Here is a 67,060-nt window from a genome sequence, read left to right as displayed (position 1 = left end):
GTGTGAGCATCGATTGCTAGGACCCACCACTCACCTCTTAAATAAATAAAATAATGTATCTTTGCTACTCTGGACTTCTTCCGACTACCGACTTCTTTGGACCATATGCTGCCAATGTTATTTTAATTGGCTCGGTTCGGTTTGTCTGCAACGTTCGTTTTTAGTCCTGACAGGTATATGGTTCGGAAGCTCCAGTGGTCACGGTTCAACTTGGAAGTTCCATGGTTCGCTTTCAACTCAACACTGGAGGTGCTCTAAGAGCAACCACAATGTAGTGAAAAAGTAGTCCATAGTGAATTAAATATTCTATACTAGGTGACTGAAACATTGTGAGAGTAGTCAATAGGGAAGAAATAGCAAAAGCTACTCATAACACTATGGGCTGCCCATAAGACAATAAAAAATGCTATTTTCATTGTACATCTGCTATGGACGAACTTCATCCACTCTGCGCGAATGACAGGGGAAGTTGTGGCCAAGATTTTTTATTTTATTGTGGGATCCACTTATATTGGCTGGTTCGGCTACATACATTGTGGCTTATAACTTAGTTACTGCCACCTGCTGTGGGCTCCATCCTTATGGACCGTTCGACTAAACACATTGCGGTTGCTCTAAGTCCTTGTACTTCTTTGCTTTGTGTGATTGATGAAGTACAGAGTGAGATGCTTTATTCTCTCGTCTGGTGGATTTGAATGATCTGGTCCACTGAAGAATCAGACTCGTTGCAGATTGTCTGATAAGAAATTGGTGTGGTAAAGATTTAGCTTTTCAGCAACTTTTGCAGCCAAAGCCGCCATGCTGAAGATGAGTATGACATTTTGGCTTTAATGTAGATTTGCTCCGGTAACTGAACCTGCATGTTTAAAATGGAAATTTCAATCCTAGCGGTCCTTGGTGAAGATGAGACTGTGTGTTAAGGTAATAGATAGATGCATCGGTATAGCATCTAGACGGCAACATATAGTTTGGTATAGCATCTATACGGCAACATAGTTTGTGTGGTCTTTTATTTATATTTTCATATTTTATTTTTTTTATTTATGTTACCTCTTTTTCATACTCTAAATAATTATTTTATCTGTTTTGTTTTTTATGTTGAAATTATATTTTCCATGTTTATTTTTTTGTCTAGTTTCTTTTCTTTAGTTTATGGTTTCTATAATTTTTCTTATTTTAATTTGTTTACACTTTTGTTTAATTATTTTCCTTTTTATCATTCATGTTTAACACTTTAAATTTTCTGTATTCGTGAGATTTTTATAATGTACTTTTTTTATTCACACTACATCATTTTTCACTTTTTCTCTTTTAATTTTTATTTTTCTTTGCTTTTCTTATTTTCATTTTCTTTATTTTTCTATTTTACCGTACTTAATTGTTTTCCTTTATTTTTTTCTTTTCATGTTTTACTTCTAAATTTTCTATATTTCATGAGATTTTCAATGGTATATACTCACTCTATACCTGAAATTGTTGACGTTTAGAATATGATTGTGCTTACCAAGGAGTAATTAATTAAGAGGTATTTTTCATGTCTACCTATATTAAATAGAGTTACGGCTGATCCTTAGACAAAGAACTTGTCCAACTTAAGTGATTATTTTTGCGTATTGAGGCCAGCAAGGAGAGGCACGTGCCTTTAATGCAGCTGTAGGCGAGCGTCAATGCGGCAGCGGAAGAGGTGCACACTGCCAGAGGCAAACGCGTCAACTTTGCATCTCTTATGGCCACAACGTCACTCTTTCTGAAAATAGACCCTTGATTTAGGATATCGAGTATTTTGGATATGGAGGGAGTATATTTCATGTTTTGCTTTTCATGGCCTCCTTGTCGGCAGTCGCGTACGAATGCACACTGCCCACCTGCCCGGCACTGGCGCCGCCGTGCGACGCGCGGAAGCGCGTATGCATGCCATGGGATCGAAGCTCTCCCGTAGGAAGACGATCGACCTTCGCCGTCGTACTGTCCATGGTCGCCGAACGAGCGCATGGCGGAGTAGTCGGCAGTAACATGATCGGTGATCGTGGATGCATGCATGGCCATTGGCCATATGCATTGGCCAGGATGGAGTAGGCCGACCCTAACAATATACCCTCCCATGCGCTTCGAGGATCCCGATTCTTGTCCAACTTCCATGTTGTAGAGGATAAATATGATCTCTCTACCGGGAAGGAGATATTCGCCCGCGCCTGCATGAGAAAGACGTGACGGCGTTCGAAGACGACCACGAATAGCGACGGAGGTTTGGGCAGTCGCATAGACGCTCTCCAAAAACCTAATTGTTGATCCCTCGTGCAAGGTCTCGAACGGCAAGGGCTTCGGAGGCACCTGCCCTCTCGCTCCTCTGTGCGCGCGGAGTTACGAGATGAGAATACCTTCTTTTGTTGTAAAACTGTGTTCTGAGTTGTTCTCTCTCGTCATACCAAAGAGATCAGAGTCTCTTATTTATCCTTGTGGCTAGAGAGGAAAGGAGGAAGAGAAGAGTCTCTTCAGTTGACGGCTGAGGAGATGGGCATATGAAGGGTTTAACTCAGAGTTGAAACTCTTGCAGATAATGAGTTGAAACTCTCGCATAAGTGAGTTAAAACTCTCGAAGTTAGTGGGTGCCAAAAAATTAACACAACCATACCACGCCTCGCCCGCTCGCTACCTGCCTACCATACCACGCCACACCTTTGTCTTTTTCTTAACTTCTCAAATATTAAGTGGAATAACTCCCACCATATAAGTCAAGTCAAGAACTCTTGAAATTATAATCTAGTACAACTCATATTATCCATAATTGCACATCATAGAGTTTATTAATTTATTAAATATAAATAAGCCTAGCCCATAATAAATTCAACATTTATGAATCTAGAATGCGAAAACGTAAGTATATGACTAAATCAAAATGATTTATAATTTGGAACGGTGCAAGTATATTTGAGGAGAACAAAAATAACAACAGGGGATTCATGATTTAAATACAAGGTCAAGAGGCGATGACACCACATTCCATTAAGGCCAGACGAAACATTAGGAACGCCCATGTTGTACTACCAAGAAAGAATGAAAATATTAGAAAACTCCAAAAAGAAATTAAACATTTCAAAACTTAAAAAGTGAACTTTTTTGCGACTTGTAAAAGTGAACATAAGATAGGTACTTAAGTACCCACAAGGTTGCATTAATTAAAAAAGTAATTTTTAAAAGGAATAAACTTACATAAAATTCTAAGAAATCCTCTCAAACGCGGAGGCAAATATGCCACGCGTCAAAGCTAGCTCTCCTGTACAACATGGTCGGCATCCTGACCACTAACCAGGATGGAGTAGGCTGACGACCTTAAAGGGTAGTCCTAATGAAAGAAATCATAAGAGTTTTTATAGCCTAGAAAATCATATCAAGAAAACTATTATTTCCATATCAAGAAAACTATTCTTCCCAATGTAAAATTTTCTACTAGAGTTTAGATAAAACTTTGCCCAATCATTGATCATGCTCCTCTCTTCCCTGTGTGGATCCTCCACACATTTGGCTTCTTTTCTTTTCTCTTCACTAAGTGCTTGCCACAGATCTGTCCCAGCCCACTATAATTTCTAAGCCCAATACCAGTGCCGAGTATATAAACACAATGAAACCCTAACCTCACTCACAGCCCACTCTCTCTATCTTCCTCACCCGTCGACGCACTTCTCCCTCACCCGACGCCCAACCTCCCTCCTCTCCCCACCCGACCATCTCTCTCACTCGTCCCCCCTCTCTCTCTCCTCTTCTTATCGGACACCCTTTCTCACTCCTTCCCTCCTCCCTCACGGTGGCGCAACCCTACGTGTAGTGCCCCCGTGGCGGCGGTGCGATGCCCCGGTGATGCAGTCACGCAGGTTCGGTGCCCTGGTGGCGCGAGCATAGAGGCCAAGCGGCAAGGGCACGGAGGCTCACGCGGTGAGGGCGCGGCACCACGGCGCGCGCGGCCACACCGCACCCCATGACATCCAGCCCCTCTAGCTTCTCCACTGTCTCCAGCTTCAGATCTCCACCATCGCTCTCCATCGTCTCTACCACCTCTAGCTTCAGATCTGGCCACGGGACTCATGAATCCGGCCTTAGGGCTCGCAAATCTAGCCCCTAGGCTTGCAGATCTGGCGAGGTCGACGGAGGCCGATGGTGGAGGACACGCCCCGACATTGGGTGCCTGTGGATGGACTCGACGGGCCCATGGGTGGGCTTGGCAGGCCTGTCCACAGGTTTTGTTTTTAGTTTTTAAATTTATTAACCGAGACGGGCATTCAACCACCTCAGAAAATATCGTATTAACAGTGACTTTTCATCCGAGGCATTTGAGATGCCCACCTCGAAAAATCATTTTCACCTGCCTCCATGAAGTTTATTGTAGTAGTGAGATTTGAATAGCTAGCTATACGTACAAATCGAAATATGCCTAACTGCTGCATGCCGCACCGAACTAAGCGACGAGGCCCTTGCGGCATGGCACCTGTCGCCTCACATTCCGGTGAGGCTGGCTGCACCACTAGCACTGGAAGCAGCCCCCTATATCAGCAAGTACATATATCATCAAGTAGAAATATAATTGAACTTTATTTCGAAAGAATATTAGGAGAATGATGCTTTTCAATAGAACATGAGGTTAGTTTGTTGCTTAAGTACTTTTGTATTGTTTTAGCATTAAGATTTGATATGTTCTAAGTACTGTAAGACCAGTCTTAATGAAGTTTCATGGACATTAAATATGTAGATGTGACACCGTATTAATAAAGAGAGAGGTGATAAGAGTTTTATAGGAATAAAACTCTTCTACACTATTTTCAAAATATAGATTTATTAGAAACTAAACCATGAAACCCGCACATGGTCTAAGAACAACATATATTTGAAACTTTATCATGAAGTAAAATTATGCTTTTATTATATAATTTTTTTATAGATTTTAAGACCACATTAAGAGTTTCGTTCAGGGTCTTTTAAATCGTAGGTACAACCCTGCTGAAAGTGAAGACTAAGGAGGCAGTGGCCCCTCCGCCTACCGCAGCACCAGCCGTAGGTGGAACTTGCGAGGGCCTTCGACGAGAGCTGCGAGCAAGAAGTAGCGGCAGGACGTGAACGAGGGCCTTCAAGGAGCACGCGCAGCTGGAGCATGAGATCCAAGCGGATAAGGAAGGAAACGATCAATTTCTTCCCAATAGGGTTTGCGTTGTTTCATCACACACACGTATCAGTACATGAGAAGACTTTGTTTCCTCGATAGGAGACAGTTTCTCTATTTTCTCTTCTCTCCATGTAATAAATCTACTGTCACATTAGCAAATTGTTTAGGAAGTGTTTAATTGAGGGTGTAGTATTTTTATTTTATTTGGCAATTAGTGTTCAATCATAGACTAATTAGACTTAAAAGATTCGTCTCGCAAATTATTCTCAGAGTGTGTTTTTAGTTTTATAAATAATCTATATTTAATATTGCATGCATATGTCCAAGCATTCGATGTGATAGATGGTAAAGTTTAATAGACCCAACCAAAGGAGGTCTTAGTTGGCATAATAATTAATAGAGGTAGAAACTATAATAAATATCAGATCTGCCCTTAAAGCCAATCTCAATAGAGTTTCATTAGAGTTTTATGAACATTAAATATGTTGATATGACACCATATTAATGAAGGGAGAGATGATAAGAGTTTTATAGAAGTAGAAAGAGTTTTTTTAAAAGAAAAATAGAGAGAGTTTCATAAGCATAAAACTCTTTTGTCCAAAATATTGTTGTGTTGAGGATGACCTAATATATACCACGTCAATTCACACGTACAAAAAAAAAAACAATATACCACGTCGACGCATGGATCCCGACTTTCCCGGCATCTTATTAACTGCTTGTTTAGATTGGGAACGAAAAATTTTTGGGTGTCACATCGGATGTGTCGGAAGGATGTCGGGAGGGGTTTTTAGAAACTAATAAAAAAACAAATTACATAGCTCGTCAGAAAACTGCAAGACAAATTTATTAAGCATAACTAATCTGTCATTAGCATATGTGGGTTACTGTAGCACTTAAGGCTAATCATGGAGTAACTAGGCTTAAAAGATTCGTCTTGCGATTCTCAACTAAACTGTGTAATTAGTTTATTTTTTTATCTACATTTAATGTTCTATGCATGTGTCCAAAGATTCGATGGGATGGATGAAAAATTTTTGAGTGGGGAACTAAACAGGGCCTAACAGTAAATAAAATCGTACGGAGTAACATGCAGTCATGCACGGAGATCTATCGGATGTCGGTTACAACACCTCATCCGCCGAAACATTATTTCAGTACGGATACAATTTCCACGTCCTGGTATATACGTATATATATATGCACGGAGTCCCCGATCAGCAGCACCATAGATCAATTGGAGATCGAGAGACCTAGCAGCAGCAGCAGCAGCCAGCAGGAGAAACCAAAACCATGACCGCAAAGCCGCCGCACCTACTAGTCGACGTCCCACCCTCAGGGCACGACGGCGGCGGCGGCGGGAGGCAGCGTCGAGAATGGAGGAACCAACCCGCCTGCAGAAAAGCATGCGCCGTGTCCGTTCTGGTCCTCCTCGGCGCCGCCCTGATCACCGGCCTCACTTACCTCTTCATCTTCCTCAACCGCCAGTTCCCGGAAAAGGACCCCGTGTTCACGGTGGCCATCACTGGCGTCACCGGCCTGGACCCGGCGGTCGACCTGCCGCCCTCGCTGCCGGCGGCGGACGACGACGACGACGGCTACAGCAGCATCAGCAGCCCGACGCCGACGCCGGCGCTCTCCCCGGTGTTCAACCTCACGTTCCGCATCGACAACACGCGCAACGCGTACCACGAGGCGTGCGTCCCGGGCCTCTCGAGGGCGGAAGTCTCGTACGGGGACGCCTTCCTCGCCGGCGGCTCCGTGCCGCCCTTCTGCGCCGGGGAGAAGCGCGCGAGCGACCAGGCGGCCAGGGCGTGGGGCGAGAACGTCGCGGTGCCGCGGTTCCTCAGGGAACAGCTCGCCGCCGAGCTCGCCGCGGGCGACGCGTCGGTGGACGTCAAGGTGACCATGCCGTCGTATTGTTGGAATGTCTGGTGCGGCGGCGCTGTGCTCACCTGCAAGCCCAAGATCGGAGGCGGGCCGTCTCCGGCCTGTCGGCTCGATAGGATTAGTTGATTTCCTTTAAGCCCTCGTTCTTTTTTAAGTGTTTCATGTAAGTTAGGATATGGCACTACAACAGTTATTTTCGTTCTAGCTAGTGCTTGGATTTAAATAAAACAATTATTATATAGTGTTTACTATTTACCCGCCGTAATATTCATGCCGGCTTTTCTTTTTTTTTAAAAAAAATAATGTTGTCATGCCAAATTATGATGTGATTGTGAGGTTCCCAACCCCTACGAGAAGAGAAAAACTGTTTTTATTTGGAATTTAAGTGATTCCATTCAAGAGTCCCCCTCTCACCCCAAAAAAAATCTCAAACCCTTAAAATCCATCATCCAACCCCTCAAAATATGAGGAACCCCTCGGTCCAAACTACTTGAGTTTTTTGGCGGGAGGTTCAACTACCACCATCGAAGAAGCCAACTGTTGAGTTACTCGTCCGGCGTTTACCATTGTGGCAGTAATAGATTGTAAAAGAAGACATTCATCGAGCCCACACGATGTGGATTTAGAGGATGGGAGAGGAAGCAACACAATGTCTTGCTAACACTACTATCTCCAATAACTCACAATCTTTTCACACTTGGAAAAATCGACCCAATGGTGCGGAAATATATGCGGGTTATCTATCGGACAATTTAGAGGTTGAAGGGCGTGAGAAAGAATAAGAAGTAGGACCGAGTGAAATTGTACACGAGATGAAGAATTGCTAGAGTGATTTGAAAATAGTCCAAGGTTTTCTAATGCAAGATCCTGTTCTATAGTATGTTAGGCCTTGTTTAGTTTCTTGCCAAAATTTTTTTTGGACACTATAGCACTTTCGTTTATATTTGAAAATTATATTGTCTAATTATGGACTAACTAGGCTCAAAATATTTGTCTCGCGAATTACAGATAAACTGTGTAATTAGTTTTTAATTTTATCTATATTTAAAATTTCATGTATATGTCAAAAGATTTGATGTGATAAAAAATCTTAAAAAGCTTTTAAATTTTGGATGGAAATAAACAAGACCGAAGCGAGGTTTTGGAAAAATCCAACAAAAGTACGGTAATCAGTACGCAGGCCTCCTTGGCAGTACACAGGTCTGGGCCTGGCAGGAGTCTCGGCCGGTTCGTTGGATCCACCATGCAGTACGGACGGGGCGGGGACTCTGTTGGTTGATTTGAAAAATCATAGTTAAAATTGTGAAAGAAAAATACTATTAACTGACAGAAAAATATGGCTAAGAAAAAGCGAACAGGCTTCCGGAGTTCGAGTGGTGGCCAGGCGATGGATGGGCACGCAAACACCCCAAAATCCAAGGACCTCAAACTCATCATGGCGAGCGGCGTCGCCGGCGTGCGTGCGTGCGTCAAACGCCTCCGATCGTCCATTTCACTTCGCCATACCGCAAGAGCATCGCAATTCTTTCTTTCTTTCTTCTTCTTCTACTACTACTACTCCTCCTGCTGTTAGTGCAACACAATAGTCCCACATATATACTCATTTAATCTCAAATTATAAGTTATTCTAACAATTTTGAGAGTCAAAATATTTTAGATTTGACCGAAGTTACATGATAGGATAATAACATTTATAATATCAATGAAGTATCATTAGATTCTTCGTCAATTATATTTTCAAAGTAATACCTATTCGATGTAAAAACTCTTTATAATTCTTTCAACAATTTTAGTCAAACTAAAGATGAATGACTTACCATTTGAAATAGAGGGAGTACTGCATACATTTGTGGTAAAAAAAAAACTTATCAAAAAGTAGGAATTCGTAACATTACTGTACCACCCTGGTTTGTGGTCGATCCCTGTGCGAGTTACTGAGTTTCCGTCTGACCGATCCATTGCGTTGCGACGGCGATCGAGAGGAGATCTTGCTGCTTGCCTGCATGCATGCTTGTTGCTTGTGGTGCCTGGGCCTTGTTTAGTTCCGAAAACTGAAAAGTTTTCGGAACTGTAGCACTTTCGTTTGTTTGTGGTAAATATTGTCCAATCATAGACTAACTAGAGTCAAAAGATTCGTCTCGTGATTTACAGTCAAACTGTGTGATTAGTTTTTATTTTCGTCTATATCTAATGCTTCATGCATGTGTTGCAAGATTCGATGTGACAGGAAATCTTGAAAACTTTTTGGATTTCGGGATGAACTAAACAAGGCCCTGGTGTTGTCCTCCGAATCACCACCACGTACGCCGCAGCGCTGCTGCCCCCGCACAGGAGGCGCAGCTTTCCCGTACGGGTACGGGCGTTTCACGCCCCGGCTGTTGGCTGGGCTGCTGCAGTGCTGCCCCGCACAGGGCGCCGGCCGCCGGCAGCCAAAACGACAAACGGGCAGTGCGCACTTTGCTCTGCTCATCGCTGAGCCCATCAGCGACTTCTCTGTCCACTTGCACCTCTCCGGGGCCCCAGTCTCGCGCGGATTGCAAAATACTGTAATCACAATATGATGTGATAATAATCCTACTACTCCTATAGTCCTATAATAAGATAAGAAAAAAGGACATGTTTTCCCACATTCAGTGGCTGAGCTCGGTCGAAAATTTAGGTGAGGCGAATAATGGACGTAATCTTTTGATGACATCATTCAAACTATAACAGTTCTTTTTTGACAGCAATATATATGACAAATTTAAAGATTGACTGAAGAATGATCTCTCGTATTAGTGGTTTACATTTATCAACCAAAAGTAATCCAGCAACCCAACAAACGTCACGGCGCCGTTGGAGACTAAACGCCGCTGCTCTAACCATGCCGCTTGACTGCCGTCCTTAAGGAAGAAGAGAGTAGTAGTAAGGGCTCCCGTGCGGCAGTAGGTGGGGCAGCTGCCCCACCCTGCCGTATGGGGAGCTCCGCCTCTGCAGGCCACATTGTTAGTAGTAGTGACGATTGCCAAAAAAAAAAGTTGAATTAAGTAATGCTTCTAAATATCTTCTCTTACCGGTGCAAGTTGAACTAGTCATGACCTATGTATGCTAAGGCCTTGTTTAGATGCGAAGAGTTTTTGGATTTTAACATTGTAGCACTTTAGTTTTTATTTGACAAACATTGTTCAATCATGGAGTAACTAGGCTTAAAAGATTCGTCTCGCGATTTACAGGCAAATTGTGCAATTAGGTTATGGTTTTATCTATATTTAATGCTCCATGTATTTGCCGCAAGATTCGATGTGACGGAGAATTTTGAAAAGTTTTTTTTGTTTTGGAGGTGAATTAAGCAAGACCTAAATTTCCAAACCATCAATCAGACGTACTCTACATTTACCTAGATTTGCTTTTGCTTGTCCATCGACATGACATGCCAACACCCTTGCCTACTACCCCTATGAATATTTGGTAGTCCGGATTCTCCAACTCCAAGAATATCGAAATGAGGAAGAAGACTAGACATTTCGGTATCTCCTCAACACTCTTGCGTCTCCTCTCTTTTTACCTACATAACTCTGTAGCTAATTGGATAGGGCTACACCTATGAAGCTTTACGATCTCCATACTTGGTTGGAGTTAATGCAAATGGGGTATTTTGGGGCATATGTTTGATTCCCAACCACAAAATACCACCATTTTCCACAAAAACTGACATACTTTCTTAATTTTAAGTGCTAAAAACACTTGCCACACATTAGTAATCTATTAATCCTAAGAGAGAATCTTTCCACGTCCCCTGTTCGTGTACATACTGACACAGATGGTTTGGTTTTTTTTAGTTCATCGACCGGGACACCATTGCCCTTTTGTGGATTGGTGGATGACATATGGGGAAAAGGATTCACGCATTATAGTCCCTCCCATGTGTGCTTTTGATTCATTGCCCTATTGGTTTCCTAGATGTGTTGTGGAGCAATAGAATGGCCGAATGTTCTAGTGCTACAACACCTTGCCTAAGCCTCTAGTATCTCGACGGAACGTTTTTATAAATTTCACTCTTGCATAGGTTGGGTTTTCATATTGGAACTTTCTTTTTCTCGTTGTCAAGCCTTGGTTTCCCATGCATTCCTTGTATTGTGCCTTTGTCTTAACGAAATGCACGTATCGTATGGCACCATGGCCAAAAAAAAAAGTGGACACAAAATTTATGAACGTCTACAACAATAAAACAGTTTTATTAAATTCTTCATGAACTATGCTTTATTTACATACAGTGTATTTATTTTTACTTAGATCTTAATAGTCTTTTTTTTTGTAAAACTTTGATGAAAGTTAGATAAATTTGATAATAAGTAGACTAAAATTTGAATCGGGTGGAGCTAGTACTAACATTTGATTGAGTGGCGTATTTCACCGCTCCTGCAAAATACTCGTAGTTCACGCACGGCTACGGCACACGTTCGATCATTGGCGCTACTTTTTTTTTTTTTTTTTTTTGGTGTGTGTGTGCGCTCTGGGAGAGCCGGAGAGGGGGTGATCGGAAGTGGAAAGTGGAAACGAATCAAACGGGTATACGGGAGGAGGACGTGCATGGGCCGGAGAGATGCTGCATCTGCATGCCCCATGCCGGCCACTGTGCTCCTAACACGGGGCGTGTGTAGTACTAGTGGCAGAGCAGTGCAACGCCCGGGCGCAGCTTTTTGTCTCCCCGGCGGCACGCAAGCCAACGCCCCCAGCCGTTACCGCGCATGGACGACGACGGGGAATCACGGAACGGATCCCCGGCTGTGCATGTTGATCGATCTGATCTCCGCGCCTCCCTGCACTGCGCCAGCGCCCATGCACGCACACACCTTGGGTCGTTTCATAATGTAATATAATAAAGCCAGTCTCAATGTGGTTTCATTAGAGTTTCATGCACATTAAATATGCTGATGTGACGTTATATTAATGAATAGAGAGATGATAAGAGTTTCATGGGAGTAGAGAGAGTTTCATCTCCATGAAACTCCTACGTACTGTTTCCAAAATATTGATGTGTTGGAAACTGTGTCATGAAACTTCCATTGAGGATGGCCTAAGGTCTTGTTTAGCCATAGCATTTTCGTTGGTTTGTGGCAAATATTGTCCAATCATAAACTAACTAGGATCAAAAAATTCATCTCGCAATTTACAGGCAAACTGTATAATTAGTTTTTATTTTTATCTATATTTAGTGCTTAATGCATGTGCCGTAAAATTCAATGTGACAGGAAATCTTGAAAACTTTTTAGTTTTTTAGGTGAACTAAACAAGGCCTAAATTCACATTTGTATTTGTGGCGACTTACGGAAACTTTAAGCACCGTTCTCTTCTAGTGCAACTTAACAAAAAAAAATGGTTATCCTAGTTGTCCACGCTCCGGTTTTCTCCGTGTCTTAATCCATCCTAAGATAGTAACCCTTTACCTTTTGTTTTCAAATTTTCGTCAGCTTAATTATAGTATTCACACTCATGATCAACGTCTTCACAAACCTTTCAAAAAAAAGAAAAACACACACACACACACAGACAGAGAGAGTAATGAGTAATGACAAGGTGTTGCAAAACGGGCGCGACCTAGGATATTTATTTCACGGGGACACGAGGAACAAACAGATCAAGAACTGGAGGGCTGCCTATACACACCTGGAAGCTGCTCCTTCCTCTTCCTAATAAATAATGCATCACACCCGTCGACCACATAATTTCAGGCCCGATCGTCTCTGCAGGCACAATGCGCTTGGCCATGCATGCTCATGCTCATCCTTACCCCTGTGACGTCACCACCAACCCAACAAACCTCCCCTCCCCTCCCCTCTCGATCGCCTGCCAAGGATATGATACTCCTACGCTTTTGCAGGCTGCAGCAGCTCCTCCGCTTGCATGCACGCTCGCTCGTATACGCTCCGGCCAGACCCTAGACGGCTACCCTAACCATCCACTGACACGCGGGCCTAGCGGTCCCCACCTGGCACCCAGCCCCACCGGCCAGCCTCCGCACGGGGAACCTTCTCGAGTCTGTAGAGCGCCCTCCACCGCCGGGGCAACACTGCCCCGCCGGGTCCTTCCCCTGACACAGGAGCAGAGCAGCAACGGAGGGGCTGGCACCGGAACGCGACGAAAACGGCGACGAGCATCCCTACCCTCCCTCCAGAATCCGTCCGTCCGTCCGCCCGTCGTACGCCCGCCCGCCTCTCACCGGCACCTTCCCGGCAGCTTCTCCCGGTCCCCGCCGGCTGCCGGAGCCCCGGGGGGGCTCGCTCGCCGCCCGCCCGCCACGTGCCCCCACCGCCTCGAGTACAGTGCAGCACGCACGACGGAACGCGACGGGACAGACGCGCGCCAGTGCGCCACGCGGTGAGGGGTAGTACTGGTTGGTGCTGGGGTTTTCCGTGGCGCGGCCGCTCGCAGTCGCAGCGGCCCGGACCCGGTTGCCTGAAACGGCAAAGAGGAAACGGGGTGACCCCGGCTGGCCGTGCGCAACGCGACGAGGAGGGTTTAAAGCGGGGAGTGGAAGGAGAGAGAGAGGGGGCAAAAGCTGTGCCGGGTACGGGGAGTGGGTAGAGCCAACCTGCCAGTGTGCCTGCCAGAGATAAGAGAGAGAGAGAGAGAGAGAGAGAGAGAGAGAGAGGGGGCAGGGAGACAGCGGCAGCACCGCAGCAGAGAGGAGGAGACGCTGCTGCGCCCCCCGTGGTGAGCGAGTACAGTACTAGACAGCCAGAGAGACGATCGTGATTCGTGAAGCGGGTTTTCGGAGGAGGGGAGGCTCCTACCATAAAGCGGCGAGGGGGCGTGGGGTGCACAAGGAAGAGGAGGACGGATCCTTCTGGGAGGGAGGCGAGCGCCCGTGCGTGCGGTGCGAGGACGGAAGAGCCGAAGCCGCGCCGGGAGCACCCATGGGAGAAGTGAGCTCCCTCCTTGTTGTTTTACTAGCGTTGCGTGTGTGCTCGTGCTCGCGATTCTCGAGAGCTAGCTAGGAGGAGTAGCTATACCAATGGCGCGTCCGTCTCACCTTTGTTCGCCGCCGCTCGTACGCATGCGCCGGCGCCGCTGGGGTTTTGCTGCCATTCTGCGGTTCCCTGCTGCTCTCGTCTCGTGTGGTTTCGTACGTCGTGGGTTGGTGTGCGTGCGTGCGTGGGCGTCTGGTTTCGAGTTTCGACACACCACCCTGGCGTGCGGTTTTCCCGGTGGATTTTTCCTCGCGAATGTGGTGCGCGCCGGCGCGCTTCTGTTGTCTGAACGCCGCCGATGATGGTTCGCCGAGGCGCGCGAGCGGCGGCCGTGTGTATCAGCTGGGATTTCACACCTCATTTTTCTTCGCTTTTTTTTTTGTTTGTTTGTTTGGAGTTGCGATCGCGGACGACGATCGAGTGTGCGTGCGGCGCGTTTGTGTTGTTCCGCTCTTCCTCGCTGCGATTCCGTGGGGGCTTCAGCGGGATTTGGGGTTTTCTCCGGGAGGGGCTCTCTCCTGCGATTCTGCCCGGTTTCTTCGCTCGCGAGTTCCGCCGGTGCCGTGTGTTTCCCAGGTCCCAGCATGCAGCGCGAGCGCCGCCGCCGGTTTCGGCTCTACGAATTCCGGCCATTTCGCTGAGTTCTTCTCTGCTGCTCCTCTCGAATTTGTGCTTCTTCACCCCTCCGCCGCGCCTCATCCCGGCCGGCCGGATTCTGACGTACGGTTGTGGTTTTGTTGTTCGTCGCTCTTAGGGTTTCGTTTGGCCTCCGCGTTTTACCGTCCTTTTTGCCATTGGAAGGTGGTTGGAGCTCGTCGGCGCCATTGCGGTTTTTTCCTGTGACGCGGTTTACTCCGATCGATTTCGGTGGTGCTGGGTAGCTTTTGCAGCCGTGTTGACGGAGGGGATGAAATTTCTGCGCAATAATGTGGGAGCCCTCGGTTCCTGCTCTCTGATCACCCTCTCCATGTGCCGCCCATTCCATCATCACATTCTATTTCTAGCTTTGCCTTTGCCTTGGGTTTTGCGGTTTTCCATGGCTTGCTGAGTTTTACTTGGCAGATTCACGCGCTGGCGTTAATGACGTTTCTGTGCGGTTCGATTGCGATCCCACCATCATCCATGCTATTTTTGGGATTTCTTCGGGGGTTGGGACGTTTCGTATGCTTCCCCGTTCTGAGGTCTGCTGCCTACTACTACTGCTACTACTTCCTAGGTGGTGAAGAAATCTTTGGCACAAATCTCTTGCGTGGCCGTGTATCTTCGTATCTGGTACCAGTCCGTGTCGTGTCATTCGCATCTACTGTACGTAGAACTGACCAGTGGCATTGCTGATGTGACCGAGAGCTATGTTTTGTCAACTGGTGATTTGACCATGGTCTGAGCAGGCACTGTGGCTTGGTGTGAAGTCTTGTCTCTTCTGCTTGTTCTTACATGGGGTCGTCAAATGGATTCTTTATAGCATTCCGTTTTTGTGTCGATGGAGGAGCTTGACTGGCTGCACTTTTGTTTTCTTTTGGTGATCTCGGATCCTTTTTCAGTTCCGTGCTGTGCTTGAAGTTGAGTAATTTTGGAAGTTCGTTTTAAACCTTTTTCGTGAGTTGCTTGGGTACTGCATTAAATTCACTAGCAGTAGCAATTTTCCGCAAGGTGGCTGATGCCTTTCTCGGGTTCCATTCTGACTTGTCTTTGTAGTGGCAACCCAAGGATAGCATGCTGCAAACTTGAATTTTGTTGACAGATTCCACTATGGCCTATCCTTTTTATTAGCTTGCTGTTTCCAGACCTTGTGCTTTTGATTGCCACTGTTCGTAGAATGCAGGGATCGTTGAAGTTTGGATCATGAATTGCTTGGGGATACTGCAATAAGAGTTCACCTATTATACTTGTACAAGTTCCAATTAAAGCAATTCGAGCAATTTGGTCATTGTTTTGTTCTAATACAGCTTGTTCTCTTTTGAATTCGCAGAACTCAAGTGAAGAAACCAGCGGGGCAGGAACCAGAGGCAGCATGGAGCGCGTGAAGCACGACAACTTTTGCCGCGCCGTCGCGGAGGACAACACAGCCCTCCTCCTCTCGGCGGTGGGGAACTTCAGGAAGGAGGCCATGTGCCGCATCCGCAAGGGCTCCGACGCCTCAAGGGTGCTGGACAAGGAGATGTCCACGAGGCTGCTCCACCTCGCCTGCAAGCACGACGCGGTGGAGTGCGCGAGGCTGCTCCTAGAGGGTGGCAGCGGGATCATGGCGGCCCCCATTGATGCAAGGGACCAGCTCACGCGGACGCCGCTCCACGTCGCAGCTGAGACACACTCGGCCAGGTGCATACAGCTGCTACTCTCCAAGAACGCCCGCACTGATCTCAGGGTGGTTGACGGGAGACCACTTCTCCCGCTTGAGATCGCGCTAATGAGTAGGAGGTATGTGAATGTATTCCATTGCTAGTAATGCATGACTTTGACTGACTTCAGTCCCCAAATTTGCTGCAATATAACTGTACTGTAAGATAAGATGTGTTTCCTCGTTTTGTTCAGAGTTCAAACTAACTGGTCGGTGGAGAACCCAATTGAGGATCTTCTGTCTTTTCTTAAACAAAGGGTTCGTATCCTCAATTATTACACTTGAGCATTGTCTGAATTGTTCATTCATAGCTATTCTGTATCATTAAATGCATCTTTTTAACCAAGCTCGACACCTCTCTCTATGTGTAGGATCTCGATGCAGTAAGGCTCCTGGCAGAGAAAACCAGAGTGGTCGGGGAGCTTGCTTACAGATACGCCATGGAAGGAAGTATCCCTGCATTGGCAATGCTGCTTCTGGTGGTTGAAGAGAAGATATCGTCACATGTGAGTGTGGTGATAGAGGGAGTCAGAACAAAGCGCTCAATCTACAACTCCATTGTGGATGAGGCTTTATCAATGGGAGATGCTTCAGCTCGTGATGGAAATGAAAGGAAAAAGGCCCTGCTCTGTGAGATTCAGCTGCTTAACCAATTTGGATCGGCATCATGGAGGGACCACAATGACAGGAGAACACTACCCCCTCTATTGAGAGCTGCTAAGGTACCACTCACCATTGTTCATTTAGTAACGCATAAATGCCTTTGTCAGTAGGATAGCTATTTCCAAATTGTATATGTGAGGGTGTTCTTCATGTCGCTTTTTCATGATATCTGACTGAACTACGTATTTCTATAAAATGTAAATGCGGCTCTTAGTTACTACTATAACTAGAATGTGAATTGTGTATCCAATGTGTGTTTGCGGGTCTAAGCTGATTTTCATGAAAAATGAAGCTAATTGTGCTATGCATCACATGCTGAAGTTTTTAAGGCTACAGCTTGTATCTCTACAGAGACTTCTGCTGATCAGCCTTTCTTGTATAGGTTGGAGATATGGATGTCATAAAGATGCTCCTGATGGGGAATGTTGATGTCAATGAAGCTGACTCTGAAGGGAACACAGCACTTCACTGGTGCCTTAGTGGTGCTTCATGTACCAAGGAGCCAAGGTGCACATCTTAGAAATTACATATTCCTATCCATTGTATCATAAGATAGTTGCTTTCTTACATCTTAGTTTTTCTGTCATTGTGCAGGATTGTGTGGCTTCTGCTGAAGAATGGTGCAAGAGTTTTCCAGGGGAACAAATTAGGACTCACACCAGTACACAGCGCTGCAGCTAAGGGCAATTACAAAGCTCTTCAGGTATCCTCTTGCTACTTACTTTTCTAATTACTCTGTTGTGAGTTATGAGAGTGACTAATTGGTTTTATTTTTCTTTTCTTCGAAAGTCACTTCTGCTTCATGCTCAAGATTGTGTTGATATACCTACCAAGACCAAAGAAACCCCATTATTCTTTGCAGTGAAGAATGGTTCTGTGGATTGTGTAAAACTTCTTTTGCGTTTTGGGGCTGATACCAAAGCCCGAAACCTGAGGTGCGTAAATCTTCGGAGGACAGTCAACTAATTGAATTACAAGTTGCAAAATGAAAATAGAAAGAATGATTTAGTTTAGAGTCTGATGCACTTATCATTCTGCAATTATTTGTCATGAACAGAAAGCAAAGACCAATTGACGTGGCAACATCCCAAGACATGCGTTTCATTCTTAGCTCTGCAAATGTGTTACCATGTAAGCTCTATATCGACATCTGCTTCATTTCTTTCTTGTAGTTTATTTGATCTCTGCAGATGTAATGTAATGGACAAGCCAGGAGTTCAATTTGATGGAAGCATTTAATTAATTAAATTGCATATAGATTGGTAACATTTCTGTTGGTATTACTAAATAACTGTGGACATGTAGAAATTTCCATTTTATTCGAGAACATAGAAATTTCCATTTTAACAGAAATGTGTTCTAGCTTCAGGGAACCATAGCTCACCTCAAAAGAACCGTGTGATGAGAAAGGAAATTTACAAAGAACTTCTTGGTGATGAATTTGACGATCTTGATAAGGATTACTGTGATGAAAGGTATGTCTGATATACACTACATGATATTACTTTATAACAGCTACTCTACATGATTACTTGAATTATAACATCTTTACGTCTCACCTGTAATTGCTTTGAATTTTGCTGCAGCTACACTGGGCTGAAGACATCAGTAGGCCAACGTGATTTCCGTTCCAGTAATCGTTCTGCACAAGGGCCTAAGAGTAAGAGCCAATATGTTCCAAAACAAGCACAAGGTTCAAAGTTTGTGCCTCGGGTAAGTTAAGCATACATCCCTATATCTGTCAATACTTACCTTTTTTTGTTCAGTTTGCTTCTTACATCACATTCTTTTTTAGAACAATCATTGGCCGAAGCATGACTACACTCGCAAAATTTTTGTTGGGGGCCTCCCACCTTCAGTTGACTCTGGTAAAACTTCATAAATGCTGCACTGTTTGGTAGTTAACTAAACCAATACACACTTCTAACTTTCTATGTTGTTCCTTTTTGACAGATTACCTTATTGAATTCTTCAATGCTGAATTTGGTCCTGTGGAGGAAGCAGTAGTCATCGGGATACCAATTGGCAACCGAGTTCAGTCTCGAGGTTTTGGCTTTGTAAAATTTGAGAGAGAGGAGGATATGATAAGTGCAAAGGAAGCTCATCATGTTTACATGCTTGGGAAGAGAGTGGAGGTAAAGGATGCTGTTGCTAGAGCATACTTGCCTTTAGAAGACCAAAGATATACTTCTTTGAGGGAATGCATCAAGGAGCGCCCAAAGGTACACAGGGTGCTGGATGGTGAACTGACTGAGGAACACAACCTCCAGAAGCGGCAACCATTGCCAGAAAAGTGTCTTCCATCTTGGTTCTTTATATTCAGGAAGTGGTTGCCAGGATTTCTTGAGGATGAAACAGCACGACTTGGAGGAGAGAGGTATCCGTTGAGCTCTCTGAAGGGTGATTTCAGAGCAACTTGCAGGATGGAGCTTGATCACACCGCACTTGGTTATCCTAAGCTAAGTGACTTTATGCGCTCCCTCCCTGGAATCTGCAGAATGTGTGTAGTTCCTGTTGGAAGTGGACCTGCAACGCACATGGTCCTCCTTCCACCACTCTCACGACCGAAGTATGTACCCTTGCTAGAGCCTTGCTCCTTTGATCGTGATGAGCTTGCAGAATCAGTGTCAGATCATCACTCCCCAAGATCACCGCTTAATGCCAACATCGCGGATGACTCCCCACATAACACTGACAGCCAGCAGGGTGATGATGCATGCAGTGAGACCAATGTTCAGATCCTGCAAGTTGATGATGCATGCAGTGAGACTTGTGTTCAGAGTCAGCATGGCCATGAGAGCAGCAGGAGCAGTGCTGAAAGCCAGCAGGATGGAAGTTCCTCTGACAATGGTAGCTTACTGGACGATGTTCCTGTCAGTACTACAAAGCTTGATCTGATTGAGTCTGTAACTTCAGTCAAGCCTGCTCTGATTGAATCTGTACCTCGAAGAAACCCTGATCTAACTGAATCTGTACCTCCAAGAAAGCCTGATTTGGTTGAGTCTGTACCTGCAAGGACCAATTTGATGGAGTATGGGTTTCTTCCTCAAAAGAATGAATCCGGACCTATACTGAAGCCCAATTTGCTTCAGTTTGGACCTTCAAGAAAGCTTGAGTTGATTGAGTCCAAGCCTTCAGAATGCTTCATTGATCGTCCTTTTGAAAGGCCAGCAGTTACACCCAGCAGCTGCGAGAGTGATATGAGATTCTCTTTCTTCCAGTCTCAGTGGGACAAGTACCTGGTAAGGCTGCCTGCTTGCAAACTGACAATGTTTATTATGTTGGTTAAGCACAGAATAATGTTGTACTAATACTGTTGTTTGTACTTCAGACTCCATATCCCAGGAGTGACTGCTGCATCATATGTCGATCTTGTGAAGCTGGGATGCAGCTTGTCCCCTGCCTTCATAAGATCTGTGTTGCCTGCATGATGAGGTGCAATATCAGAGCATGTATGGTTTGTGGCACTTCTGTAAGTGGAGTCAAGTCATCCCCTGCAGTGGATGCAACATACAGATACATGGTAATGAATATTCTTCAAACAATTAGAATTGCTTTTGACGACCTCTTGTGAACAAATAGTTTATATCATTTGTAGACTGTTTGAACTTTTGTTTCTCTATGAGTTGGATTGGTCTGACCAGTTGATGAATTTGCAGGGACTCACGGAGCGCGCTTTAGATCAAAGGTGCCAGTTGATGGTTGTCTGCCGTGGAGCTGAGGCAATCGTCAGATGCTCACCATGTATGCACACCATCGCTTGCCGGGGATGCTTCCTTGCCTCAGTGACACTACTGAAGTCCTGCACCACCTGTGGCTTCATGGTTGAGCACTTCAAGATCGTTTGACAACACTTACCTCCCGAATACACACTAGTATTACTAAGCAAACTAAGGTATAGAATAAAGCAAGCAGTCCTACAACCTGAAGGAGAGATCTGATGTGCTCTCGTTCGGTTTTGCCACACTTGTGGGATGCGCGAACAGGCTATTTTGGCAGTAGTATAGGCGCCCTCGCTCTTGTGAGCCTGAGGTGCTGATCTCTTTTGCTCCCTTCTGTTCTTCCTTAGAAACACCTTGAGAGACATGCTCGATTTGTCTTCTATTGCTAGTTCTGCTTCTGTGAGCTTGTTATGGTCTGGCATTGGCAAGCTGTCAGTAATAACGCCATGTAAAGCCCCTCGTCTCTGTTATGGCACTTCTGTCAGTAAACCTGTGTAAGTAGTTTCTAAGTACTACTAGCATCTAAGATGGATCTTTTAAGCTTCACCTCTGGGGTTGCGGTGCTTACAATACACTCTTTATAATATGTTCCTGATGTCTAAATCTAGTATTTTTGCCTCTTTCTGCTTCAATTCTGGGGTTGCTGTGCTTACAATTCCATCCTTTTACTATGTCCCTGATGTCTAAATTTGGTATGTTTGGCTCTTCTTTTTCTTATGGTTAAGTTGAATCGAAGTTTGTTGCTGGATGACATTTATAGTATGTTGCATTTTCAAAATGCACCCAGCTAGTTCCAGTTATCCAGTGATTTAAAATCTGCATTTTGTTCAGTATGTTTGGTCTGCGTTGCTCTGTATCGCTTCTATGATTCAGAGTCATAGTTGTTTATATGGTTCACTTTTTTGTGCAACCATTTTTCATTTTCATCAATTGGTTGTGGTGCTTTAGTTACCGTTGAAGCTACGAAGCTATATTTAAACTACTTTGATTTTCACTTTTGTGAACACTGCCATAATGTGATGTGGGCTCTTTTTTTTTTTTTTTGACCCAAAACGGCCCGTGAGATATTACAAGGTTTAAGATTACAGATCACCTAGCTGGTGATAATGGGGTGCGGGGTGCTTTCTATACAAATTATCCTTGACCTGATCTACATGTTACTATTATTTGTACTTCCTGTTGGGAGTTGCAAACAGGGACCTATATGAAAAGTTGATATCTTTAATTTTGTTTAATTTATGGTGAAATCAGAGAAGCTTTGTCTATGGATAAAAGGAAGTGATGGTTCTGTTTCTATCTATGAGCTAAAACGAAAATGGTGACGGTCAACAGTAACTTGATGATGGTAAACAGTATACAGCGGGCCAAAGTAACTTCATCTCTTTGCCTAGGCATTGAGAACAAAAGCAAGAACATTGTGCATGAGGTATTGAGCAAGCAGCACAAGATCACCGCGTGTCGAAGTAGCCATCCCAATGGCGGCTGCCGTCGTCGTCCTCCTCCTCCCCTGGAGGCAGCCCCTGCTTGATTCTGCTGACCCTCCTGATTAAGCCGTCGACCGCCACATCAAAGGCGTCCCTGAACTCCCCGGAGGGAGCCCTCGGGTCCCTGTACACGATGCCGGGTATCATCCGGATCACCTGCTCCCTCATCGCCGCCACTTGTGACCGGCCGAACCGCCGGAGCACGTCCACCACGCGCACGGTGCCGTTGCGCACGCTGTCCCCCGGCACAAACACCGAGTACCTGGTGTGGTCGGCCGGCAGGTGCCACCTGTACTGCGTGTAAGCCGAGCCCGGGTGGAAGAACACCGGCACGCAGCCGGCGAGCATGGCGTCGAACGCCGACCGCCGCGTGTACGAGTCCCCCGGCGGCTGCAGGCAGAAGGCCGCGCTCTTGAGATGGCGCATGACGTTGCCGGGGGCGTAGCAGTCCCTACGCCGCCCCCGGCCGCACTGCAGCAGCCCGCACCGCCGGGACCGCGCGCACTGGTCCATCACGCTGTCGCGCAGTGTGTCGCCGGGACGCCGCGCGCCGACGAACGCGAACAGCCAGGGCCGCCGCGCGCGCCGGAGTGTCCGCTGCCAGGAGGCCACCTCGGCGGCGCGCGACGGGTGGAAGTAGGTCGGGTACGGCACGCCCACGTCGCCGACGTGCCACGGGCCGGACTCGAGCACCAGCGCCGTCATGTTCCTCGCCTCCGGGAGGAACAGCAGGCGGCTGCCCCACTCGCCGCCGTCCTCGCGACGGAGGTCCCACGCGATGCGGCCGCCGACGAGGAAGTGGTCACGCCCGCCGTGCGCCGCCCACGCGGGCGACGACCGGAGCCAGCCCACGAGGTCCTCGGCGAGGGCGTCGCGCACGTCGTTGCTGAACCCCCACAGGTGCCGGCCGACGTCGAGCCCCGCGTAGTAGGGCACGTAGACCGCGGACGCGCGGGAGGCGTCGGCGGTGAGGCAGCCGTACTGCCGCATCCTGTTGTGGAAGATGACCTCGAGGGTGAACTGGTTCGTGTCGTACCAGCCCGTGGGCGGGAGCACGCCGCCGGTGCGCGTCAGCCGCGGGCCCATGCCGGCGTTGGCGACGTGCCTGCACATGTCCGTCCACTCCGAGAGTGAACGGCAGTCGCGGAGCAGGTCGGCGTTGAACCGGCTTGGCAGGTCCTGGACGTAGATGTACCGGCCGGCGCACCGATCGGACACGGCCGCCGGCTTCGTCTGGGCCCTCGACAAATGCTGATGAGACGGCTGCGGCGGCGGTGGCGAAGCTGGAATCCCTGTTCTTGATTGCCGCACTGGAGCCAGCTCCGGCTGTGACGACGCGTCAAGGATCCGTTCACGCTCCGGCGGCAGCGGTTGTTTGGGCTGTGCTCTTGGTCGGCGTTCCGGAGACGGCGGAGACGTGTCAATGGTCTCTTCGCTCTCCGGCGACGGTGGCGGCGACGACGATGGGGTTTTTGTTCTTGCTAGAAGCTCCGCCGGCGGCGGTGACTCTTGTACACGCTCGAGCACGGGCGGCGTGCCCCGACGCTCAATCGCGGCCACGGTCTCCCCGACGATCACGTGGAAACTCTGGCGGTGGCCCGCGTCGAGCTCGGGCGTCGGAGGCGAGAAGACGAGGAGCATCCACACGACGCAGCACGCTGGGATGGTGAGCGGCAGGAGCCACCTGCCGGCCCGCAGCACCGCCGATGCTTGCACGCCCGCCATCGCGCGTCGTGACCTCACCGTCGAGAGCCGCCGGAGAAGGTGCAGAACGAACGCTTACTACACGTTGCCGAATGTGGTTGGATCCGCGGCGGCCGCGGCAACTTCAATCCATGGCGCCGCTGGCTGCCGGCCGCCACCAGCGCATCGCGCGATCGCCGCTGATACTGGATCGGCGACGCGGATCCGCCTCGACTCGTTTGCATTCTTGATTGTGATTCTGCCAAGGATGTTTCCATCCACAAACGCTCTGGCGGCTTAAATTGCCACGGCGGTTTAATTAGGGGCGTGTCCGGCCGGCACTGCTAATTATGGAATCTAATTCTCGTGCATGCAATACAACTGGTGCTGTTTCCCCCGAAGATTATGGTTTCAATTGTTTCTTAATCTGTTCATCATTCACAATTCTAGAATCTGTCACTTCTTAGTGTCAACTACCCAGCAAGTTCAGCTACGATTCTTGTTTTTTTAGTACTCGTTAATTCTCTTGCTATATGTTGACAAAGTCACCTTCTTGCTTCTTGTTGGGGAAAATATATGGTGCAAACTGCTAAGTAGATGGAAACAAGAAAACAAATTCAAAAAACGCATTTTGGTAGTTCAGAAAATTTCAGCACATGTATGGTTGTTGAAAGATTGGACAACTTGTGATTGGAAACTTTAAGCATAGGGTGCTGTTTTTATGTTTGTGGAAAACTAGTTTTCTAGTTTTAATTATTGATCCCCTGCTACTCCATAATCACAACTTGAGGGCAGTAGGACTGCACAAGCTTCAATTACCCTAGTCATATATATATATATAAGTTACTCCCATCATTCTAAATCATAAGTCGTTTTGGCTTTTTAATACATAGATTTATTTTTTTAGATAAAAAGATATATAGATTTTATTGTGTACCTGGACGTGGCATATGTTTGGATGCACGTAGCAAAGTACAAACGAAATATTTCTTTTCAAAAAGAAAAGTACAAACGAAATATAATTTGGAATGGATGAAGTACAAGAGACAATCGAGTCTTGCTACTAGTTGTTGGAGGAAGGCATCCGCATACTCCTCCTATATAAACCGCATGTTAAGGTATGTGTGTGTTTCCTTGTGCCGAGCAACCTGACGATGTGGCAACCGGCATGGACGCATGGTGACGACGATGTCCTTGCCGGCCTCAGGCATGGCAATGTTTCCTGATAATGCTAGACCAATCACCAAACAAAAGTTCATTTTCAACTTCTTTGCACTAGTTCCCCCAACAGACCAAAGGCAACTTCAGAGCGAAAACTAGAGCACTTTCCCAGTGCAAACAGACATCAGACAGAACAAAAGATAAAGAGAGGTTAAGAGAACTGAAACACAAACATAGTCCTAATACGAAGCATGGAAGTTTATGAGGGTAACATACAGGTCATAGTCAATTAGTCTTAAACCATAATTCCTTACAGTCCTATGACTACACTCTGATTGTTCATCAGTCCAGAGATGTGTGCTCACTACATCATAGGCACTGCTTCTATGAAGCAGAACCATGGCCTACTTAAGTCATGGGCATATATGTGCATAATCCAAAGGAGCTTGTGGATTCCTGTGTCGCGACAGATTTTTTAGAGTTGGGAGGCAGTTTCATGCTCTGCCTCTGGACCTGCACAACAACAAGGGGGCAAGCATGAGTTCCATGTATAAAAACAGTCTGGCATTTGTAATGGATTTGATTGTCGAAGAGACATGCAGCAACTTGAAAGAAATATCAAGCCATCAACTAAGGTAATCCCAGAATATCAATTATTCACAATGCAACTTTGAAACATGAATGTATTGTTCTGCATTTTTTATAAAAAAAATTTCGAAAACCTGGCAGGAGATCTGCTTCTCAATTAAGGAAGAAAAGAAGTTATATGTACAGGAAAGACGGAAGTGCGGCTAGCCCCACCGGGCCTTTTTTATAATAATAAAAAAAAGATGGGTCTGCAGCAGTTATCTACTTGTCCTTAATATCACATAACATGTGGTGTTCAAATCATATCATTCCATTTTGACCACTTTATTCGTAAAAAATGACATTTCTACCATGATATGGTGCATGAATGAAATCCAAAATGTTTTCATTTCATTAACAAACCGAAGTCACAGAAAATTGTTGTTCCGTGTAGAGAATGGAAAGTCAAACATTTGTACAATGAACTGAAAATCAAACATTTCAGAATTTATCAGCTTCTGAGCAAATGCTACACAAATGTTTTGGTGCAAGACAAGGCCCAAACCTGGGCCATTGCAGGAGCCGAACATTTAGGAGTTTTTGTTAATCTAACTTAGATCCTCCTTTTTTTTACAATCCGCTGGTCCTAAGTGATTATACCTCTGTTCTCTCCTTATCAATCATTGTTTGTTCGAAAAGAAAGGTGCTAGAATAGTTTCTATGTGACTTTAGTCTGTTAACAAAACATTTCAGTTAACTGTATATGCATTAACAAATTAAATGATATCTAGAAATGTTAGCTAAAAGCAATGGAACATGTGTTCTGCGCACTAGCCTCAAAATCTGTTTAAACCTTGAAGGCATGAAGTGCTTATACCAAAAGGACGCCTAACAAGTTCATTGTTTTCGACTATCAACATGGCCTGTGATTTTGTAGTTCAGGTCAATGCAGGGCAGCTCGTGTGTAAGTGTATTTCTCTAATATAGATCATAAATATATCCTCCTGATCTTTCAAAAAAAATATCCTCCAGATAGTGTGGGGGTATAAACCCCTATACCCTTACAGCTAGACTTCGGCCAGGAGGCTGGGCCCATTACGAGACGAGTTCAAGGCTTGATCCGACAACCTGGAGTTTCGCGCAAGGAAACAATATGTGAAGATCAAGCAGGATTCTAGTCGGTTAGAATAGGAATTGATATCGAATTATCCATGGCAATTGTAACCGACTAGGATTAGTTTCCAGATCTGTAACCCTGCCCTCCAGACTATATAAGGAGGGGCAAGGGACCCCCCTAGGACAGGATATTCTCTCAACACAAATCAATACAACCAGACGCAGGACGTAGGTATTACGTCAACTCGGCGGCCGAACCTGGATAAAAAGCTTGTCCGTGTCTTGCGTCACCATCGAGTTCGTAGTTTGCGCACCGTCTACCGATAAACTACTACCGTGGGTATACCCCAAGGTAGACTGCCGACCAGCTTTCGTCGACAGATAGCATTTCACAACAGTGCATCAGTTCGAATACAATGTAAAGTACCTGAGAATATTCCTGCGGTTGGACACCGAAAGTATCTTCACCTGATTGAACAGGTATTGAACACACTCCTTTGTAGTGGCCTTCCTCCCCTCCTTGTAGTTCCATAGCTCATAGGCAATGCTTCTGTCGCTCAGGCGGTTATATTCTTTCATTTCCAACAGTGCAGTAACGACAGCATTGTGGGCATCCTGTCCCCATACCCCTTGCAGCTCTTGCAGTTTATCATCATCCAAATTCACAATCTCCTGATAATGTAAACAAAACAGTCCATTATCCTTGAGAATGGATCAAAAGGAACATATGAGATACTACTAAGCCTTCTAGAATTAACATGCCTGACAATTCCCATCAATTGTGACACTCTTGAAGGGATACCAACTTAGGTCACCAAGCTGCTGCTGCCATGATGAGTACAACTGATCAAATGTCGCACCAACTTCTTTAGGAGGTACCTTGGCACGACAGGCAGTCTTGAATGCCTTCTCACTCAGCTCCCCCATTTCCTTTATCCCAATTTTCCGTCTACCATAATCAATTTCAAGGAATCCCTGAAACACCAAATCGCAGGTAAGATAAGGCTCAAGTACATTTGATAAGAATACATGCTGGAGCTAAGTACATTGAGCAAAAAATTGAGGTATATGACCGAACCTTGATCAGCTCGTCTATGATTGCCTCTAGGTCATCTTCATTGCACAACTGAACACCTGAGGTTTGCCCAACAGTTGGGTTGTTGGCCACCTCTCGCCTGGGGCCCTCTTTTATTACTTCAAGATTGTCAGCATCATTACCCAGAGTTCTTTCAAATAGCCTTCTCTTCATCTTCATTGATCTTTTCTGCACCTGCATTCACATTTATACTTATATAGGCAAGAGAGCTCAATGGACAAAGAATGAACAGAAATGGAATCTACAGGATACATTATTATCCTAGAAGTTAGGTGGTCAAATGGAAATATTAAAGATGGAGAAAAACTAGCATGTGCTCAAGGTCCCATACATGAGGATTCTCTAGTGATCCCAAAGGAGACAGTGGTTGGTCAAACAATTGGCTTGTAGGCTCATTTGTGTCAGAACCATAGTCCAAAGGTCCTTCAGATTGCCTTTTCCTCTTCTGCATTGACTTTGTTTGCACCTATTTTCACAGTTACATTTCCTAACCTTAATACAATCCAATGTGTAAAAACATTGAACATAAATGAAGATATGAGCATAGATAATAATTTCATCAAAAAGGTGGCTGGAGTTCTGCTATTTATTGAAGGAAAGGATATGAACACATATAGTTACCTAGAAATGTGTAATCTCATTCAGAAATACAGAAAGGGAAAACTCATGTAAGTTTCTTTGCAGAGGACGTGTCAAGGACTCATTGTATTCCAAGCAAGGAGAAATTGGTTGTAAAGTTAATATTAAAAAATATGTGAGGTAAAACTATCTAGAGATAGTGGATGCGCTAAATTTAACCATGATGACAGAACTCTTATAGTCGCAAGCAAGTCTGGTTTTTTTTTGACAAAAAAAGTTTGGTTTGGATAGCTATGGAACCCAGGAAGGCATATGGTGTGAAAAAAAGAGGTACAACATGTTAGGCTGCACTGCAGAGTGAGTGGCCGATGGCATTAAGAAATAATTTAACATTAGATACAAAGTCTATGGGTTATCATTATTACCCCTCCTGGTTCAGTAGGCTTAGTACCACCCTGTTGCTCAACTTGATTATTCTTGGCTTCAATCTCTTGAAGCTTTTTCTTTAGGAACTCCACGTATGTGTCCTTTTGGGAAATCAACTCTGTTGATGACACAAGTGCATCCCTTGCTTCCACCAATGTTTTCTTGGATGATAAAATGTCCTCCTTCATTCTTGCTAAAGTCTCTCCATTTTCTGACAAGAAAAAATTGAGAAACAGTATTTTGATTAACTAGCAATGTTTGAAGAATGCAATAAGCTCATCATTTTGGATAATATTATACTAGAGAATGAGGGCATGCAAATAAATGTGATATACACATCATGGTCCAAACAAACTATTTATTGAAATAGATTTCAACATGCATACAGAACTGACCAAGATGCTCATGCTGGAGCCTCTCCTTCAATTGCTGGAGCCTCTCCTCCTCTTGTTGGAGCCTGTCCTTCCCTTGTTGGAGACTCTCCTTTTCTTTCATGACCCCACTGATTATTTGTTTTATCTCTCTGTGTTCAGTCATGACATCGTTGAGTAAATTCATCTTGAAGTCAATTTTTGAAGCCAAAGACTCTAGGGGGTCGCTCTCTCCACTGTCGTCCACCATTCGGTCTGAACGATTAGTAGTAATCAGAATGTCAGAACGAAGTTATTTGTATTATGTTCACTTTATGATAGTTCATCCGGAAGTTCATACATTTGAGAAACAGATTCTATGAGCCAAATGATAGGTGATTTTGTAGTTTAGATGCCACTAAATGAACCAAGAGTATGCTATAGTACATTCAGCGAACAATACTCATGTGGTACACCTTCACTTTAGACCATTCAGAATTTCATCAGGACTAGATATAGGTGAATAATCTAGTTAGGTTGGCGTGTTTATTAGATTATTTCACGATTTTTAAAGATTGAAGTAGGCACATCTTGTTGTAACAAACAGATAGGGACAAGAAATTGTATGTTTTTCTATCTTATTTTGATCTGCTTGTGGAAATGTAGGGAGAAAAACCAAGGTCACATGATGTCAGAGAAGGTAACTATGAAATGAGCACTGCTGGCCTGAACAATTGTAGGATGAGAAGGGTTTCTAGAGTGCTTTTCTAACATGTGTTTACCTAGTGATTACAAAGGCAATCAGCACCAAGATTCTAGCACAAACAAAATGCAATCCAGCAAAAGTGGCAACCAATCTGGGTATGACATTGTAGCAAAACCTCACCTTAGCAGAGGGCCAAATATAACTAGCACCCACACCAATTCGTTGCCTACACCCCCAGCCAAGTATCAGCAGCCCTCAAGTCGACCTGCAGAGGAAATAATCAGGTAGGTAAGTAAGGGCATTTAGCATCACATAAACTTATCTGTAGGTCTAATCTGCAGGAGATGTGTAGACCATGAAGAGATTGAAAAGAGCGAATCCCTCACTGAACCCAAAGCAAACAAATGAAGGACGTTCAGAATGGCTTAGGCTCCAATGAACAAAATGCACAAAAGAAATCAAAGGTCTTTTTTTTGGCAATACAAAGCAACAAGATCAGATTAAATCATGTGCAAAAGATCAGAGAAAGAGAGAGAACTACACTGAATGGGGGAGAGTGGAACAGTAGAAAGTAAATCAACTGGAGAAAAAAAGGTTGAATCACACACACCGTGATGAGTGAATGGTTGCTCAACCAAACAACATAACCTCATGTCTTATCTTCTCTGACTTTTTTTCCTATGTTTATATGTTAGCTTTACTACATCAAGCAGTCCACATGTAAGATTTTAGCATAGCAAACAGATAGGGACAAGACATGCATGCTTTTCTATCTTAATCCTCTTGTGGAAATGTAGCGAGAAACCATGATCACATGATGTTCAGAGAAGGTAACACTGACATTTTTTAAATAAAAGGGAACTATGGCATGAGCACTGGCCTGAACAACAGTAGGATGAGAAGGGTTCCTGAGAGTGCTTTCTAACATGTGTATGTTTTACCTAGTGATTGGAAAGGCAATCAGCACCGAGATTCGAGCACAAACAAAACGTGATTCAGCAAAAATGTCAATCAGCATGGCATAGAGCAAAACCTCACCCTAGCAAAGGGAGAACAAGAACAGCACCCACCAATTCGTTGCCTGCAACCCCAGCCAACTATCAACAGCACTCAAGTCGATCTGCAGAGGAAATAATCGGGTAGGTAAGTAAGGGCATTTTAGCATCACGTAAACCAGTCTGTAGCTCTAATCTGCAAGAGACGTGTAGACCATGAACAGATTGAAAAGAGCAAATCCCTCACTGAACCCAAAGCTAACAAATGAAGGGGCATTCAGAATGGCTGATGCTCCAATGAACAAAATGCGCAAAAGAAATTGAAGGTGTTCTTTTTCTGGCGATACAAAGCAACAAGATGAGATCAAATCATGTGCGGAAAATCAGAGAAAGAGAAGAACTACACTGAAGGGGGGGAGACAGGATTTTCTTCACCAAAGACGAGCTGTAGAAAGTAAATCAAATGGGGGAAAAGGTTTGAGTCACACACAGGGCAAAATGCAATAAACCTTTTTTGACCGAAGGTAACACTATTTGTCCGTGTAAAATGGTGGTTACCTTTGACGGATTGAAACGAAAACATCCATGAACCACATCATTGGGGAAGATGTGCGCTCTCAAGAAAAAATGGCTACCATCCAACGGTGAGTGAGGACTGCGTGACTGAGCAGGGGCTGCTCTGCTTCCTCAGTGATGAGGACCTTGCAGTTGCAGTTCCTTTTAACAGGCATAGGGCTCACGTGTCATAGAGCCTAGGGGTCACAAGAAGCTGGTGGAGTAATAAAGGTTTTTTTTTTTTGAGGGAAGTGGGGTAATAAAGGTTGTGAGTAAAACTAGGACCTCCTGAACTATTTTGCAAAATTGCAAAATCCCAAAGGAAATGTTCATCACACCAAAATCCTCACAACAACTATTTTGCTTTTGCTGTTTACTTCCAAAATATTTTGCAAAACTGCAAGTCATGCAGCTGCATTAAATGGTTGCCATGCAACCCCAAGCACATGCAGGTTGCTGTTAATGCTGTTGTTCCTGTGCTTGGCCACCATGCAGAACATGCATACATTCATATATACACAAAATCACAGGCACTGTTCATGCACACTTTATTACATCAAAACTGTAATCATCCTATTACAACATTTATTTCCTATTACTACCACATAATGGGCTCAACAATGTTACAATAAACATCACAGCTCATATATGTCCTCAAACATTCACAGATAATCGCATGAATTCAAAACTGTCGTAAAAAAATACTCACAAACCGCAGGTATTAAATAAACAAACCTGTGAACAATCACAACACTTTTACGAACCACTTGCCATAGCATAAGCAAGCGAGTCACGGAATGCAGCCATCGGGTTTGGACCATCTTCGACAACCTCAAGAGGTGGCTGATTCTCATACGCTTGTCGCGGCACATAGTTCTCATTATTGTCACACCTATGGAAGTGCTTATCTGGTATGCCACTGCTTCTCATAAAATTATGCAGTGCCATACATGCAACAATGATTTTGGATTGCTTGTGAGGTGCGTATGGAGGGATCTTTTGCAACATGTGCCACTTCATTTTCAAAACTCCAAATGCCCGCTCAATAACATTTCTAAGGCTAGAGTGCGCATAATTGAAGATTTCCTCTTTACCTTGTGGCTCCGGCCCGTCACGGAACTCCTGCAGATGGTACTTGTTGCCTTTGTAAGGAGCTAGGTACCCCTGCTTGTTCGCATAGCCCGAGTCCACGAGATAGTATTTTCCTGCATCCACAAACAAGCAGTTAGCCACAGTGTCATCAACTATTACAATCAGTCATGTGTATCAATTAGTCAGTACCTTGAGGTGGATGTGGGAACACAACGCTATATGTTGTTGTCGAGTCATTGAACACTCTCATGTCATGAACAGATCCAGGCCAACCAGCATTCACAAAGGTGAATCTCATGTCGAAGTCATAACAAGCCATGACATTTTGTGTAGTGATTCCCTTGCGGCACAAGTGCTGAACAAACATGTCATTTGGCACTACACATTGGACATGAGTCCCATCTATAGCCCCTATGCAGTCCTTGAAATGTGGATAAAACTTAGGATTTCTAAGCCTTGGATGCAGTGTTCTAAACTCTGGGTCAACTGGCTTAATGATGTCTGCTGCTAGCTGCACAAGGCTATTCAAGACTCTGTTGAACATTTTTGAGACAGTCCCCAAAGACCTCTCAAATCTGTCCTCAGCTTGCCTAACAGACTGTGGTGCCCCAACCATCCATAAGAACATGCCTAGAGCCTCAAATAAAGTCGACTTGGTAGTCGATTTTTGACCGTACTTATCACATAAAAGCTCATGCAAGGTAAAGAACATTGTAGGGGTCATTCTAAACATGTTGTAACATGACTTCTCACTGGCCGTCTTAGCATGAACCCATTCAATGCCACTCATTTTAGGAACTCTATAGTCAGCTCTACACATGTACTTGTCAATGTGCATTGCATATTGGTACATACCAATGATGAACTCATCCTCCTCAGTATCTTCCATCATCTCATCCAACAACTCATCTTCTTCCTTCTCCAACTGCTGCAGCAACTCCTCCCTTCGTGCATCATACCAAGAACTCTTAGCCTGCCACAATTACAGCACAGAGTAGTCAGCATATGGTAGAACAGAATCAATGTCATCAGAATGCCCCAAAAGTAGCATAGTAGCACATACAAATTCATAGTGCAACAAAGATTGGTGATCAAACAAATTAGTACATTCAAAGGTCATTCCAAACAAATGACAACATAGAGTTCAGAGTTCTTGAAAAGAAAGAAATAAAACCACACACACGTACGCACTACAACATACATCACAACCAAAAGCATCGGTTCCTTCTCCAACATACATCACAACCAAAAGCATCGGTTCCTTCTCCAACAAAAGGTTCTACACTGTCAGTGCAACTACTGTCAGTGGAACTACTGCGCCATTGCTACATGCATTAGATGGAAGGTGTTCTAGGGGTCCACCGGCGGAGGGTTGCTGGCGAGCTTCTGGATGATTCGAATCCTCCCTGTCTCACTTGACGAAAGGAACAAATCCATCTGCGCTTCATTCTCAGCCAGAGCAAGGAGTCCGTCCAACAGGGCTGGCGTGTCTCGAGAAATGCCAAGCTCATGCTCAGCAATCCTAGAGCACTCAGCTATTTTCCAGTTCACAGCTGTCCTTACGGCGTCCTTATCCTGTGCTTTTTTGTGAAGGGCATTCTTGTGAACCTCCAGCCTCTCTCTAGCAAGCTCCAAATGAAAGCTCATGTGCTGGTTCATGACCCTCGCGTATGTGTTCTTGGTCTTCTTGTTGGGGCTCATTGCAGTTGTGCTAGTGCTTCCTGTCCTTTTCGTCCCAAGGCTCATAGGGGTAGGGGTGTCCTCGTCATCTGCTCCTTCGTCATCAGATGTAACTTCATGCACTTGAGTTGTTGGACCAACAGCTGGAACGTACGATGAGGAGCCATCAACTGTGTTCCCGGCAAACATCTCGTCGAGCTAATCTAAGTACGGAGGCAGTCCATTTGACCTAATCTTCATGAACTCGCATTCCTGCAGGCAGTGAAACAGTTACATATTGTTCGAGCTGTACAAGTGAATTGCAATGTATAGTGCATGAGACACATACCGTAGCGTTGTCGTTCCACCACTTGTCTGTAGCTTGGATGAACCCATCAGCATCTATATTAACTCCAGTGTGCGTACGTGCAAGGTTACAAAACCTCCACAGCTTCTTAAGGGTCCTCTGCTTGCCCTGCAATTGTTCCCTATCGTGCAGCAAACCTGTTGCAGCATAGTACCTACTGCTCAACCCCTTCCAGCCATATTTGTTCATTTGGCCTCCAGGGCAATTGTCGTTGTGCATCTCTAAAACGTAGGACTCGCAGTACTTTATTAGATTATCTGTGGTCCAATTAGCTTTGCTCTTGTGCACCTAATCCGTGATAGCATGGCCAAATGATGAAAACAGAAAGCATTATGTATCTCAGTAGAGGTTTCATCATGGTTTGAATTGGTAATATGGTAGCAGCATGATACTCTGTGAAATATTAATTTATGTGTTGTATTATTTCATCATGGTTTCAGTTGCTATGTATCCTTGTTTACAATTCAATCCGTAAACAGAAAGCAGAATGTATATTAGTTGCTATGTATGATATCGTAACCCTAAACCCTAAACAGAAATATGCCCTCTGGGCTCTGGGCTGTCCCACAATCAAGCAATCATGAACTGGCCAGCACATAACAAGCATACAACTCAACCCTAATCACATACTAAACAGAAGCAATGTCCGAAACAAAAATAAACAAAAATAAACAGAAATATGTTTACCTTTCCGGCAGAAGCTTGTGAGCGGTGACCGCGTCCTCGGCCGCGAGATGACGTGCGTGCAGATCGAGGGTTGCTGCCCCCGCCAGGCGACAACGGGTCGCCGAAACCTTCCTCTGCTGACCCCACAGGGTCACCAGCTTGCCGAGGCGGCCGGAACAAGGGACGGCGAGGTGCCCCCACCGTCGGGACGCGAACGGGCGGCGGCATAAGATCTCTGCTTCCGCGGAGATGCTCGGCGTAGTGGTCGACGTCGTCGGCCGCCCATTGGTCCGCAGCGTTGATGTGGAGCCCGTCGAACCCTAGGTGCGGGTTGGGGTACGAGCTTGACCCAGCGCCGGAGCCGAAGGTGCTTGGTCCGGAGCTGGCCCAGAAATCGAGCGTGACGCCGCCGGCCGCCGATCCGCTGTTGTGGCTCCGGTTGAAGCCAGCCTCGTCACCGTCGAAGCCGCCGCTGCCATGGCCGGCCATGGTTGCCAAGACAAACGCGACGAGAGAAGAGGAGACGGATGGATCTAGAGGGGGAGACCTAAGCTGCGTGGAGCAGGGACGGGAGGGAGGAGAGCACGGCGGCGGCGGAGGGAAGGAACGAGAGAGAGGAGAGCGGCGCGGCGGCCGGTGTGCGCTGCGGGTGGGCGACAATGAGGATAGGGTTAGGGTTTCACGCGGCGGTCGCGTATAAGTACGACGCGCCGTGGAAGTACTTATACGAAAACAGAAGTTTGGGCATATTTCTGCTTTCTGTTTACGAAATTGGCCCAAAATATTTCGGGCCCGTTTACTTCCAAAAGGCCAAATTGCAATTTTTTTTGCATTTCGGCCTAAAATTTCGGGAAGTAAACAAGGCCTAGAGGAGGAGTGGAGTAGAGAGAGCAGACGATACAAGGAGATAGAGTGACTGATTTGTGGGGTCACAGTATTCCTGGCCCACGAGCAGTGTGTGGGGGTGGGTAAAGTTGAAAACGGACGGGATGAATCCCGTTTCGTCCGCAACCGTATACCGTATTTTCCCGTTCGTTTTCGTTTTTTACGGGATAAACGGAAACGGGACTGAAAACGGGACGGATTAAAACGGGAGCGGGATCGAAATCGGTAGAGCGTTTGTCCGTCCGTATTTGCGGAATACCGTTTTTTACCGGGATATCCCGTTTTCTATCCCGTTTTTCATAAAAACGGGAAATTAGTTCAACATACTCCCTAAGCCCAATATGACCCAAAATGTCTCTTGTTTTATGTGATGTATGGATAATTTATATTTGTATGAATTATGATGTATTGACTATGAATATGTTCTTATGAGATGTATGGATAATTTATATTTGTGTGAATTGTGATCTATGGACTATGGATATATGGTATTGTATTAATGTGGTCGCTAGTTACTTATTAGTGCATATTTGATATTTGGTATTGCATTTTGGTCTCTCTATTTGCGCTATCATATGCGGCTTACATGTTCCGGTTTAAATTTTCGCTTACCGCTTGTTTCCGTCTATTTTTCGATCGTATTTACCCGTTTTCGTATTACCGTTTATCCCGCTACCGTTTTCGCTTCCGGTTGTCCGGCTTCCGCTTTCGTTTTCGTCTAAAATTATAAAAATGAAAACGATATAGCGATTTTCCGTTTGTTTTCAACCTTAGGGTGGGGGTGAGGGACGCTAACGGGTTTGGTTCGCTGTGCTGCTTGACCACTGGGCCCCGTCACACTCCTACCTCATCCGGTCTTGTGTGCCACCATGGCTGAGGGAGGTGACCTCCATCTCCATGGATGCGGCTCGAGCTCGAGGAGATGCGCGCTAGCAGCGGCTCGGCGACGCATAGGCGAGGAAGTCGTGGCTCGGCGTGGGGAGGCCGCAGAGGATGAGCAGCGGCACCAGGAGTGGACGGGCAGCGACGAGTTCCAGGCGAGTATGGCTCGGGAAGACAAGGCAATACTCCTACGGAGGAAGAGAAAATAAAAAGATATGCCAGGTGGGGCCCGCTGGCTCCTGATGGTCACGACACCATCCAAGGTAAGCATTCCCATTTCAAATGCAGGACCTTCACAAGTCGAAGAACAGGTATTTTGTCCACGTGCCGACGCTGACCCAGGGTGACACATGCTATACTGATGCTTTTTTAACTCATGACAACTCGACTCAAGAACAGCAGGTTCAACCGGTACAGTACAGACTATCCATGCGCCATGTTTGTTTATGGAGTCCATTCTATTGTCATGGCAGAGGCAGCTGCGCTTGCGCTTGCTGCACTCATCAACGACTGACTCAACTTCGACAGCATTATATTCCTTTCAGACTCTTAGATCCTTGTGCACTTTCTCAGAGCAAGTATTATAGTGGGCTGTAAGCCAGCTAAATGCTGAGGTGGAGGAGAGAGAAGAGGAGAGAGAGTAAAAGCGGGCTGTAAGCTTACAGCCGGCTCAGACACAAAAGCCAAGAAAGTCTGTGAGACAGACAAGTGGACCATGTATTAATAATGATAAGCTAACCATTATATGAGTGGGCTACAAGAAGGCTGTAAAGAAGTCTTACAGCCAGCAGCTGGCTGTATTATAATACTTGCTCTTAATGCAGTGGACCACACTGAACCCTTCGGATTGGAGGATGAAGCCCTTCACCCAATTATTCAAAAGTGTTGTTCGTAGATGTCAAGACAAAATTCTTCATATTAATAGAACAATAAATTCTACAGTAGATAAACTAGCTAGACTTGCTTTCTTACCTCCAGAGCAATCGACTTCTATGTTTGAACCTGTATGCTATGGCTCGCATACTGAGCAGTGCTCTCTGTTAGAGGCACTTTCTGATGTAAACTTTCAGTCTGCTAGACTGATTGCAACGTTTTGCTGCTAATTTAATTGGTTTGTTTGTCAAAAAAAGGGTCCATCCCGTCTATTAGGCCTGGTTTAGTTTGGGAAAACTCTTTGGGTTTTACTATTGTAGCATTTTCGTTTGTATTTGATAATTATTATTCAACCACGAACTAACTAGGCTCCCCAGACAAATTGTGTAATTAGTTATTTTTTTTATCTATATTTAATGCTCTATGCATGTGTCTAAAGATTTGATGTGATGGAAATCTTGAAAAAAATTTAGAACTAAACTAGGCCTTATAAGATTCCCCAAAACAAACAGAAAATAGGACTTGTTTCATCCTCTCTTAACTAAAGAAGGAATAAGGACGGTCCCATGGAAAAAAAATAGCGCTACGTTTTGTTTGTTTTGATGAAAAGTCATGACTGAAAGTATCATCGAATCAATCTGATCCTAACAGATCTCTAAATCAAACGCTATCTACACTGATGTAGATTGGGTGGCTAGGAAATATTTCTATTTGAAAAATCCATTTTAAATTTTTATTTTAAAATGGCTCTATTTTTTATTTTATTTTTAGCCCTTTTAGTCATGCCAACATGCATGGTGCAATAAAATCATGCTATCTTACCACGTGCGTTGGCGGACAAGATCTGCTATGTTAAACAACAATTTCGACGAGATGTGTAGCTGATATGCATCTTTTATTTAAATATACTTTTTTTACTGAGATGTGTAGCTGATATGCATCTTTTATTTAAAACTAGCAAAAATATCCGTACATTGCATGAGAGAAACTAATTAAGTAATCAATTGCATCTACGCCATAGTGCAGACGAATAGGAAGGGTCAGGGGCACATATTTTCACTTGCACTTCGTCATATACACTTCGTCGTTCATTCTTTGTTAAAGTCGTGACCGTACACAATTAATCAATGAGGAAACATAATACCATTTTTTATTTCTTTTCTCTTCTTTCTTATCCTTATCTGCTAACTCAGACTTAGAGTCACGTGGCCTCGTCCACTCGCACTCCTGAGGCCTCCAATTTTGTTTTCTTGAAGTCTTGTCATGGCGGCCATGGAGCCCTAACGGGCTAATGGTCACTGCACCGTGCCGGTCACATAGCCCTGACGCGAGAAGACCTAGGTAGCTCCAAACAATGGCGTCTCGGCACCCTCGCAGGTCCATGCGTTGGAGCCCTAGTGGCCACATGCCCCCAACGATTTGAGAGCCTCCCCCACATCTGTTGTCTCCTCTCTCTCTCTCCTCAACCTTGCCCCGCATCGTCGATGTCGCATATCCTCACCTCGGTCTCGCTCAGGTCGAAACTGAGGTCATATTGGTTAAAAATCTTGTCTCAGGCTAGAAAACAATGTACGTGAAGACGATCACTCTGTGAGATGTACATGGGAGATGTGCAGGCTACAATGTGATGTTTGTTTTGGCCAGTGTAATTGGGACAGTATTACCGAAGAAGGAAACAAGATGGTGTAGGCAAGTAACGTGAGATCACGGATCACGTGTGTGCATGCATAACCAGATAGGAGAAGTGGTCTCCTTGTGATTGGCTGATTTGTGCAATTAAGTGGACAGCTAATTAAGGTGCTCGTGCATATGCATGATGCATGCATGTTAGGTCGGTTGATGCATGTATGTCAGTATGTGGGATGCATGTAAGCCGATGTGTGGGGCAGCATGTCTCGTGTCTGGTGAGATAGATTTAGAGGCGCCTGACTTGGCTTAGCAGGTTGAAAAGAGGATTATCGGATAAGAAACCAGAATCCAAATAGAGATTAGAGTTGGATGAAAATTTAGGTGACAAGAAATTTTACCTCTTTATTATTAGGTATAGAATTATCTTTATCAGATATAAGAAAAAAAAAATAGGTTTTTTCTAAGAAACAAGCCTGGTACGTGATCGATAGCTCTTCAAAATTTATACTATTTTTTTTGACCATCTTAGTCATCTCAAATGAAAAACCTCAAAACTCAAAAAAAATTATAGATTTCATCTATAACTACAACTTTGATATAAAACTATTTTATTTGATACTATAAAAAAGATATGATCTTGGTATGTTATTAATATATGCTGATGAAACTTTATTATTATTTTGCATAAGACCTGAAGATAAGATAAAGTTATAGATCTTATTGAGAGCTATAACTACAAAAATTATCTTCATTTAATATCATATAAAAAAGATATTATTTTTCTAAGACGATAAACGTTTGTACATGATTATTATACTATAAAACTTTATATTATTTTTTGAGCATCTTACCAATCTTAAATGAAAAAGAAACTCAAAACTAGAAAGTTGTAGATCTCCTTAAACTCTACAATTTTTATATAAAAATTATCTTTATCCAACTTCTTATGAAAAAAGATATGGTGGTTTTTCTAATATTGAGTTTTGGCACACCACTCCCATTAGTGTGCAGTCTGTTCTCTTTTTTTTTCAGCCGTACTTTTTCTGTCAGTCAACAATGTTTTTCTCTCACAATAAATCAGTCAACAGTAATTTAAACCTTGACTTTTTAGACCAACGAACAGGGTAGATATTGTCATGTCGATGCATGGCGTGACAACGTGATTTTGTCATGTTTAACAAATCTCCTTCACACAAAGTAGTCCTTTAGAGGAAGCTCCAAACATACATATAAAAGGGGTTTCACACAAAAGTTCAATCCAGTGCAGATCTAAGTTGTAGTCCTGCTCCTCGATGGTAGTATGATCCATTTTTATTTCAGACTACCATCCAGGAGCAGGGCTGCAATTTATGAGTCACAAGTCGTAATGAACTTGCACTTTTTGTCAAAGGATAAATGGCCAAATTCGCACATGGAGACATGCTACAGGTTGAGATATTGATGGCCAATCAAATATAAATATAAAGCATTACCACTTTTTCATCCAAAGTAAATATTCGAAACAGGATTTGAAGCAAGAACTACTTACAACATCGCATGCCACAATACAAGGCTGAAAGCATCTAATTGGCAAGGATGTCCTTAATAATGTGACCATTGCATCAAACCTAAAAGAAGCGTGTTATTCTCTGTCATCATTTGTTCCCTCAAACTGGTATATCCCCAGCTAAGGAAAATGGCGGGCAGTTTTTGTGAAGCGCACGCAGTTACAACATTGGCACACATCTGATGACATTTCAGGTTCTTGTATGCTAGTGAATGCCAGGGCATTCTTATGAAAATTAAGGATGTAAGGTACACCATGGCTGAGTGGAACAGCTGTCGTACATCCTCCTTTCATCTGGTGCCACCCGGGTATGGTGAATGGCGGTTGTTTGCGCCAGACGCAGGGTAGTCATTGAGCACAAATCCCATACTTCCAGCATGCATGAATTCTGCCTCGTCAACATGGATAGCCTGAATGTTTCAAAGACTTCAAAACATCAGCTGTGTTCTTCAGAGACAAAAGAATGAACCTATTGTGGTTTGTTCTAATCTGGTGAATATGATCTCCAAAATCACATTATTATGATTCTTCAATTAGGAATTCAATAACAAGATAATGATATCAAAATACTACAAAACGAAGATAACACCAAACAAAAACAGTACAAAGAAGCACATAACCCAGTCATGGAGTAACAACTAGCATTTTTAACAATTAGGCCAAAAACTAACATAAAGGCCTAATCACCTGGGTTGTTGCATATGAGGTCGAGGTTACTTTCATTCCCTGCAGCATTCTTCGACCTATTGCAAGGTAAAACAATTTCAACAGTAAAGACAAAACGTTATGAAGAAAGTAGAGCTGAAAAAGAATACCATGCCCTGGTTCAGTACTTGATACATGCAACGGAGAGCTTAAGGCTAAAAGAACCAAGGCTATATGCAGTGGTGATAATTTCTTCATCCCTGAACACCTTTTCTTGTGCAGATATAACTACTCTGATTTTTATCGTGATTTTAAAGGACAGCTAATGTGCTATTTTATAGCAGCTCAGCACCAAAATAAAATATTGGTGAATCATAGTCGACAGTGATGTGTAGTCTATCGATCAAAGTCCAACCCTTAAGTTAACTTCTCAAGTACAAGAGCAATTTTCTTGCAAACGAAGTAAGCAGGAAATTTTCAATCCGAGCAATAAAATGTCAAGCCAATATCAAATGACTTGCTTATGTCAGTTGCAAGGAGCTCTTGCATATACTGAGAAATAACAGGAATTTAAGAGAAGGAATAAGAAAAGGACAAAAAACATTTAAAGGCATCAATTTTTACGTAGGTGGATCAAACTTGATTTCAGAGACTACATGTTCTTCCTACTTGTTAGCATAAAGTCCATGTGTTTTCTCTAACAAAGAAATAGGAAGTAACACAATCAAGTAGCAATCGCAAAACATCATAGGGAAATGTGAAATCCAATAATAAACATCTCATAAAAAGGAATAACAACTCAGGACTGGACAAGCATTCACAGAGAAATAAATGGAACAAATAATAAAATTAGGACCCTGAAGGAATTACTTAAAGGCATTTACACAGGAAGGAGAAGAAATAAAGTTAGTCCTTGAACCATAATTCCAGCATGGTGGGAAATGCTGAAAGATCTCTTGTTCTTTGACTTATATTTCAGTTGGATCAACAACCATCATTTTTCCCTATCCTGAAGCAAGCAATATGAGCTGACGACAAGGTAAAGTTAGTCCTTGTACCAAAACAATACACTTTTCTGGACTGATCGTTGGCTGCACGGGTGTTCGATTGAAAATCTTGCGCCAACTGTCTTTGCTTGTCTCTCCAAGAATCTGCAAAAGCCAGACTGTGGCTGAAGCTCTCCTAAATAGACGTTGGACGGTAGATAAGCTTGCTATAAGAGGGACCTCTCTCAACCGGATAAATAAATGCCCACTATTGGATAAAAAGATGAGAGATACAGCATATTTTAACATCATGTGTGGTGGCAAGACAAGTATGGTTCAGATTATTCAATCCACTGAACCTAGCAGATTCAGTCACCCGACAAAATGACTGAGTTTTGCTGACTGGTGGCGCAAGAATATGAGCAGAGTAAACAGAGCACAGAAAAGGAGTGAATACAAAATTATTCTAGGTGCCTGGATTATTTGGAAACACAGGAATACATGCGTTTTTTAGGAGGCTTCTCCTTCGATTAACATGACTTGGAGTGAGCTGAAGGATAAGCACAGCCTTTGGTAGTTTGGTGCATGGCTGGGGCAAAGAAACTACAAGGGCTAGGACTGGCGCTTGCAGCCTAGGTCTGGTTAAGCTAGGTCGAGTCATGCTTGTTCACTATGTGTTTGAACCATGAGTCTGTGTAATTGCCTCACTCATATCTGGTCCCCATATGAGTGAGACCCCCCCCCCCCCCCACCACCACCACCACACACACACACACTTCACCTATCTAATACAATGAAACACAGCTCTTCTGCGTTTTCATAATAAGTCCTTGTACCAACAGGTTTTCTTCAATTCATATGAGCAAGCTTATGCCTTATCCCAACTGTAACCTTGTGCAGAAAAACCTCCACGATAACAAGACATTAAAAAATGGAAAAGGCCTGAAAACATCTTAAACTGGAGTATTTAAGGGGGTGTTTGGTTGGAGGTGTTAAAGTTTAACAAGTATTGTAGCATTTTCGTTTTATTTGGTAATTAGTGTCCAATCATGGACAAATTAGGCTTAAAATATTTGTCTCGCAAATTATTCTCTAGCTGTGTTTTTAGTTTCGTAAATAGTCTATATTTAGTACTCCATGCATGTGTCTAAACATTCGATGTGATAGGTGTTGAAAAAATCAGAAGCAACCAAACAGGGCCTAAGTAACCATCTTGTCAAAAGATAAGTCAAAGCAAGATTAATTTCTACCTGAAAAACTAAAATTTAGCCGAGCATAAAAGATAATTAAAAGCCTTATCACGGATACACTCCTATGTCATCATTTCTAGCACATAATTAATGAGACATGTGCAACCATTTGCTGCTATTCAAAAACACTGGAAATCCCATATTTATTTTAGTGGAAATGACTACTATAAAAATAACATTTCTAAAGAAAAAGAATAAGCTGATATAGAAATATTTAGGATGAGTGAGCACAATGGGAGGACTAGATGACAAGTTTTAAATTCTTACATTAAATTATAAGAGAACAAAATGCACCAGCAAAGAAAGAAGAAAAAAACAGAAATGTTTTATAAATACTTCATCCTCAATAATAGATAAGGAGATCAAACTAAAACTTTTACAATATGACCCCCCCACCCACCCACCCACCCCTGTCTCGGCAAATGTTCCAAGCTCCTGAACTGCTCCCAAGGATCATCATCAGATCTCACTAATGCTAAGACCAAAACTATAAACCCATTAAACTATTTTCTCTTGATCCCATCAGCCTTCTTCCTACCATAATCTGCATAATCATATGTAATCGGTAAAGTCCAAAATCTTCTAGTAGAATTCAATGGTATACGACCTATCGATAACAGAAGTATGTTTGCTAGGCACTCCCAGTTCCATGCAATCCACCTCACCAGCAGGGCATTGGAAGAAATTAAATAAAAGAACAACCCCAAAAAACTATAATACAGAAAGAAATAATAAATTCACTATTTTTAAGATGTACCAATGAATAAGTCATGGATTCCACTACTGTTGAACAAGAATGTAATAAAGTAATTACATAACACTAAACAATCGAAAGCAGCAAAATGTCTGCAAACTAACCAGTGCCACGATGTATACACAAGAAAACAATTCTGTATTAAATTAGCATGCACATCTTCTGAGCAAAATGTTCTGATCATCATAAATTCCTCAAGAAAATATGCAATGAGCTTCTGCTGCTCTATGCATCCGTTGAAATCTTGAGGTAATCATTCCATCAGCTGACAGATTTCCTGAACACCTGCTTTACTCTCCAGTGAAAGAAATGCTGATCAGCACACTAGAATTGCTCGAATTAATCTTGCAGTCTGTGGTAGAATGCCTTGCGAAGATATTTTTGAGAATATTGAACATTATCTGTGTCCATTAGTAACAACTGCCATTTTTGTCACCACATAGGCACTTCATGAACAATTATGGTTTCACGACAATACCACCCACACCTCTTCACACCCTGGCCAGTTACCTCAAACAGTCCTTGGTTATCAGAGCCGGTTTGGGTATCCTGTGAAAATAGATATTGGTACAGCATAACCGAAAGCTCACAATGCATCTTTGGTTGAGCGTTTGCTGTTTGAGACCACCAGTGTTCCCTTGGGCATAACATCACTCATTTAAGTGATCCCACAAGAAGCTTCATGTTCTGCACATCCTCCTGGGTTCTCTCATGCTTCGCCGGCTTAAACAGTTTCCATAGCCCAGTCGGATGTCGCCGCCTCACCATCTCATCCCTCTCCCTGACCAGGCCACCAAATATTCGCTCACACTCCGGGTACGGCTTGACAAACATGTTGTAAAACCTCCTGCGGGTGAGCCTCACATAGTGCTTCATCTCGACAGGGTCCCCGAGCCCGCCGATGGATTTCAAGTGCTCCACCACATTGTGCCGTGGGATGATCCACCTATCGAGGTTCACGCCCAGAAACTCCGGATACTGCACCAGCCACCGGACCTCGAATCCCATTGTTCCCACCAAGAACTCCACCTTCCTCTCCACGTCCTCCGCCGAATACAGCAACGCCCGCGGCTCGGCGGCGAGCACGCGCAGGGCGTCGTGGCGGGTGAGCCCGCGCGCGCGGAGGAGCTCCACCAGCCGCCGGGCGGCGAGGGCGGCGCGGAGCGCACCGTGGGCGAGGATCTGGCCCCTCACCGCCTCCCGGCACCGGAGGTCGCGCAGGAGCTCGAGAAGGCGGGACGGCTCGCCGGTGTCCATGGAGAGGAGGCCTTCCGGGTCGGACGCCAGGGCGGCCTTGACTTCGCCGCCAGGGAGGCGGAGGCCCGCGAGCTCGTGGAGGAGGCGGCCCAGGCGGGGGTGGGGGTGGGCGCCGGGGAGGCGGCGGAGGAGGGAGGCGGACTCCGCTGCGGTTAGGCCGGCGGCGCGGTGGAGGAGCTGGTGCAGGTCGGTGGCGGCGCCTGGGTGTTGCTGGGGTTGCGACGGTTGGCCGCCGGCGGCGGCGGGGCTGTTTAGGATGCGGTCGATGCGGAGGAGCTCGCGGGCGTCGGGAGGTGAGGCGGATGTGGAGAGTGGGGAGGGGTGGGGGAGGAGCCCGTGGAGGGGGCGGCTGCGGCGGAGGGCTTGGAGAGCGAGAGCCATGCCGGCGCGGCGGCGAGGAGAGCTGGAGTGGCGGCGGCACGAGTGACTGGGACTCTGATACAACACGGACACGGATTCAGTAACTTAGTTGAGGAAGTCACAACGTAACTTGCGCACCCTCATCCACCGTCCAAGTATATCCAAAGGCTCACAACACTTGCAACTAAAATATCTAATTTTTTACAGCTGTGGACGCGGGAACGACAGCCATATTCCCGCGCGGCCGGGCTGGACTCGTGTTCGTTCTGCCGCCCTCTGGTCTCGCGCGCCGCCGCGAGCCTTGCCCGGGGCTGCCGTCCTCCCCTACGCCTGTCTAGGACTCCGCTTATCTCCCCTACGCGCGTGGACACCGAGGGTGGCCGCACCAGACTGGCGACGTCCTGCGACTCCGCTTATCTCACGCGCCGCCGCGGGCCTTGTCCGTGGCCGCCGGCCTCGTGCGCCGTCCCCGCGACCCCACTGACCGCGCTGCCACGGGCATCGTCTCCAGCCTCCCGCGACCCCACCGGCCTCCCGTGCGCTGCAGGCCTCCTTGCGTGTCCCCAACAGCCTGTGGTGTTGTCGCGCCGCCGTGGGAGACAAATCCTCTGCCGACCAAAAAGCTCAGTAAGGGTTCTTGTCTTCTCTGTTTACTAATGCAAAATAGAACGAAGTCATATACAAGCATGCTTCCAAATTTAAGATTTAGTGGACCAAGAAAGGTTACATTGCTTGATTTTGTTAGGACTATTGGGTGCCTTAGCTTTTTGCACTGTAAGTAATAACTAGTGGAATTAGAATTTTCATACATATATGTCCATTGTTTGGGTTACAGAACTAGTTGATGTCTGGTTTTGCGAATTGCGAAAGTTCAGAATCTGAGTTGTGGAAGTTTGAAATCTGAGTTGTGTGGAAGTTTGAAATCTGAGTTGTGTAAGAGAATGACAGAATCTGATAAGAAGATACCTGAAATTGGTTTGAGGTTCAGAAATCCGGATGAGGCTTGGCAATTCTGGGTGGCCTATGGTGGCAGTACAGGCTTTGATGTGAGAAAAAGGTACACAAATATAAGCAAATTCGATCGTCAAGTCACTTCATGCAGATATGTATGTGCCAATGAAGGTTATCGAAGAAAAGGGCAAACTGATCATGTGACTAAGTGTTTTAGAGCTGAAACAAGAACTGACTGCAAAGCTCGGATGACTCTTTCACTGGATAGAGAGAAAGGAAATTATGAAGTCACTGATCTTGTGCTTGAACACAATCACTTGCTTCACTTGCCGGAAACTCGACATTTGATGGCATCACAAAGAAAAATTTCAGAATTGCAAGCTTTTGAAATTGAGACAGCTGATGATTCTGGAATTAGGCCAAAAGCTGCACATGAGTTGGCTATTCGCCAAGTTGGTGGACCCCTTAACCTTAGCTACAAGAGTACACTGTCATTGACAGTTTTACTCAGCTCATAACAGTTCCAACTTTGGCAAATTTGGAGCTTCAAGATCTGTTCTAGCTTTTATTAGTTGGTTACTTAGTATTTTGGACAGGCTAACTATAGTATTTTGTGGGCTAACTATAGTATTTTGCGGCCTAAGTATAGTATTTTGTGAAGAATATCGCAATGCCACTTAATTGGACTTCTCTGAATTTGTAAGCACTGCTATTGAAAAGTTGTTGATGGAAGCTTTGTAAGCACTAGACTGAGTTCCACTTAATTGATAAGCTGATGCACTTGATTAGCTGCTGGATTAGCTAATTTGTAAGCACTGAATTAGCTTTGAAAATACAGTGACCTACTATATTTCTGTGAAGACTGAACTACTTTACTGCTGCTTACCTATTTCTGAATTGCTGAAAGATTGGATCTGATTTGGACCATTGGATCTGATTTTAATGGCTAGATGCTGAAGGTAAGTTACATGGTGACTTGCCTCAGGTAAGTCACTCAATCCCTGTCCATACAACACTCTCCCTCTACTCTTGCCACAGTCTGGCACTCTGGCCCCACAATTATTTTTACCTGGTCAAGGTTAAAAATTCCTAAGAGCACTCCCAATGCAGAAAGCATTGTAGTTTCTATAGACATTAATTACAATGTCATCTAAGCATTTTGCTGATGTGGTATTGTAGTTATTGAATAGAGAGTACAAATCATAGAAACTAGGTCTAAGTTAGAAACTATGTCTACACAAAATCCAAGACATGAAGTGATATGATTGGCTAAGAATGGAGAGAGAATGAATGTGATTGGATATAAAAATATTTTATAGAAACTATCCATTGGGACCATAGTTTCTATATATAGTGTCTATAGAAATTAATAGGTATAGAAACTATGTGTAGTTTCTAGCATTGGGAGTGCCCTAAGGGCACTCACAATGCAAGACTCTATCACAGAGTCCAAGACAATTAATTACATACTATTTATGGTATTTTGCTGATATGGCAGCATATTTATTGAAGAAAGAGGTAGAAAAAATAAGACTCCAAGTCTTATTTAGACTCTAAGTCCACATTGTTCGAGGTAATAAATAACTTTAGACTCTATGATAGAGTTTGCATTGTGAGTGCCCTAAGACCTACTAGTATTTCGGATCAACATATTTTTATATTCTTGGCAAAATTCATTTTTCAAATTTTATTATTTGGCAACTCCCAAAATAATATAGAAAGAAAAAAGATCTCATCTTCAACTATTTGGCAAATTTCACCTCCAAAATCTCAAAAACCCGCTAACAAAACGAAGAGCTCCGCTAAGCATGAGGAGAAAGACGACGCCAACTGCCAAGCACGGAGCTTGTGTGTATATTTGCGCACTAGACAGGGAGATATGTCAAGTTAAAAAAGATAGAGAATTGGAATACCAAACTGTCAGAGATGGTTTTTCCTTATTTTACTAAAAAAATTATGGATGGAATGTCATTTACTAAATTATTGGAGATGATCAACTCAAAAGGTGAAAAAGTTTTGAAAAGTTAAATTCCTATACATGGAATTATTTTTTTTCCTATTATATATAGCCTTTGGAACTTGATCGAATCTTACAAATTCCTTTGAAACCATCCGACGTTTTTTTCATCTTTCGCATATATATATATAGGATTTTAATTGCATAGACATTTCGATTTTTTTTGTTTTTTCTATTCTTACTTATGTTTTGATAAACCTGTATTCTAAAGAATCTTATACTTCCTCCGTCCACGAAAGAGTCAATTTCTAGAGTTGTCCTAAGTCAAAAAAATTTAAACTTTGACCAAATTTTTAGAAAAAATACTAAAATTTATAATATTAAATTAGTATCATTAGATTCATCATAGAATATATTTTTTATATGATGCGCATTTGATGCCATAGATGTTATTATTTTTTTCTATAAATATAGTCAAGCTTAAAAAAATTGACTAGCATAGATTCTAGAAATTGATTCTTTCGTGGACGGAAGGAGTATTTCCTTATTATGCAGGGTTATATGAAAATCATCACACAATCACAAGGTCTGATGATCTGAAATCGATGCTGTTTTGAAACGCAGGATTGGGATTTGGGGAAAAAAGAAGGATGGTACCTGAACGTTACTCGACCACTTATATTTTACAACCATATACATCATACTAGCTAGTACTGATATAGTGTCGATCAACAGTAGTATACATGAAAAGAAAGAAATGCTAATGCTTCATTCACTGAACTGAATCCACCTCTTCACACTATAGCGTACATGAACGCAAATTTAGTGGACTTGTGGTCGTTTTCTAATTGGAAAAAAAGAGTACATAGCCCCCTCAAATATCTAGTATAGTCTATTTTATTCCTTGAAATATAAAATCGGATATTCTACTCTCTAAATTTTTCAAAACCGGTTAAATAACCCCTCGAGCGGTTTTGGAAGGTGGTTTTGTTCTTTTTCTTTTTTATTTATTTTAGCCGAATTTTTAAAAAACCATAAAAATCATAAAAAATCATAAAATAAAAATTCTAATTTTGTTGGACTCCTGATGAGTAGATCTACACAGTAAATATACAATATGGTATACTTTAGTGCAAAGTTTTTGCTGTAACTTTAAATCTATATTTTTCTGTAATTAATTAGAATAATTCATATATGCGGTTTCTATGGTTCAATTATGGTGAAATTTTTATGCTGGGTTTATTATTGTATGCTTAAACTATGGTAAAAATTGCATACTCATTGGATCACGTATAACTTAGTTATAGATAAAGCATATATTTATCAAGAATAAAGCAAAATAAACTAAGTTATACGTGACGCAATAGGTACAAAAGATTTACTATACTTTAATCATATAATAATTAGCTCATCAAAAAAATCACCATAATTGGACCATAAAAACTGCATATATGAATTATTCTAATTAATTACAGAAAAAAATAGATTTAAAGTTATAGAAAAAACTTTGTACTAAAGCATACCATGTTATATGTTCACTGTGCAGATCTACTCATGTGGAGTCCAACAAGCTTAGATTTTTTATTTTATGATTTTTCTATTATTTATTATGTTTTTTCAAAGATTTAATAGAAATAAATAAAAAAGACAAAGACAAAAACCACTCTCCAAAACAGCTTATTTGACGGGTTTTGAAAAATTCATGGGTAGAATATCCGGTTTTATAGTTTAGGGGGTAAAGTAATTTATCCTAGATAGTTTGGGGGTTATGTAGATTTTTTCCTTTTCTGATTTATGTCATGCACTTACCCTAATACAAATGGTTCGCAAAGAAGCATTTAACTCCCAGGCCAAAACAATGCAAATTCATAGTGAAACTAAGGGACATTCAGAGATATCAAGCAGGAAGCTAATCAAAGTGTTTCAGAACACCGTAATATTGAGTTAGATTCTAATGTAAGAAACACGAACATCATAAAAGTTCATGGTCCATGGGGATAACATACTAGACACAATTCATGATCTCCTAGTTAGGCTAGGATAAGAGTTCCTTGCAATACTATGCAGTCTGGTTCTCCACTAATCGGAGCCACAGCTCGTGGCAGAAGAACTGATTCAATATATGAACTTATGAAGCAGTACCATACATAGCCTACTATATGTGTACATAAACGAACAGAACTTTGAGTTCCTGTGTTGCTACTTTCAGATCCTTCGGGAGTTAAGGGTGGTAGCTCACGCCACGCCACTCCACCTGCGCAAACAACAGGCGAGAGTGAGTTCGATGCAGAAATTAGAGAAGCAGTTTGGTACATATTGTTCCCAACTTGATTCTCGGAGAGGAATGTGGCCACTTAAAAAGGGAGCAATAATAAGGTAATCCCAGAATGGAAGAATTCATAGTGCGATTATGAAACAAGAATGAATGATTCTCAAGGACAGGTTTGTGGAAAGAAAAGAACAACATGTAAGGTGTCTGTTGACTTCACAAGCATATGCATGTCTAATCCAGAATTTCAGAGTATATCAGTTCACTTCTAGTTATCTTCGGTAAGGTTAGAGTGGCATTTAAATAATCTTTTCCATAGGTATGCCCAAAATGAAACCAATGTTAACATAATTACCAGTTCTTTATTGAAATACTCTTGTTTCTTCTGCTAGTACCTCTCCTGTCCCTTCAGTATGAAGTGTCTCAATGTCATACTACTAATCAGACGCTCCTACAATGTAGCTCACATTTCATATAAACTATGGATATTCAGCACAAATTTTAAGCAAATTAGCAGGCAGAAGAATGGTTATAGGTCCCAACATGGTTAACTACTAGAAAATGCTTCAAGCCATCTATAAGCCATTATTATTATGCTATAATTAAATGCCACAAGTTTATCCTCCCAGAGCAATTATACAATAGAAAATCAGTCTAGGACAATGTTGCACTACCTGCGTGTCTTTCTGCGCTTCGTCACAGTCAGCCTCTTCACCTGAGTCGACAAGTAGTCGACGCACTCCCTTGTAGTAGCCCTCCTCCCTTCCTTGAAGTTCCATAGCTCATAGGCAATGCTTCTGTCATTTAGGCGGCCGTACTCTTTCATCTCCACCAATGCGTTAACCACAGCATTATAAGCACAAGAACCCCATGCCCTCTTCAGCTCTTGCAGCTTATCATCATCAATATTCACGATCTCCTGGTAATGTAAGCACCACATAGTCTATTACCCTTCAGAAAACCTGTATGATAGTACCAAGAAGCATTCTAGAATTGACATACCTGATGGTTGCCATCAATTGTGATAGCCTTGAAAGGATACCAACTTAGGTCACCAAGTTGCTGCTTCCATGATGCATATAACTGAGAAGATGCTGCACCAACTTCTTCAGGAGGCACTTTTGCAAGACAAGCAGCCTCGAATGCCTTCTCATCCAATTCCCCCATTTCTTTTATCCCAATTATCCTTCCTCCAGTATCAATTTCAAGGAATCCCTGGAACACCAACTTGTGTGTAAGTGTAACATAGACTCCCACAACACAGTTCACATTTATGCTACGAGATTGTATGCTGGATGAAATACAGTGAGTAAATATTAAGGGATATGACTGAACCTTGATCAGCTCGCCTCTGACTGCTTCTAGGTCATCTCCTTTGCTCACAAAAACACATGAGGCTTCCTTAGCAGGTGGGTTGTTTACTAGTTCTTGCCTAGGGCGCTCTTCTGTAACCTCAAGATTGTCAGCACCGCTGCCCAGAGGTCTTTCAGACAGCCCTTTCTGTTTCTCCATTGATCCCGTTGGCGCCTGCGTTCACATTAACATTTATCAAGGCGAGAGATAGCTTAAAATGCATGCACTGAACAGTACTGAAATCAATAGGGGCCATAGGGATAATACTATTATTATCTTAGAAGTCTTCCACAGACTGAAATATAAAAAAAATGGAGAAAACCCATGTACTTTGCAAAGGTCCATACACTAAGATTTGCCAACAATTCCAAAGGAGATCGAGATGGGCCATCCAGATGGCTAGTATGCTCATTTTCATCAGCACCATAGTCCAAAGGTCCCTCGGATAATATTTTCCTCTTTTGCATTGATCTTGTTTGCACCTATTTCACAATTAATATTTAATGAGCTTGATATAATACAATATGGGAAAAGACTGAATACAAATGAAGTTATAATAAAAACAGGTGGCATGGGCTAAGCCATTTATTAGAGAAAAGGATATGAACATAGATAGTTATCTTAGGATCATGCAACCTCACTGAAAAAAAAAATAAAAAAAAGAAAACTCATGTTAATTTCTTTGTAATTTCTAGAGGTTCTAGATCAATGCACTCCATGTATTCCTAAGAAAGTTTTGTTTTTCTTTATTTTTCTTTTTTTTAAGAAAGCAAAGTTTACTTATTCATAGGAGTTATTGTATAAAAATATACGTGGAAAAACTATACAGAGATATTTAGCACGTCAGTTAAACCACGAATCCAGAACAGCAAAGTCTTTAAGCAAGTTCTGGTTGGCCAGAGATGAAACCCAACAAAGCATAGCATAATTGTTATGGCAAGTGGAGCCAGCCCAGGAGCCCACCATTCCTGTAGCGCATGGGCCCCTGGGCTGGCTCCACTTTCCATAACAATAATATACATATAAAAAACAGAAGCTCAAATTATGAAAAACCTACAATATATTAGGCTGAACTAGGGAACATGACTGGCCAATGACATTAACAAACAATTTATTATTGGGGACAGAGGCTATAGGTTATCAGTATTACTCCTCTTGGTTGGATATACATAGTGTCCATAGCACTTCCACACAGTTGCTCAGCTTGATTATTCTTGGCTTCACTCTCTTGAAGTTTTTTCTTTAGAAACTCCAGGCAGGAGTTCTTTTGAGAAATCTCTTCTGCTGATGCCACAAGTGCATCTCTTGCTGCTACCAATGTGTCCTTTGATGCCAAAAGGTCCTCCTTCATTGCTGCCAAAGTCTCTCCATTTGCTGAAAAGAATATTTGAACTTAGAAATGGTATTTTGACTCACTATAAATGGTTAAAAGAATGCGATAAGCGCATGATTTTGGTGAATATTAGGCTACAGAATATGATCATGCCAATGGACACATATGACAAATCATGGTCCAAAGAAACTGCTTTTAGAAACAGAATTTGGCTTTCATATAGAACTGACATTGCTCTTCATGCTGAAGCATCTCCTTCTCGTGCTGGAGCCTCTCCTTCTCTTGTTGGAGTCTCACTTTTTCTTCGGCTAACCCATTGATCACACGTTTTATCTCCGTGTACTCAGCCATAACATCTTTGAGTAATGACAACTTGAGGTCAACCTTTGTAGCCAATGCACCTAGGAGTCCACTCATTCCTGTGTCCTCTGCCATACAGTCTGCAGGATCAGTAGCCAAGAGAATGTCATAACATCGTCACCTCTGTTCGGTTCACGGTTCACCTTACGACAGTTTATACATTGTTAAAACCTGATTCTATAAGGAAAGTTTCAGACGACCTTGTAGTTTTAGATGGAATTAAACGAACAAGGAAATAATAAGTTGACTGAATAATTAGCATGATGTGCGCCTTTAGTTTAAATCATTCAGAATTTCATTAGGCCTAGATATTGTTCCATATAATCTAGTTAGCTTAGCAAGTCCATAAGTTAATTATAGATTATCTCAAATTTTTTCATTTAAGAAATGGAAGAAACGTGTCAGTGTAGGAAATAGGTAGGGACTATATGATAGAAGCTTATTTATCTTTCCTTTGTGGAAATAGAGGGAGAAACCATCAGGCTCACATGATGTTCAGAGTATGACATGAGCAATCGGCCTGAACAATTTTAGGATGAAATGGATTTCTGAGACTATTTCTAGCATGTGTTTACCCTGTTAATTGTGATTGTAGATGCAGTCAACAAGAAAAAAAAAACTATCACAAACTAACGCAGTTCAACAGAAACAGTGATTAATCTGGGCATGGCCTTGTAACCAAAACCTCGCCTTAGCAAAAAAAGAGACAACAAGAACTAGCACCAATTTGTTGTCCACCACTCCCAGCCAATTATCAGTACCCCTCAAATCAACCTGCAGATGGTATAATCGGGTAGGTAAGTAAAGGAAATTGGAATCACATAAACCGATCTGTGGCTGAAAAATGTAAGAGATCCGTGGACCATGAAGGACCTTAAAAGAACAGCACCCTCATTGAAATCAAAAGCAGACCCACCACCAAAGAGAAGCCCAGAAAAAAAAACTTACAAATGGAAAAAAAAACGTGTTTTTTTTGGCAATGCAGAGTAACAAGACCAGATCGAATCATATGCAAAAGGTCAGATCAACTGATATAGCCTCTTAACAGAGAGGGAGAGGGGTCAGATCAAACTGATACATAGAGAGAGAATCCTGAGGAGGGGAAACCCTAGGGTTTTTTTATTTTTCATCAAAGACGAATTGCAGAAATTAAATCAACTAACGCATTCCTGACGCTTGAAAAGTGAAAGTGCTCGGATCGCTCTAATAGGCGGAGACAGAAAGATCAAAAACCACAGGCGGTGGCAAAATCTGCCGACTCAAGAAATGGCTGCAACCTAGTGAGAGAACTCTTCCTTCCTAGAGCAAAAAGAAGATGAAACCTGAGATGAGCTGATCATCCCCAGCCAAGAACAGCCACGCAAACTCCCACGGAAGAAAACTGTGTAGCAGAGGGTGAGAGTCAGATAAAGAGAAAGCAAGAAGAAACGCCCACCTTGCAAACTACTACCAAGTTGAACACGGTGACAAGAGCAGTCCGAATGAATGTTGTACCAAAAGCATTTTGATTTCTTTTGGGTTTTCGCTGGGGAGAGGAAGGAGAAAGCAGCCGAGCAGAGCAGTCATGTGCTCAGTGCTCCTCCCCTCTCGCTCTCTGTATGCCAAAAATGGCGCCGCAGAGTCACGGGCAACCACCCCACCAATGTAGGCCCACGAGTCATAGAGCCTAGTAGAGGCATAAGATTCCATTGGGGTAGTAAAAGGTGTGAGAGCAGGCGAAGTGTCGATTGCTAGAATGCAGACAAACACTAGATTGTTGGGTCACTGGTTTATGGGGTCAGGGTGGTAGACCCACAAGTCAGGAGGAGAGCGGTGGAAAGGGTTAGTTCATCGTGCTAACTGATCCCGAAAACCCGGCTTGATTTATCATATATAAGAAGGAAAACAGCAGTAACTTATTATATATAACAAGGAAAACAGCAGTAACGTTTACATGCGTGAGAAGCGCGACCGCCCACTGCCTAGGGTGTGGGAGATTTAGAACAAGAAAAATATTAGGACAACTTCAATAGTTTGTTAAAACTTATTTGGCAAATATATAACTCTTTTATTAGCATAATCATGAAAATTGTATCCATAGTGGATGATGAGTCTCGCTAATGTGGATGTCATAATTCTTGTGCTAGTTAACTTTAATGCAAATGATAGTAGATTGCCGAGGTGGACACCTTGCATGTCAGGAGAAACTGATAGTGACAAATGATAGTGGACTGTTGAGGTAGACGCTTTGTATTTTAAGAGAAATAGATAGTGGCGTTGATAGTGGACTGCTGAGGTGGACGCATTGCATGTCAAGAGAAATAGATAGTGGGGTTTTGCTTTATAAGAGTTATAGATATGATGTGGCTACTAATCTACCATATCTTTTTTGACTACGACTCATGCACCCATTAGCACCCATGCCTACTTACTTCTTTTCTCTACCTTAGGGCCTGTTTGGTTCAAAGCGGTAAAATTTACCGTCCGTCACATCGTGTTTAGGCACATGCATGAAGTACTAAATGTAGACTATTTACAAAACTAAAAATATGGCTAGAGAGTAATTTGCGATACGAATTTTTTAAGACTAATTAATTTATGATTAGACATTAATTGTCAAATAAAACGAAAATGCTACAGTACCTGTTAAACTTTAACGCAACCCAACCAAACACCCTCTTATCTTCTTTCTCCTCTCCACCGTGCATCCTCCCCCACATCTTCCCTGCCTTCGGTGTCACCTCTCTCTCCGCCTCCTCACCCCGCGTGACACCGGATCCGATGACACTGCGCCCCCGGATCCGGTGGCACTGCCCCCCCCCCCCCCACCCTTGGCCTGGCGCCCACCACCCACGGCGACCTCCTTATCCCTCCCTCCCCCTATAGTCATTGCGCCCCACCCCGACCTAGTCATCCGCCTCCACCGTCGCCAGGACCCTTGTAAACCTCATGGCGACCTCCCCACCCTCTCGCTAGCCTTCTTTCCCCAAATCCCTTCCTTCCAAGGCCGTCGGAGTTGGTGAAGAAGGGGTGGCGTAGGGCATCGTGAAACCCTAGATGCCACCAGCTGGGGAAGAAGACGACGGACGCATGAGCGGGAGCAGGCACGGGCACAAGTGAGGGCACACGGATCGGACGGATGGGAGAGCACCAGCGTGAAATTGATGGTGGGTGCATGTGTGCACGTTGAGTACCCAAATCCTATGCATTTGTAAGTTAACATTTTTTATCTTTTCTCCTTCAACTCTTGCTACAGTAATGGTACGTAGCTTTAATTTTGTATGTACCGAAGATTTTCTTTCAAGATTTTCCATCTAGCTCTCAGCAACCTCCCCATATATTCCACCCTCGCTATTATGTGAGTAACTTTGGTAGTTTGGTGAGATATTCCTCACCCCACCCATCTAACGGCCGATGTGTCCCAACTCTTAAGGGATTCTATGAGCAACCAAAGAGACTCTTTGTATTCTTCGCTATTGATAGGATATGATTTTAGTAAAAAAATGTTCTCCAACAGTTTATTTAATTAGAATTATAATTTCCAAATATTGATGGAGGACATGATTAGCTCTCTAAAATGCACACAAGATAGTGAAAAATGGTTGGAGGGTAGATGGATAGAGAGTTTTTTATTTAAATGACTCTTAATAATAATTTAGATAATGAGTTCAAAAAAGCTCGCTCAAAATTCAATAAAGTCACCCTTAGCCCATCAAAAACCAATACCAAATCTTAACCCGTGTTGCCATACCACTGCCCACTGGCGAGGCGAACAACTTTATGTCACCCTAAGCAAGTAGCGACCCCTTCACCCTATCTCCCACCTATACAGGTCTATCCTCTAAAAGCATAACTAACAATATACTCTATATGTTCCTGAAAGCTTTAATTCCTAGAATCTGTGTCAGTCAAACTTGTTTAACTTTGACCAACTTTATAGAAAAGAGCATCAATATCTATGACATAAAATGAGTATCTTATGAAAATATATTCAATAATAAATCTAATGGTATTAATTTGGTACTATAAATCTTAGCTTTTTTCTATAAATTTGGTCAAAGTTTTAAAAATTTGACTTAGGACAACTATAAAAGTTACAGGTTTCAGAAACAGAGGGAGTAGTCCATTGTTGGTTGTATATGCATTTATAGGCCATCCATATATAGCTGGCTACAAGAACAAACTTTGTCATAATATATGGCTCATCTTTTTCTCACGAAATTTCTTAAAGCTCATGCATGGCTATAACTTCTCTTGTCTCCCCTTTATCTCAACATAAAGTCTACTTACAACGTTTTATTTTATTATTCTTATTCTAACCACATACGACATGCATGACATTCGAAAAGGCATATACAATAAGAGTTTAGAATGGATAGATTTTTTTTACCTTGAACTATAGGATGAAACCATTAAATGGGTTTAATTTGATGGACGAAACAACAACTAGGTTTTCCTATAAGCAGGTATAATAAGATGATGTAAACGAACTATATGAGATGCCACATCATTTTGTTGGTGAGGTGGAGAAAAGAGGGAAGGAGAGAAGCGAGTTGCAAACTTACAACCGATTGGAACACAAGAACTAAGAAACATTGCGAGAAAACGAGGTTGCTATACATTAATGGTGCAATAATATACAATCATAGTTAACCATTATATGAGTGGGGTGTTATAGGTTGATTATATATGACATGACACTAGCACACACCCAACAATGGGCTAAATTATTAGCCTTGCTATGCTAGTTGGAAAAGGCGAAATATCTGGTTTTGCGGTTAAGAAGTAAATTCAGATATGTACAATAGTTTTTTTAGGAGTAAGTATTATAATATGCTGTAAGTTGGCTAGATGTTGAAGTGGATGAGAGAGGATATAAACTTACAGCCGACTTATGTACAAGAATAAAAAAAGTTTGTGTGAAAGACAAGTGAGCCATGTATTAATAATAAAGACCTTGTTACTACATAGGTGGGCTAGGAGAAGGCGGTAAAGAATCTTATAGCCAACAGTTGGTTGTACTCCCTTTGTCCCAAAATAGAGGTTGCTATGAGATACATGCAAGTTAAAATTTTCTAATTTTAACTAGGTTTATAGAAAATACGTACAATATTTATATCTCCAAATAAGTCTATTACAAAATATGTTCAACGATCTACCTAATGATACTAATTAATAGTTTATATATATATTTAATTAAAGTTAAAAGTAATTGACATTTCAAAAAATGAGAATGACATCTATTTTGAACGGAAGATTAGCTTTGCTCTTAGGAATTATACTGACAATTTTTATTTATTTATTTTTGAGAAACATACGGACAAATAGTTAAAGTAGGACCTCGAGAGGCCAGGGCCGGCCTGCCGGCGCGATACCGGGCAATAAGGCCGGAGCGCCTATAAACTCTCATGTCGAGAAGGCCCGGCCCATCACCCACCCCATCTCCCTCACGTGCGCGCGAGCGTCGCGCTCCAGGCCTTCCTCTTCCCCGTCTGGCATCGCGAACCGCCGCACCCGATTCGGCACGCCCACGCCCCACCCCCTTCACCGTGTCTCTCCGCGGCGGCGGGCGCGGTTCTCCGGCCATCACCGGGCGCATCCGGTAATTCCCTGTCCTTCAATCCCTTCCTCTCTCTCTCTCTCAGTGCGTTTACGGTGGTCCATCACTGGGCGCACTCGTGTGGTGTGGAGACCTGTCGCCGCAAACCCTAGGTAGGTGCGCAGCGCATCAATAGATCCGCTCGTACGGTTTAGATCCGCACGGGACTAGCAGCTAGGAATGCCGCGAGGTGGGAGCTGTTTACCAGTTGCGGGATTACGAGCCGTGATGTTTCTCCGCTGGGAATCTTAGATCTCGATTCCCGTTGCGACGACTTGCTTGGGTTATTGTCCGAGCTGAGACTTGTAGATGCACCAGCGCCAATGCTTTCACTAACCCCTGAATTGTGTTGTGAGAGTGATTGGGCGAGCCCCCTCTTAATTGTCTTAGAGCAGTGTGTGAGGATTTGCTGGATTATGCTTTTGATGTGTAGCGGCTCCTCTTTTTGTTTTACTTTAGGTTTGGATTTAGACCTTATGCCGATTCTGATTTGGAACGGCAACTTAATAATTGGAAAAGACCATACCTCTGCTTTGTCAATTTTGATTCAGTTTGAGCGGAAAGAAACAATAAGCATACATGTTAATGCAGTTTCCATGGTAATACTAGTCTGCAGCTTGCCTCATCCTGCGATTTAAGATGATCCTGATCTATTCTATGCCATGTCACCGGTGAATTTTATTTTAAATTTAAAGTTGTTTGTATCTTTCAAGCATATCTGATGCACTGTGGATCAAATGATGACAAACACCTTTTGTTGTTTTGTTACACGTAACTTTAGTGCTCATGAATGATTTTGTATGTTCTAGCCTGTATGCTCAGGCTGACATGATTTGTTATGCATGACAATACACCGCTCATAAGTCCACTAATTATGTCTGAGTTACCGTGCCTGTCCTTTTATTAACACAATCTATTATGTTTCGGTGCAATTACAGGAAAAACTATGAGGAGGTACAGCCCCCCTTATCGTAGTCCCCCCAGGAGGGCATATGGTGGCAGAGGAAGAAGCCCCCCTCCTCCTAGGAGGGGGTATGGAGGACGCAACAAAGAGGGTAGTGGAAGCCTTTTGGTCCGCAATATCCCATTAAGCGTCAGGTACAGAAACTAATACCATGTACTTTTTCCTCTCATCTTTAAAAGAATATAAAGTTATCACCATTTTTATGACCAGCAAATTCTACTTTGATACTTTCCTCGAGTAGTTGACTTCAATTTGCATGTCAAACTTTGTCAGAGCGGAGGAGCTTCGAGTTCCTTTTGAAAGGTTTGGCCCTGTCCGCGATGTTTACATTCCAAAGGACTATTACTCTGGGTAAGTTGTACTAAATCACCATTCTCTGTGATGTATGTCTTAATTACTCAAAAAGATCAGTCTTGCTGTTTCTGTAACGATTAGAGTTGTAAATAGCTGGAGATCTGTCTAGTTTTTTGCCCATAATCATCAAACTAGTTTTCTAGAGGCATGAATTATATGAACAGACACCCTATATTTAACAAAGTGAACACTAGTGCATCCTCCAGCTTTAGTGTAACATCTAATTTGCAATGTGTTGGTGCGTTTAAGCTCTGATGAATCTCATGTTGTTTTTTGCAATCGATGTATGATGGAGTATAAGCCTGTACTCTGCAGTCTCATATCCAATTCGTCATTGCGCTATGTGGATCATATTTTCGAAATGATTCCCAGGATCGTGTTGGTTTGAAGTAGATACATGCTCTTCATTTGTCAAAGAATGCCTTTTAACATTACTAATAACAATTCATTTGCTTGGCAAGATAGAGTCTTGTCCGATGAAGTTCTTCTATGAAGACAAGATTTGATACATTGAGAAAATTAATTTCATGAAGAGAAGATAAGAGATATATACTGGCTGGTACATGAGAAGATAAAAGAGAGTCAAGTCAATTTCAAGTACTTTTGTGACTTTTCAAATGTTGGGGAACTTGAAGCGAATGATTTTATGAAGATGCTCTTTATGAGGATCACCTTACGTAGTTGTATACAAGAAACTTGGACACTAGAGCCTGGGCGTCTTACTGCTTTTTGCAACACTTGCTTCCCTTTTGATGGAATGTTTGTAAGTTGTTGACTGTGCTTCATCGAGAACAGTAGAGGGCAAAGTGAATATGTGAACTTGATGGTAAAACGCCAGCAAGACACCATTGTGAACACTTTGCACCCTCATATTTGTTTGTCACTTTCTTGAATTTTCCTCAGCATACTGTCTAATAAAACCAACATATGCAGGGAGCCTCGAGGATTTGCCTTTGTGGAGTTTGTTGACCCTTATGATGCCTCTGAAGCCCAGTATCACATGAATCGCCAAGTTTTCTTTGGCCGGGAGATAGCTGTTGTTCTTGCTGCTGAGTCGCGAAAGAGGCCAGAGGAAATGCGCAGCAGAGCTAGAGTCAGGTATGGTATTCCTTTTTGTTGCAGTAAATTTATGCCTCTGTTTTTATTATGTACTCATTTGAAACGCGTGATTGCTGTGCAGAGGTTACTCTGGTCATGAAGGTCGCCGATCTTCATATTATGGTAATCTTGCATTTGTATTTTCGTACCATTCATGGTATTGCTGTCCAAGCTGTACATCTGTTGTCTGGATCCTCTGATTTTATTCAATTGTACAATTATACGACATGTATCTATTTTGTCACTACCTGTGGATGTAGAGGGGGGATGCCTGGGCAATCACCTCAAAATTAGAAGTTTCTGCCCAGTAGTCTTGAGGGGTTGGCTATTATCTCAAGTTGAATATTGTTTTGCAGTTAGATGTAATGTTCTGCGTAGCCTGTTTATGCCTTCACTCCCACCGGTCCAGTTTATAAGGCGTAATGAAACATGACACGGTCTCCTAAATTACACTTTGACATTTATTTGTTTTATATTATACTGCTTACTGCTTATGATTATAAACTTATGATTATTGGATAGTGTATTTGATTATAAATCTAATAGTATCAAATTTGTATTACAAGAATTAATAATTGTTGGCTAAATTATTGGTCAAAGATTATAAAGTTTAACTCTTGACGTATGTGGAATGCCTTATAAACTGATGATCCAAATGGAGTAATAGTTTAATTTATTATGCTATGGTTAGCCCTCTTTTACATTGAAAGGAAAAGCATTGACACTCTTTTGTGGCAAGGCATGATTGGTCAGGACTCAGGACATGTTAGATTTCCTTTTAGCCTTCATGCACTGTTTCTCTTGTGCGCATCGTATTAACTTGTTAACACATCATTTTTACATTTTTCCTGTTACTCTTCTGGTACTATGATGACTACTATCAAGTGCCTTATCAAACATCACTGTAATACAGAGCACCAATATGTCTGCACCCAGCCAATAAAGTTCTAGATCTTTTGCTGCTTCTGAAGTTCTGATAGGTGATGCATATATATTAAATAAAGTCCTCTTTTTTTTAAAAAAAAAGAGACATGCACAAGTGCCTTTCAAATTTACGAATAACATCTCAGTACTATAGTCTCCAGTCACTATAAAAGTTTTCTTGTGAAAAATTGAAGTCTGCAATTTTCTTTTGTTGAGTTACAAAGTACTGATAGCCTCTCATCTTCCATATAGGGCGGTCTCGGTCCCGTTCCCGCTCTCCTCGCTATAGGGGCCGTCCTCGGTCAAGGTATGCTTGGCTGACATACGGCTTCTTGTAAAAGCTGTGGAACTTTAATCTGTGGAAGCTTTCACTTTTTATTTTTTAAATTCTGTCAATGTTTTTCTTTTAAAGCAGATCATACTCTCCTGCTCCAAGGCGGCGAGATGACTACTCAGCTTCTCCAAGGAGAAAGGAAGCGCATCGCACATCTCCTCCCAGGCGCCCGCCAAAGGAGCATGACGAAGATAAGAAGCGGAGGTCCTACTCTCCTGCCAGTAGAGATGATGCTGACAATGGTTATGAGAAGTAAGTCATTCATTGCTACACATAGATCTGGCTTCCATCTGTCCATTTCTGTCCATTTATATAAATCAAGAGTATTTGTTTTATGTTACTGTGTACACCTTTGCTCCGACCTTTATTATCAGTTGCATCATAGTCTAACCTGGCAACTAGTCACTGAAACTAGCTACCTGTTCAAAATATCACTTGATGTTATTGGGTTAGGAAATACTAGTAGTGATTTCATTCATCCTCCTAACAGGTGTTGCTACAGACTACAAATTCACTTCTACCTGTTTATTTAAACCACAGCTTTGTATTGTAGTCCCCTAGAATGCTCTTGTAGCAACAAAATTATTATTTTGGTGAACCACCATCAGACAAGTGGGTTGGAGGGACTTGATGCATACTAGAGAACAGATAAATACTATTGTTGCATGGGTTGTGAAATGAGTAAAGCAATGTAAAAAAAAAGCACGGAGTACTAGCCTAATCATGTACTGCTAGCAACTAGCAAGAGCTCTTGAAATCTCTAACAATGGTATTAATGTTGATAGGAGGTCGCCCCCAGCAGACAGTAATGGGTCCCCTCCGCACCGCAGGTCCCCCAAGGAGGAGTACTCAGGCTCACCTCCCGGATCCCGCTCCAGGTCCGCCGACGAATCTCCTGTTCGCAGTGACTGACTGACCGGTGGATGCTACAAAAATGATATGCACATGACCGTGTCTCTCCGGCACGAGTCAGTCCAATGCCTTTGTCAGGCCGAGCTTACTATTACCCCCTTTTGGGGGTGATGTTGTATTGCTAAAGTTTCATTTGTGCTTAGTATCGGCATATACTGCTAGTCTTTGCTATGTACGTACGGTATGCTTTTAATCTTGAGTGAAGTTTGAGGAACCAGTGATGGATGCTGATGAACATTGTTACATGTAGTAGCATGTTACTTGCTTGCTGGGCCACGGCCCGTTCCTTGTTGCATTTGATGAGTTTGGTTTGAGCTTTTGAGGACTGAACTTGGATGCTGCAGCTGCTGGCCTTTTTGAATCATGGAGCTCTTATGGCAGATGATCTCGGATCCCTGCAGCAGTTGTGGGCGGCACTGTGCGTAAAGCAAGGCCCCGGACCCTCAGCCTGGTCGGTCCTTTTGTCTTTGGGACCCTCGGTCGGCCGGCGGTGCGGGGCGGCGACTTTTGCCGGCGTGGAGCACTGATGACTGTGACTGGAGGACGGCGGCCGGTGGATGGGACGCGTCGAACCCAGCCGCCTGCTGAGGCAGAGCGGCACAGAGCAGCCCAATGCGCCTGCGCGCCTGTTACCTACAGCTGCATGCATGGGACCGGGGCCGGCTGTGCAGGTGCAGCGGCCCCTGCCATGGCAGCCACTTGCCCACATGTACACCTCTGTTCTGGATGCCGACTCCTTGAGAGAGAGAAGGGGGTTTGAGGCTGGTTTTTTCTTTTTTTAATACAACAAGAAACTCCGCGAGAGAAGTCATCAAGCAGAAGTGGAGGTAACGGCAGCAAGTGAGAGCTGTGCGAGTCAGAGTCCGTGGGCCGATCGCAACGTCACGCGTCCCCCATGCGTTGCTGTGGGCCGGGGCATGGCATCCATGCGTCGCAGCGATGTACTGTGGCCGCCAGTGGTGGTTCGTGGCCCAGTGCCAGTGCTAGCCACGGCCACGAGTCCAACAACGCTACGATGCCGGGGGACCGGACCTCAGCGCAGCTCACCTTCCCCCCCACTTGCATCTACCGCCTTGTCCTGTGATTGACCGAACGACCGGTGCTAGGTAGCACTAGCAGCAGTAGCACCCATGTCCATGATGTCCCAGCGTGCACACACATCTTCTTCTTCTTCTTAATTTAAAATTATTTCCTATTGCTTGACGGACCCCCGGACCTTCCGTTGTCCATTCACTGTTTATATTACTGCTCCCTCTATAAGCACAAAAAAAAAAATTCGTTTAGAACAACGACCGCGGGGACAGAGGCACACCCGTAGCAGTGACCGAGTACTGAATACTCATCATTCGTTTCCTTCACGCACGTACGTCGGTACTGTACGTACGTACGCGTACGCGTGCACCATACACGTAGACGAGGACAGAAAAAGACGACGACGGTTGGGTCCACACAGACTCGATCTGGACCACCGTATATACCCCTGACGACCCTTCCCGGCCACTTGAAACAAACCGCCGGCCTCCGGCAATCCGCCCCGCCCCGCGCCACGGACGTGGTGGTGTGGTGGTGGGCGGCGGCGTCACGCATGCATGGCATGGCATGCGACGCGCGCGAGTACGACGACGACGACGGCCGTCGTGTAGGCGCATTCCTACGTACTGTACAGAACGGAGGAGACGAATGATGATGGCGTGGGTACGTCAATGCATGCACACTGCCATGATGGCTGCCGGTATTAGTCCTAACCGTCCGTCGTCGTGTGCCCCGGCGTAGTACCGTGTACGTACGTACGCACGTAATGCTCATACTACAGTGGTTTCAGTTGTTGTCCCCCTGTTCGCCTGAGTGCGACGACCACGCAACGCAGCGCCGATGATGATCCATCCGTCGTGGTGCTATATACAGCTTGTACCGGGTATATATATATATATATATATATATATATATATATATATATGTGTTCGGAGGCATGCGTGGTAAAGTAGCGCGCGCGCAAGCGAGAAGCGGTAGCTAGCGTGGCGCGGTGCACCGGGCACGTACGCGCAGGACACAGAAACGGCCTGCACGCATGTACTGGTAGTACACGAGCCAGGCCAGGCCAGGGAGGACTGGGAGGGGGTACCACTACCACCTGCGTGTACCGCCGCCAGTTGCAGTAGAAGAGACAACCACCCCGCTACGCATGCCGGTGCTCTCGCCAGACCACCCCTGCCGCTGCCGGTGCCCACGCCCGCCGCGCGCGGGGAGGCGGGGCCCCACGCCGGCCCTGCCCTGCAGCAGGACTGGTTGATGAGTAGTAGTACTGACGACGGACAGCGACGTTACCCCGTCTGTCCGTCCGTCGTCCCTCCAACCTACAGCGGCGCGTGAAAGACTCCGCGGCTACTGC

The 67,060-nt window shown here is 43.7% G+C and overlaps 6 protein-coding genes and 1 long non-coding RNA gene across 23 annotated transcripts; 3 read left to right on the top strand and 4 right to left on the bottom strand.

Moving 5' to 3' along the window:
* Window positions 13,668–21,335, top strand: LOC8068114. Of its 2 annotated transcripts, none has more exons than XM_002443353.2 (14): window positions 13,668–13,947; window positions 15,962–16,410; window positions 16,525–16,588; window positions 16,702–17,052; window positions 17,376–17,500; window positions 17,588–17,696; window positions 17,783–17,928; window positions 18,051–18,124; window positions 18,363–18,468; window positions 18,580–18,706; window positions 18,789–18,861; window positions 18,947–20,235; window positions 20,325–20,516; window positions 20,653–21,335. In XM_002443353.2, the coding sequence occupies exons 1-14, from the start codon at window positions 13,939–13,941 to the stop codon at window positions 20,839–20,841; spliced, it is 3,303 nt and encodes a 1,100-aa protein (XP_002443398.2). In that variant the 5' UTR covers window positions 13,668–13,938; the 3' UTR covers window positions 20,842–21,335. The 2 variants fall into 2 exon arrangements, with proteins under 2 accessions (XP_002443398.2, XP_021301485.1); XM_021445810.1 differs by having other exon boundaries at window positions 18,357–18,468.
* LOC8068113 (xyloglucan galactosyltransferase KATAMARI1 homolog) lies at window positions 22,164–23,924 on the bottom strand. Its single transcript, XM_002442321.1, has one exon. It carries the CDS (start codon window positions 23,922–23,924, stop codon window positions 22,164–22,166), a length of 1,761 nt encoding a protein of 586 aa, XP_002442366.1.
* LOC8068112 (factor of DNA methylation 1) lies at window positions 25,255–31,573 on the bottom strand. 7 transcript variants are annotated; one of them, XM_021446135.1, is made up of 10 exons: window positions 31,437–31,573; window positions 30,922–31,003; window positions 30,064–30,148; window positions 29,223–29,453; window positions 28,827–29,038; window positions 28,154–28,288; window positions 27,805–27,996; window positions 27,489–27,701; window positions 27,154–27,398; window positions 25,255–25,556 (listed from the first exon to the last, which is right to left on the bottom strand). In XM_021446135.1, exons 4-10 carry the CDS (start codon window positions 29,446–29,448, stop codon window positions 25,538–25,540), a joined length of 1,242 nt encoding a protein of 413 aa, XP_021301810.1. In that variant the 5' UTR covers window positions 29,449–29,453; window positions 30,064–30,148; window positions 30,922–31,003; window positions 31,437–31,573; the 3' UTR covers window positions 25,255–25,537. The 7 variants fall into 7 exon arrangements, with proteins under 7 accessions (XP_021301810.1, XP_021301813.1, XP_021301812.1 ...); XM_021446138.1 differs by having other exon boundaries at window positions 30,954–31,003; XM_021446137.1 differs by lacking the exon at window positions 31,437–31,573 and adding an exon at window positions 31,388–31,416.
* On the bottom strand, window positions 40,928–46,366 carry LOC8068110 (transcription termination factor MTERF15, mitochondrial). Of its 5 annotated transcripts, none has more exons than XM_021446147.1 (4): window positions 44,772–46,366; window positions 41,848–42,828; window positions 41,720–41,775; window positions 40,928–41,442 (listed from the first exon to the last, which is right to left on the bottom strand). In XM_021446147.1, exon 1 carries the CDS (start codon window positions 46,303–46,305, stop codon window positions 45,322–45,324), a length of 984 nt encoding a protein of 327 aa, XP_021301822.1. In that variant the 5' UTR covers window positions 46,306–46,366; the 3' UTR covers window positions 40,928–41,442; window positions 41,720–41,775; window positions 41,848–42,828; window positions 44,772–45,321. The 5 variants fall into 5 exon arrangements, with proteins under 5 accessions (XP_021301822.1, XP_021301823.1, XP_021301824.1 ...); XM_021446148.1 differs by having other exon boundaries at window positions 41,866–42,828; XM_021446149.1 differs by having other exon boundaries at window positions 42,736–42,828.
* On the top strand, window positions 46,406–48,102 carry LOC8074239. Its single transcript, XR_002446823.1, has 2 exons — window positions 46,406–46,911; window positions 47,120–48,102. It is a non-coding gene; the product is annotated as an uncharacterized LOC8074239 (long non-coding RNA).
* LOC110429719 (factor of DNA methylation 2-like) lies at window positions 51,103–56,154 on the bottom strand. 5 transcript variants are annotated; one of them, XR_002446822.1, is made up of 10 exons: window positions 55,943–56,154; window positions 55,231–55,281; window positions 54,378–54,587; window positions 53,965–54,188; window positions 53,162–53,296; window positions 52,797–52,988; window positions 52,464–52,676; window positions 52,136–52,380; window positions 51,817–51,912; window positions 51,103–51,446 (listed from the first exon to the last, which is right to left on the bottom strand). XR_002446822.1 is itself a non-coding variant. In XM_021446145.1 (9 exons), exons 3-9 carry the CDS (start codon window positions 54,580–54,582, stop codon window positions 51,428–51,430), a joined length of 1,233 nt encoding a protein of 410 aa, XP_021301820.1. In that variant the 5' UTR covers window positions 54,583–54,587; window positions 55,193–55,281; window positions 55,943–56,153; the 3' UTR covers window positions 51,103–51,427. The 5 variants fall into 5 exon arrangements, 4 of the variants coding, with proteins under 4 accessions (XP_021301820.1, XP_021301819.1, XP_021301818.1 ...); XM_021446145.1 differs by lacking the exon at window positions 51,817–51,912 and having other exon boundaries at window positions 55,193–55,281; window positions 55,943–56,153; XM_021446144.1 differs by lacking the exon at window positions 51,817–51,912 and having other exon boundaries at window positions 55,198–55,281; window positions 55,943–56,153.
* LOC8155680 (serine/arginine-rich SC35-like splicing factor SCL30) lies at window positions 59,920–64,966 on the top strand. 2 transcript variants are annotated; one of them, XM_021446393.1, is made up of 8 exons: window positions 59,920–60,088; window positions 61,024–61,183; window positions 61,323–61,400; window positions 62,337–62,501; window positions 62,584–62,624; window positions 63,678–63,732; window positions 63,841–64,011; window positions 64,545–64,966. In XM_021446393.1, exons 2-8 carry the CDS (start codon window positions 61,032–61,034, stop codon window positions 64,669–64,671), a joined length of 789 nt encoding a protein of 262 aa, XP_021302068.1. In that variant the 5' UTR covers window positions 59,920–60,088; window positions 61,024–61,031; the 3' UTR covers window positions 64,672–64,966. The 2 variants fall into 2 exon arrangements, with proteins under 2 accessions (XP_021302068.1, XP_021302067.1); XM_021446392.1 differs by having other exon boundaries at window positions 63,838–64,011.

Source organism: Sorghum bicolor, chromosome 8, assembly GCF_000003195.3.
Source record: "Sorghum bicolor cultivar BTx623 chromosome 8, Sorghum_bicolor_NCBIv3, whole genome shotgun sequence".
Lineage (NCBI taxonomy): Eukaryota > Viridiplantae > Streptophyta > Magnoliopsida > Poales > Poaceae > Sorghum > Sorghum bicolor.
This window is presented reverse-complemented; position numbering and strand designations above follow the sequence as displayed.

Excerpts from the sequence above, each read along its gene's own strand:
- LOC8068114 (XM_021445810.1), top strand. Across the intron at positions 17,929-18,050 it reads ACCAAAGCCCGAAACCTGAG|AAAGCAAAGACCAATTGACG; the intron begins GTGCGTAAATCT and ends TGTCATGAACAG. Across the intron at positions 18,125-18,356 it reads CTCTGCAAATGTGTTACCAT|CTTCAGGGAACCATAGCTCA; the intron begins GTAAGCTCTATA and ends AATGTGTTCTAG.
- LOC8068113 (XM_002442321.1), bottom strand. The coding sequence starts at position 23,924 with ATGGCGGGCGTGCAAGCATCGGCGGTGCTGCGGGCCGGCAGGTGGCTC.
- LOC8068112 (XM_021446135.1), bottom strand. The coding sequence starts at position 29,448 with ATGGTGGACGACAGTGGAGAGAGCGACCCCCTAGAGTCTTTGGCTTCA. Across the intron at positions 27,997-28,153 it reads GATCACTAGAGAATCCTCAT|GTGCAGAAAAGATCAATGAA; the intron begins GTATGGGACCTT and ends ATGTGAATGCAG. Across the intron at positions 27,702-27,804 it reads TCATAGACGAGCTGATCAAG|GGATTCCTTGAAATTGATTA; the intron begins GTTCGGTCATAT and ends TTGGTGTTTCAG.
- LOC8068110 (XM_002442317.2), bottom strand. The coding sequence starts at position 46,305 with ATGGCTCTCGCTCTCCAAGCCCTCCGCCGCAGCCGCCCCCTCCACGGG.
- LOC110429719 (XM_021446145.1), bottom strand. The coding sequence starts at position 54,582 with ATGGCAGAGGACACAGGAATGAGTGGACTCCTAGGTGCATTGGCTACA. Across the intron at positions 52,989-53,161 it reads AATTGTTGGCAAATCTTAGT|GCGCCAACGGGATCAATGGA; the intron begins GTATGGACCTTT and ends ATGTGAACGCAG. Across the intron at positions 52,381-52,463 it reads CAATTGATGGCAACCATCAG|GAGATCGTGAATATTGATGA; the intron begins GTATGTCAATTC and ends TTACATTACCAG.
- LOC8155680 (XM_021446392.1), top strand. The coding sequence starts at position 61,032 with ATGAGGAGGTACAGCCCCCCTTATCGTAGTCCCCCCAGGAGGGCATAT. Across the intron at positions 62,502-62,583 it reads CGCAGCAGAGCTAGAGTCAG|AGGTTACTCTGGTCATGAAG; the intron begins GTATGGTATTCC and ends ATTGCTGTGCAG. Across the intron at positions 62,625-63,677 it reads TCGCCGATCTTCATATTATG|GGCGGTCTCGGTCCCGTTCC; the intron begins GTAATCTTGCAT and ends TCTTCCATATAG.